Here is a 71189-nt window from a genome sequence, read left to right as displayed (position 1 = left end):
CACCATGTACCTGTGTGTGACCTTTGGCCAATTACTGATCTCCCTGACCCAGTTTTCTTGTTCTGTGAAATGGGTTTAGGAGTCTACTTCACCTGGTTGTTGTAGGAGTTAGAGCTAAATTAGCTATAGAAGGATACCTTCTAAATGGTATTATTCAGAGGAAACTGATCAAAATGTTGATAGCTGACTTGTTGAAAATCAGTCACCAGGAAAAAGAATGAAGCTTGTTCCATATCCAACCGGAACCAAAGAATGATTAGAAGTGGCCAGGAAATAGATTTTGGTTGGACTTAAGGCAGCGATTCCTGGCCTGGGCTGCATCAGGAACAGGGAAGCAGGTGGACCCAACAGCTGCTTGGCCCATATAGGAATCTGGAGGATCGAAGGTGATGTTGGTCCAGAGCACTTCACAGCTCTTTCTCTTGAGGAACTTAACATAAGCTAGTTTAGAAAGGAAATTAATTTAAAAATCCTTTCATCTTCACATTCAAGAGATGTCTGCACATAAATCTATGTCTTCATCTGTACTTATCCTCAGAAATAGATCAATAGAAGTCCTGGGTCAAAGGGCATCAGCGCTTTTAAGACTTGTCCTACATATTGCCAAGTTGTCTTCTGGAGAGATTGCACCCATTAAAAATTCTACTAGTACTGGGCAAGAGCACCCCGCTCCCTGTGTCCTCCTCATCATGGAGAGTTAGCTTTCGAGATCGTTTCTGAGTTGGTGGTAAGAAGACACCCCATTGTGGAGATTAAGCATGGTGTCTTGGTTGAAGTTCTGGGACCTCTGCCCCTTACAGGCTGTGTGACCTAGGGCAAGCTCCTTCGCTTTGGTTTTTTCATCTGTAGGATGGGAATACATCATGGACTTGTTGTGAGGCTTAAATAAGAAAATGTCAGCTGTGCACAGCATAATACCTGCATTATAATATATAATATATAAATGATGTATAATTATAAATGACATATAAATTATATAAAAAGTACATTATTTGCATTCCATGTGCATCACTTGCATTCCTTAGTTAATAGTGAAGTTGAACTGTTTTTCATTTGTCTTGCCTAATAAAGGAGAACTCTGGCAAAAAAAAATTTGCTTATTTTTGCCCACTTTACTGTTGGAGCACAGGACTTTTCTTACTGATCTTTTAACACGTCTTCCTCTGCTAGTTATGTAATATTAGACCCTCTAAATTTTGTCACTAGATACACATCAGCATCATCTGAGAGGTTTTAAAAGTTAAATCGATGCCTGCAGGTAAAGCCGGGGCATCAGAATGGTTGGCTGGACTCGGGACGATTCTCCTTTACAGCCAGGGCTCGGATGCAGTATTCTATTTTAACATTGTCATTTGCTTGCTAATTTTGTTTATATACACTTGAGGTTCAGAAGTTTAAATGTTTGTGTATGTTGCCATATTTCCCTTCCTTTTCTTTTATGATTTCTTCTCTATCCTTTATGTTTAGGAAGTTCTCTCCCATGCAAAAAGTCACAAGCTTCTCCTGGCTTCCTGTGCTGTGATGGCTTCCCCCCTCACCTGCTTGTGTGATCTTGGCAGGTTGCTGAACCCTTCTGGGCTTCCGTTTCCCCTAAGGGAGGGAGTTGGACTAAATCAGACTTTTCCAAAGTCTTCTGAGATGCTCTTTTGGAAAAAGAATTTCCCAGCCAAATAAGTTTGGAAAAAGCACATTAACATGTCAAAAGTTCTGAGAAATATTACAGTAAAGAGAGATTACCCAGCCTTTCCACTCCTGGGTATATGCCCAAGAAAATTGAAAACATATGTCTGCACAAAACTTGTCTATGAATGTTCATAACAGCATTATTCATAATAGTCAAGAGGTAGATACAGCCCAAATGTCCATCAACTGATGAACAGATAGCAAAATATCTATACAATGGATATTATTCAGCCATAAAAAAGAATGAAGTACTCATTCATGCTAACTTGAACAAACTTTGAAAACAATGCTAAATGAAAGAAGCCACTCACAAAAGATCACATTATCTAATTCCATTTCTAGGAAATGTCCAGATTAAGTGAATCTATAGGGATAGAAAGATTCGTGGCTGCCTAGGGTGGAAGGAATTGGGAGGAAACGGAAATGACTGCTAATGGGCATCTAGTTGCTTTTGGGGTATAAAGATGTTCTATAATTAGATCGCATTGATGGTTGCACAAGTCTGTGAATTACTAAATACTAAATAATACTAAAGACAACTAAACTGTGTACTTTGAAGGGGTGAATTTTATGGAATGTGAATTATATTTTATAAAGCTATTTAGAAAATAAAAGAAAAATTAAGACTTTGGAAGAGCTGGGTCCTTCCCAGCATTGTCTTTGGCTAATCCCAGGACCTTAAGAAAGCTTTCTTCCCAGCATCTTCAAGCCTTGGTTTCCTTATCTGAAAAATATGGCCCATAACGCCACTTTGCATTGTGCAGTTGAAAGAACACTTCATACCTGCTTCTTGCAGCATCTCCAAGAAGTGGTTAAAGCAACAAATGAAATCTGAGGTGCCGTGAGGGCGAGTTGCCTTGGCTCGCACGGCTGCTAAGTGGTGGCGTGTGGATTTGAATTCGTTTCCGTCAGGCTGGGCACTGTGAGTAATATCTGCCCAGCCTGGGTCACTGGGTTGCTGAGAGTTCGGAGCAACACTGTCTGAAAACCTGTTCTGAGAAGTGGCAGGTGCTCTGCCGTGTGGTGTATCGTTTTAGCCAGTGACGATGGGAGAGGTGTGGTCTGGGAGAGTCACTCCACACCCACTTTTTCTGAGGCTGAAACAGCATTTGTTTCCACCTGTGTGGCCCCTGATCAGCTACTCTGAGCTTTATGTTCCTTCTTGTTGACGTGGGAAGGTTTGTTCTTATTTCATGGGAGCTGCTGGGGACTGATGATGACCGGTTTATTGAGTGCTTACCCGGTGACCTGCACTCCACCGGACACAGGACCTGCAAGTACAAGTGGCAGTCTCAGTAAAGCTCACAGCAACCCTCTGAGTGAGGTGAGGTCACTCCCTTTCACAGAGGAGCAATTGGAGGCACAGGAGCTAGCAGGTTTGTAGCCTCATTTCTTTCCATTAAACTTTACGTTCATTGTTGGTCTTTGACGAGATTATTAAAGGCTATATAATACTCTGTCATAGACATGTAGCTCCTTTAACCATTTCCGTTGTATTTGACATTTGCTCCTACGTTAAGACACAAACAGTGCTATGGTGGACAAACTCATAAAATTCTGTGCACCTCTACGCTTATTTCCTTGAGGGAGATTCCTGGAAATGGAGTTACTAGGTCAAAGGGCATGAACTCATTTACTGCTCCCTGTGTGCTGCCAAGCGGCTTTCCAGAAGAGAAAGGCTGAGGTCCCGACACTTCCACGAGAGGCATACAGAAGATGGCCATGCAGGAGGATTGGAAACCACACTCGGCTTTGTTTTTTGTCTCATCTGTTCAGATGATCTCACGAAGACGGGTCTTATCCAAACTCAACTTGTTAAAACGTACGGTAGCAAGTAATTTGGAATAGTCAACTCTATGGGCCTATCCTGTGGATCTCTGAACATCCGCAGGCACCTTCCCACGGATGCTGCTTGGCCAGGTAGACAAGTCAAGGGGGAGTTAGTCCTGCAGGAGGTCTCAGGCCGGAGACTCTGTGCTGAGATCTGAGATGTCATCTGCCGCATGAAAATACTAAGCCTGTGTGTAAGAAATATAAGACTTGTCATCAAACCTGCCAGTAATGATACATTCTAACATTTATTATTTACTCAATAAATTATGCATATTTATTAGTGTAATCCTGATATTCATCTTAGGAAGTGGACTTTATTAGTATGCTCATTTTAATAGTGGGAATGAGGAAACTATATAAGATGCAGAAAGTGGTTTGTCTGAGGTCACGCAGTTAGTAAACAGGTGGTGGATCCGGACCGATTCTGGTCAGTCTGACTCTATGCACCACACACCCACCCACCATGCTATACTGCTCTACTGTCTGACTGATGGGCAACACATACTCTAGGCCAACCAGTCTTGAGTTCCTGGTAAACACTGCTGAGAACAGCACTGAAAAGAAGCGTTGGCAGCACCTGAGGCAATCTGATGAGGTGCTGTTGTCCACTGGATGAGACAAAGTGTAAAATGCAGATGGCAAATGGTTTTTATCCCTTTCCTTGGCATCTGGTAAAGGGTACATTCCTTGTACCTCTTCCTTGTACCTCTTCCCCGTGCTACCAAGAGTGACCAGGACTAAGAATCAATGTGGCCACCAAGACCCTCTGGCTTCTGCTTAACCGTGCCCCTCTGCTCTCCCCCCTCCTGCACAGGGCTGTGAGGGGTGTGGTGTGCCGGTCATGTTCACTTCCTGGTTTGCTGGTGCAGCAATGTGCAACACTGAGACCTGGGCCCTCCATGGCAGAAAGCATTGTGCTAGCCCAGTGTGGTGGGGACACAGCATGTGCTCCAAGAGATGGATGGAGAGAGGAAGGGTCAGGCACGTGCATGGATAGAAAAATCGATACATAGATCAATAAAGAGCTCAGGCCAGGTGCAGTGGCTCGCACCTGTAACCCCAGTACTTCAGGAGGCTGAGGTGAGAGGATCACTTGAGCTCAGGGGTTCGAGACCAACCTGGGCAACATGGTGAGACCTCGTCTCTGCAAAATATATGTATATTAGCCAGATGTGGTGGCACATACCTGTGGTCCTAACTACTTGGGAGACTGAGGTGGGAGGATCCCTTGAGCCCGTCAAGTTGAGGGTACGGTAAGCCTTGTTCATACCACTGCACTACAGCCTGGGTGACAGAGCGAGACCCTGCCTCTAAATAAATAAATAGATAAAGAGCTCAGCACCATTTTTTTTCACTAGTCTGAACTAGATTGTAAGCTCCATGAGAGCTGGGGCCCTGTTGCTTCATTAACTGTGGTGTATCCAGGGTCTAACACTAATTGATGCATGGTTGGTAGGGGACAAATGTTAGATGAATGAATGGTGGCAGGTCTGTAGGACTGTCAGACATTTGAATAAGGCATTCTGCTTTTTGGAGTTAGGAAGGATGTCCCTGCATGTGGCTGTGCCCCAGGCCCCAGCCAGCTCTGGGCCTGTGGATCTGTGGAGGAGCTGAGGCACTGCTTCCACCATCCAGGTCCAAGAAGCCAGGCTGCAATACCCAGCAAGACAGCTGCCTTTCATCTGTGGGGTTTCCCTTCAGGGAGGGCGTGACTCACAGAGGCAAACCGTTCCAGCTTCCTGTGGCCCTGAGTTCTGCTCAGTCTGGCTCTCAGAGGCCCAGTCTTATGGGCCCAGCCTGCCCTGATCCCAGCCCTCGGTAGGATGCTAAGGCAGGGGTTGTCATGTCAGGGATTCCATTAGTCCTGTGGTTTTTAAACTTGAGTGTGCACGGGAATCCCCTGGAGGTCTTGGAAAAACACAGATGCCTGGGCCCCACCCCTGGATTTCTAATTCAGCAGGTCGGAGGTAGGACCCAGGAATCTGCATTTCCAACCAGTTCCTGGATGATTCATCCTTTGAGAACTGTGTTAGGCCCACCTCTGCCAGGCCTTCTGAATTCCACGTAAAAGGGTGCTGAGGTCTGATGTCACCAGCAAGGGACTATGGGAGCCTCTGTAGGCTGGTGGCTGCTGGGTGGCTCAGCGTGGACCCTCAATACCCATTGCCGCTGCAGCCGCTGTTATCTGTCATGGCTCTGTCCCCCCGGCCCTTCCCTTCCACCGTTCCTGCCCGACCACCTCTGCTTCCTTAGCCCTCTGCTCAGGAGGGTGCTCACACCTGGACTGAGCTTGGGAGCTCCCTGCCCAGTGGAGAGAAAGAACCACTCACCCTCCTCTCCTCCCTCGGCCTTTGCTAGAACCCAGCTCCATCAGCCTTTGGGACCCCTGTGGAGCTTCCTGTCCTGGCCAGGCCCACCATGCCCCGCAGGATTGCCTCCCTCCTCACAGGCCTGCTTTCACAGGGGCCTCCCTCACTGCCTCTGAAGCCCCATCCTCCTCGTCCTGCAGCTTTCCCGCCTGTCTGTCCTCCCTTCCCACATACACCCAACTCTCACCAGCCTGGGCCTTTGTCTTGCTGGGCCCTGTGTTTGACCAGGGCAACTTACTTGGAAATTTCCTCCAACTTTGCGAAGGGGATAGTAAGTAAAGGAACCAGGACCCAAGGCTCAGGAGTGGTCCTGCTGGGAAATGCTTGCTTCCTGTGGACCCAGCTGAAAAGTACATAGGAAGCAATTATTTAATAAAGGGAAAGGTAATAAAGAAGCTCAATAAATATCTGTTGAATAAGGGAACACAAAAGCTGCTTTCCAGATGCACACCCAAAAACACCTCTTTAACAAAGCACTTTGATTCTGTGAGAGCCCTGCAGGTATGTGTGCAAAGCCCTTGATCGTTTGACCCCAAGTGGGGAAATGAGAATCCCCTACCAGGACATTTCTAGGTTGGAAATTTCTCTGGCACAGTGATTTCTAGTGAGTTCCATGGCAGCTAGTGCCCTAGGCTAATAGGTGCTAAACATCAAAAAGCACCCTAGAGATAATAAATTTGGGAAGCACTGACGTAAATAAATATAAGATAGTCCATGCACTGGGGGAACTTCTCTGAGCATGGGGTAGGGAGGGGTTGCCTCAGGCCGTTCCCAGGTTCTTAGACCATGAGAACCTGCCCCCAAGTCATCTGCCTAGGGGTTTGCATCTGCTCGCAGGGCTGGGAACCTGGGGGAGGGTAAAGGTAAGGGGTAGGATGGGAATGAAGGCAGTTTTCCATTTTCTCACCTTGCTTCTAATTTGTGTGTAGGAAGGAAGATTTCCTTTTCTTCCAAGCTTCCACCAGGGAGGCCTTAGAGAGGCTTCCCCCTTCCCTAGACTCCCACAGAGATGCTGAGGCCTTGGGGGTGACTGCCAAGGACACTGAGGAGCCTGATACCCGGGTCAGAGGTCTCTCTGTACACACACACACACGCACACACACTCACACACACGCACTTGCATGTGAGCCTTGCAGCCGCAGGCCACTGGAAATGGAGTCATGGTCACCCCACATGGGGACCCTTGATATAGAGGAAGACTCACAGGAACATGGGCAGACAGCTGCACCAGAGTTTAGAGGAGCGTTCCCAATGCCCTCGATGTGCACTCGCCTCCTGTCTGGACACAGGATGGACTGTGTTCTGACAGTCCAGGCATGTGAGGTCAGGAGCACAGAGCAGGGTGGAAATCACCAATAAGAGAGTGAGCTGGAAGCTGGCATTTTGGGGAAGGTAGTGCCATGCCATCCTCCCCCTTCCCAGCTTCATGGCAGCCAGTAAGCTTTGCCCTCTTTGAGGACCTGCATCCCTCAGGGACCTGGTCAAGGCAGGGTGGGCGTGGGTGGGGCCCCTGTCGGGGAGAGCTGGGCTTTGCCCAGGCCCTGCATGGGAGATTAACCACCAGGGAGGGCATCTGTGTCCAGCGTGGGAAGCTTGGGCTCCTGGTCCTGCCAGTTCAGGTTCCTCTTCTAGAGAGATGTTTTCTTTGGAGCTCTGGGAAAGAAGTTTTCTGGGACACCTGTTGAATGTTACACCCACCCACTGTGGTTAGAGGAGAGGGTGTGCAGAATCCCTCGTCACCCAGCTGATGTGAGACAGCAAACCAAGCCTCCTTGGCCTCGTGTCCTGTTGGGGGACACCCAGAGACGGTGTCCCAGCTCCACTCCAGTAGAGCTACAGGAGGAAAAAGATGACAGAGCGAATTTGACTCCCAGGAGGGGCCTCTCAATTTGAGGCCAGAGTAGGGTTGGAGTGGGGTGGGAGGTAGTTCTAATCGCTCTGGAGAGAAGCTCAGAGATGGGGAGGAGTGGGGATAGAGCAGAGTGGAGGTGGAGCTAGACCAGAGTCTCCTGAACACCTGGTAATGGTTCACACCAGCCCAGAACCTCATTCACCTCAGTCAATCGTCATCCAGTGAGAGCCCCTCTGACCTGGAATGGGCCCTTTCCCCAAAGTGGTCAGTGGATGTATGGCTGTGGGGCCTCTGTTTATGTCTTCCCAGGCCACTCTCCATGGGTACAGTGTGGCTGCAGGTTAGGCCTGTCCGTCATAGCAGCCCCCATCCCTGAAGACCACTGGGGAGCTGTTCCTCTCTTTGCCCCCGTTCATCTGGCACCCACCTGGGACAGGCCCTGCCACAGCGTGATCTCCCACCTGCCTCCTTGGCCCTCTTCTTGCCTACAGCAGTCCCAGGGCTTTCACCTCCTCTTGTCTTCATCCATCCTGTTTGCTCCATGTTTAGAGTCTTGGCGGGGAATCTTCATACTTCGGAAGGGAGTGGGACATTGAGAAAGACAGACTGGTGCTGATGGAAGTCCCCAGGCTTTTGCTGAGAGGCAGCGACACCTCATGGTGTGGACAGGTATGGACGGTTATTCAGGGCCCCCTTGCCTTCTGCCATGGCAGTGCTGGCAGGGAGGACCATGTGTGTCTAATAATAGCCAGAGTTCCAGCTGCCTTAGCCTTTCCCTTCCGGAAGCTCACTTTAGTCCGTCCTTCAACTCTTGGTGGCCCTCACTGCTTCAGCTTGTGGCCTCCCAGAGCCGTGGCTTCCCTGGCAGTCAGTGGTGAAAAGTCTACAAAACCTGGAGCCCGCAGAAGGGTTGCTATGTAAAGAAATTGTCCCTGGAGTCTTACAGTCAGAGAATCCATCTGCCCTTGGCATCTCCATGGGTAGCTGGAGCACAGGTACTGTCCTGGCATGGCAGCCCTTCTGGGATGGTCTGATTCTCCCTGAGCTGATGTTGGCACTGGTTTCTAGGTTTCCATAAAGCTGTTCAGGTCTAATTGTGCAGAATAGAGGGGAGAGTGTCATTCTCCTGCTAAGAATCTGGGGTTACCTTTTCCCCCTTCCTCCTTCCCAATAGCACAATGTCCTACAACAGTGATGGGCAAGGCGGGGAAAGGCCCGTGTTGTCCAGTCATCTCCCTCATGGCCTGTGGAGTGTGGGATTTGGGGCTCAGCTCTGTGCCTGGCTGAGCCTGAGGCCTTGAGCAGTGCTCATTCAAATCTCTAGAGTCTAAGTCCTCACCTCTGAATCATGGGGCAGGGATTGGACCTCTGCCTACCCTCTTCACTGCTGCTGGGAGGTCAGTGTGGGCCCACTCAATGTGTGTTTGCTGTGATCGCAGAGATCCTGGGCACTCCAGTATCACAGAGATGGTATAGGAAGCTTTCAGACAGTAAAATCTGAGAGCTGGCCCTTTAAGAGATTAGTGGATTCCTAGCTTAGCCCAACAACCAGGCCAGGAGCAGGAGGGCTACAGCAAGAAATGGGAAAACACTTCCGCCAAGCTCTCTACCTAGGATTGCACCCTGTTTCCAGGTTACTGGAATGTACTGGGGCCTCAGCTCACCTGCACATGCAGGGAAGTCCCCAAGCCCTACAAATTCTATTTGCCCTGAGTGACTGTAGCTGGACAGTGTGCGTGCGTGTGTGTGTGTGTGTGTGTGTGTGTGTGTGTGTGTGTGTGCAACGAGGCCGCTCCAGGCCCATGGTTTGGAGAGCCAGGCAGCAGGACACTGAGCACCCTGTGGGTAGTGCCAGCTTCTCAGCAGCTGAACAGGTTGGCGCTGGGAGAGCTTGGAGCCAGCTGGCTCTCAGCACCGAGACACACAGGGGCGGGACCTCTTGGAAATGTAAGCCTGAGCTCCTAAACCTCTACTCAAAGCCCGCAACCACTTTTCTCTCCATTGTCCTCAGAAGAGTGAGGCCCAGGGCCCTGCCTGGTCTGGCCTCCCAGGCTCTGGTTCACTGTTCTCCCCACTCCTTCCCATTCTCTCAGCCCAGCCACACTCACATGCCTCTGTCGCTGTCATTGACGTGCTGCTGCACACCCCAGGAGCCTTGGCAGGTGCTGTTCTCTCCTAGTGATCCTTCCACTCCTCTGCTCATTACCTACTCTTCCCTCAGACTTCCTCGACCAGGTCAAATCCTCATTTTAGAAGGCCATGTATTTGCTCTTTGAAGCATTTTTTGTTGCTGCAATTTTGCTTGTATTGTGCTACCCAATTAAAATCTGCTTCCCTGACTGGGTTGCAGAGGTTCAAGATGATCTGGCTTTTGCCTCCCAGAGTTCCCCAGTGCCAAGCTCTGAGCAAGGCTCAGTTTGTTAGATGAATGGATGGATAGATGGATGGATGAAAGGAAGGAAGGAAGGAAGGAAGGAAGGAAGGAAGGAAGGAGCAAAGAAAGGATGGGTAGATCAATGGATGGATGGGTAGATAATGGACGGATGGGAATGGAAGGATAGATGGATGGATGGATGAACGGAAGGAAGGAAGGAAGGAGCAAAGAAAGGATGGGTAGATGAATGGATGGATGGATGGGTAGATAATGGATGGATGGATGGATGGATGGAAGGATAGGTGGATGGACGGATGGGTGATTTTCACTCTGCATGTTTGCCATCCCCAGTGCTACAATGAAATGCAGCCCTCAAACCAAATGGCCATTGACTGAACTCAGGACCATTTGCTTTGGCCAACTCATCCCTTAGCCCTTAGCCCTACGGAGCACGGGTGGGGAGGGGTGATATTATTCCTCCAAAGGCTGAGATCCTGATGTCCTTGACCTGGTTTAACCCTCCCACCTCCCATCCAGGGCAACCCAGCCTGGTAATTGAGGCCTTCTGGAGGCACACAGACCATTCATACAAGTCGGCAAGGGAAAGGATATTGTCCTTTGATGGGCCTGCTTGTGCTTTGAGTTTGCCATCTACTCTCTGTGGGACCTTGAACAATCACTTAACTTTTCCTGGGTTTAGTTTCCTCACATGCCCTGATAGATTTACAAGGCAGCCTTTGCAATGGGACATGGTCATGTATGAACACCTGTAGGTGTTGTGAAACATGGCATCCTGCCAAGACCTGAGAGGCTATGTCTGTGGCCCTGCAGTGGAGAGCTTGCAGATATGGGGGCTCACCACACTCAGGTTGAAAGTGAAGTCTCCCATCTCCTCTCTCTTTTGTGCTCTCTTCCAGCCCCTGGCTCGAATCCTATCCTGGGACCTCTTCTGTCCTCAGGCCCCTAACAGGTTTACTGACCCTCAGCCTGGGAGAAACATGGCCTTCTCTGCCCGGAGCCCCAGGCTCACCCCTTGGCTTCTGGCCAAAACAACCCTCTTGCGGCCACTGGGCCCACTCACCCCGTCCCTCCCAGCTCCTCTAGGGAGCGCCTTTCCTTCCAGCGCCCCTTCCTCACTCTGCCTCTGAGGGTGCTGACTGTGGGATCAGAGGAGACTTGGACTGAACCTCAGTTCTGCCACACCAGCTCTGGGCAATGACTCAGTTGCTCTGTGACTCAGTTTCTGCATTTGTAAAACGAAGACCCAGTGCCCCTTGCAGTTTGCTGTGAATATGTGTCAATGACAGAGGTGAAGTGCTGGCTCAGTGCCTAAAACATGGCATTTGCTCAAGAAACGTGGGGTTTCCTCTCCTCTCAAAGCCTATCTTTTCCTCACAACTCTGTTCTCCAGAATTTCCAAAGTGGTGTCACCTGCATCTCCAGTGACAGATGCAGACACAGGCATTTAAGGCCTCTGCCAACCAACCTCGTGTGATCTCCTGAGTTGCCTGGCCGTCTTTTTCTATCCTCTTTCTTTGTCCCTGAAAACAGACGAGACTGACAGGCCCCAGGCTTAGGGCCACTGAATACAGGCCCAGGCTGGGGCCTGTGGTGTGAGGGCAGAGTTGGGGGAAACTTAGCGTCCTTGAGGGTGTGGAGCTGGACATGACTGGCAAGCAAGGTGAGTCTAGTGTCATCAACTGTATTTGCCTCGACTATCCCTCCTGACACATCACCCAGGAACATTTGAGCCTGGAGACAGGGTTATCACAGCACAAAGCCACAGCGAGCTTTGCTGGGCTCCACTCCTCCAGCCTGGGGGGACTCCCACTGGCATAGACAGTTTCAAATCCTGTCAGTGTGATTCAGTTTGAATCAACACCATTTAAATCCACCCACCATTTACCAAGCACTCTTCAGTGCCAGGCACGGAGGGAGACCCTGGGGGTGCAGAAATGGCCCAATCCCCACCCTCCATGGGCTTTCAGCATAGTTGGAGAGCCAGCTACCAATAAGCTCTGTCCACACTAGTGGTGCTCAATCCTGCAGAAGGTTGTGAGATTGATACCTAGGCCCACTCAGAACATGGAACTGGAATTTGCGCCCCCTCCATGATCTGCACACACACACACACACACAAACAGGTGGATACATGCACAGACACACTCACTCATGCACACACATGCTTCTGCTCTTTCCTCTCCCCAGTGACCAGCTTGGGACTTCTTGAATCCTGCCTGAACCCACCCAGTGCACTGCTGCCTCCATGCTTCCTTTTGACTCACCCCTTCTCAAGAGTGAGCATGTCCTGGTTCCTCCATGAGGCCGTGTGATGCTTGGAACCTTGTCTTGCTGCCTATCTAAGATGTCCAGCCCCACAGAGGGTTTGGACTGGGAATAAATTTGTTTTGCTAGGAGACCATGAAAGATTGGTCAAAAGGTGTTGTCATCCATTTCGTCATATTTTAGCTGAGCCTCCACCCGGTGCCAAGCTCTGTGATAGGAGGTGGAGATGTAGAGATGGACAAGACTCACTCCCTGACCTGATTAGAGCAAGGAAAGATGACATATGAGCCAATAGGGCACAACACAGAGAAGAACCAGAGATGCAGAGGGCGCTGTGAGACACCACAAGAGAGTGTGATTAACTGTGGAGGGAGCGTTCAGGGAAAGCCTCCTGGAGGAGGTGACATTTGAGCTGGGTTTTGAAGGATAAATAGGAATTCATTCGTGGTGTGTATTATGAAAGGTTGGCAGGCATTTTACATGCGGGAAATAGCTTCTGCAGGGACAGGGAGGACTGGAGAATGAAGGGTCCAGAGCTATAATCACTGACAATGTCCTTGCTGAGTTGCTAGAGTTCAGGAGCAGCTCTGGGAAGCAGGGTGCTCGTCTCACAATGTAGGCAACTCGACACTGATGGCTTTGCAGCCTCAAGCTATGTGTTGTCGGCATTCCCCCAGGTTCTGCTTCATGCCATTCTTTTCCCGGGCCCTTCTCTTTTCCTTGAACTCCCCTGCCTGAGCAGGGGACTTGCTCAGTCACACAACAAGGCCTGGAGAGATGAGGTGCAGGGCAGGGATCCCAGGAGGCAGTTGATTCTCAGGAGACAGGTTGGAACCTGTCTGTGGTGGCAGGCCCCCGGTCATGGGGACAGGCAGAGGGAAGAACGGGCAAGCACCCTCCCTGCTCACTGATCACCAAGTGGAGCTTAGAGCGGGGTTCTACCTGAGAGGGCACCTGGGGTATCAGCAGGGTGGAGGGTGCCTGGTCAGAACCAGCATAGGAACTGGGATAGAGAAAACGGAGCAAACCTGGGTGGTGGAGTGAAGGCATCGGTTCCGGATGCCCGGTCCTGGGAAGCAGCAGAGGGGTTAGTGCAGAGTGGAGCTGGGAGCCGCGTGGTGGGGCTTGAGTCCACTGCTAGCCGTTCTTCCTCTAGCATAGCTGGCTGAGAGCTTGGCGAGGCTGGAGCCTACAGGCAGGAGGGAACAAACTCAATCGCCTCAGGAAGGAGAGTGTCACTTTGGGTTGTGTCCTCAAAAAAATGTCCATGGCTTGGCAGGTGTGACAAGCCTAACATTTCACCGTAATACCCCATATTTATGTGGAGCTTCCCTTGCGCCAGACACTGTGCTGTATTTGGAAACCTTGTCTCACTTAATCTTCACTCCAACTCTGTGTAGGAGGTGGTCATCATCCCGATTTTAAAGGCAAAAAAGCAAGGCATGCGGATGTTTCAGGACACAACCAAGGCCAAGCAACTACAAGCGTGGAGCAGCTGGGAGCTGTTTCCCTAACCACTGCACAGCCCTCCGGCCTGTCCCCGGGGCACTGAGCTGCCCTGCTGCGCTCCTCCCCTCTGCTCCCCATTTCCTGTAACTTGGTGATGGGGGTGGGTGGGCTGGGCTGTTGTTGTGGGTGGGGGTGAGAAGAACAGGGCTGCTCTAAGCTGAGCCATCCTGTTCTGTCCTCTCCTCACCCCAGCGAAGGAGAAGCTAGGGCCTGGGCATCTGTAAAGTGGGCTGGCCCTCCTGGGGCTGAGGAGCCACTGGAGCTGAGTCACAGAGGATTTCCTTGGGATTAAGAATCCTCTGAAGTCCATGGTACCTGGTTGTGGTGGAGGCAGTTGGCTCTTCCAGTCAGGCATTAATCCTAGTGAAATACTTGGTATTTCCAGTCATTCCAGCTGGAATTAAACTTAAATCAAGTCCAAAAGAGCACAGCCAGGAGAATGTGAGTGAGCCTGCCAAAGACACCAGGCGTCCGGCCTGCTCTGGCTTCTCCGATGCTGGCCTTGCTTCTCAGGAGCTGTGGGCAGTGGGGGAGAATGGAGTGGAGCACCCCACTGCACCCCAGGCCCTCCTATCCACCATGTGTCCTGGTAGCAGGCATCTCAGCCAGGTGAGACAGCAGAGTGAGGCAGCCCAGGGTCAGAGGGCTGGGATGGAGCCCTCGCTGTGCTGCTCTAAGTCCCTCTGCCCAGCTCACACATATAGCCATTGGCACATAAGCAGCACAGCTCAGTGGGCAGGAGCAGAGGCACTGCAGTCAGGGTCTAAATCCCACTCTACCACTGGCTGTGTGACCGCTAACCAATGACCCCTCCATGCCTCAATTTCCTCCTTTGGAAAACAAGGATAATAATAGGTACCTCATTGTATGGTCATGAGTATTAAATGGGTTCATACATACAAAGAGCTTAGAACTCTGCCTGGCATACTGTGAGCACTATGTGTTACCTATTGTTATTATCTGGGCCTCAGTTTCCTCACCTGCAAGATGGAGCTGAGGGTAGGACTTGACCAACAAGGGCGGTCTTCATGTGCTGGGGTCCTCTGGCTGTGGGAGCAGCATGGGGCTCCACAATGAACAAGGCCCTGCCCTCAGGAGGGCACCTACCCTCCAAGGAGGAACTGGCTGGACAGACAGCACTATAGGTCCCACAAGCCACACATCCCCCTGTAGCTGTGCAAGTAAGGAATGTGTGTGTGTGTTTGTGCATAAGTCTGTGTATATGTATATGTTTGTGGGTGTGTGTGCATATATGCATGAGTATATGATATGTATACAGTTGACCCTTGGACAACACAAGTTGGGGCACTGACCCACGTGCCCTCGAATATCCACATATAACTTGTGACACCCTGTATTAGTCTGTTCTTATGCTGCTAATTAAGACATATCCAAGACTGGGTAATTTATAAAGGAAAGAGGCTTAATTGACTCACAGTTCCACATGACTAGGGAGGCCTCACAATCACGGCAGAAGGCAAGGAGGAGCAAAGTCACATCTTACATGGCGGCAGGCAAGAGAGCTTGTGCAGGGAACTCCCCTTTATAAAACCGTCAGATCTTGTGAGACTTATTCACTACCACAAGACCAGTATGTAGGAAACCACCCCCGTGATTCAATTATCTCCACCTGGCCCCGCCCTTAACACATGGATAGTATTATAATTCAAGGTGAGATTTTTTTTTTTTTTTTTGAGACGGAGTCTCGCTTTGTCGCCTGGGCTGGAGTGCAGTGGCCGGATCTCAGCTCACTGCAAGCTCTGCCTCCCGGGTTTAGGCCATTCTCCTGCCTCAGCCTCCCGAGTAGCTGGGACTACAGGCGCCCGCCACCTCGTCCGGCTAGTTTTTTGTATTTTTTAGTAGAGACGAGGTTTCACTGTGTTAGCCAGGATGGTCTCGATCTCCTGACCTCGTGATCCGCCCGTCTCAGCCTCCCAAAGTGCTGGGATTACAGGCTTGAGCCACCGCGCCCGGCCTCAAGGTGAGATTTGAGTGAGGACACAGCCAAACCATATCACTCCCCAAAAACTTAAGTACTAATAGCCTACTGTTGATGGGAAGCCTTATCGATAACATAAACAGTTGGTTAACACACATGAGATGCTGTATTTTTACAATAAAGTACTTTAGAGAAAAGAAAGTGTTACTAAGAAAATTATAAGAAAGAGAGAAAATATTTACTATCCATTAAGTGGAAGTGGATCATCATGAAGGTCTTCATCCTCATTGTCTTCATGTTGTGTAGGCCCAGGAGGAAGAGGAGGAGGAGGGCTTAGTTTTGCAGTCTAGGGAGTGGCAGAGGCAGAAGAAAATTCATGTATAAGTGGACCCTTGCAATACAAGTTCATGTTGTTCAAGGGTCAACTGAATATGTGTTTGTATGTGTATGTACATGTGCATATATGGGTTGGTGTATACATGCATGTACACATACGTGCATGTGCATGTGTTTGTGTGTACATGCATGTGTGTGTTCATGTGCCTACCCAGGTATATGTTTGCACATGTATGTTTGTGTATATGTATATGAATGTGTGTGTGTGTTGGCATTCATGCATGTGTTTGTACATGTGTATGTACATATACATATGAGCATGGTATTTGCATGTTTGTATGTGTGTGCATGTATCTGTGTGTGTATGCATGTGTGTATACATTTGTGTATGCATGTGAGTTTACATGGATATGTGCCTGTATATATGTGTGGATATGTGCCTGTATGGGTGTATTTATGTGTCTGTATGCATATGTATGTTTGTGTATGCATGTGTGTATACATGTGGATTTACATTGATATGTGCATGTGTATGTGTGTATATATGTTTAAGTGTATATACATGTGTATATATGTGTGCGTGTGTGTGTATGTCAGAGTTTGTGTACACATTCGACTATGCGTGTGGGAATGTGTGTGTGTGAGTGAGTGTCCATGTGATGAGCACAGAGAGTCAGCCCATTTGGGTTCTTTGTTAGAGTGCAGATGGGAATGTGCCTCCACCTCATTTCACACCTTGGCATGAACCTATCTGAATGGGCAGTGGAAGTAACTCAGGCCTAAGAAGGAGGGATGGGGAAGATGGGGGTGGCAAGTAAGAAGAGGTACAAACATGTTTTGGCCAAAGAAATTCAGCAGGATTGCGGTTGAAGGGACTGAAGGATGAAAGGAAGACCAGTTGCTCTGCAGTGGACACTGTACTCCAAGCTCTGGGGCTCTTATGTCGCAGCCAAGGAAAGAAAAGTTTAGAGAGGTCGAGGAACCTGCCTCGAGTCATCAGTAGTAGAGCCAGGACTCGAGCAAGAATCTGTCTGACTCTGGGGCCTGGGCTCCTTCACCACCCTGACTGCCTCTTAGGGAAAGGGAGACAGATGGGGTTAGTGCTGTCACTGGGCCTCACTCGGCATAGCTGCATGTGCAGAGGATGCATTGACACCTCATATTGGGGATGGCAACTGGCTCCAACGTGGGGAGTGGTCGATGTTGGGCACCAAAGAGCAAGACTCTGCAGTGCTGGATGACAGTGCCCCAGGCCTGCAGTTCGGGAGGAGTTGCTGAGAAGAAGACAGCCCTGAAGCCTTTGAAAGCCAGAGCAGGCAGGAGGGCTCCAGGAGGCCAGTGGGTGGATAGAAAAGGGACTTGGCCTAGACAAGGATGTTTAGTTCTGTTCTAAGATATATATCTTTGGACGAGTCAAATCACCTTTCTGAGCCTCAGTTTGTATATCTGCCAAATGGGGCCACAACCCCTACCTAGGCCCAATCCTACCTCACAGGAAAAAGCAGATTAATATTGGGGTTATAAGTGCAGCCTTTGATACCTTTAGATCCTTAGCTGCTGGTCAAGTCACTAAACTGCTCAGTCTGTTTTATAGTATGTGAAATGGGGATACCAGTGATCTCTACCTCATAGGGCTGCAAGGGTTAACTCAAATAATGCCTATAAAACACTCAGAACCACACCTGGCAAGAAAGGGGCTAGTAAATATTAATTATCATTGATAGTGCTTTTTTTTGAGACAGAGTCTCACCTTGTCACCCAGGCTGGAGTGCAATGGCATGATCTCTGCTCACTGCAACCTCTGCCTCCTGAGTTCAAGTGATTCTCCTGCCTCAACCTCCTGAGTAGCTGGGATTACAGGCATCCACCACCACGCCCAGCTAATTTTGTATTTTTAATAGAGACAGGGTTTCACCATGTTGGCCAGGCTGGTCTCAAACTCCTGACCTCATGATTGGCCCGCCTCGGCCTCTCAAAGTGCTGGGATTACAGGCGTGAGTCACACTCCCGGCCAATATTGCTATTATTTCATAAGATTCTTACAAGAACAAAATGAACTTGCACAGAGGAGACTGCTGAGCTATAGAAAGGTCTGTTGGCCTGCAAGTAGACTGTATTGCTGTTTGCAATTGTTCATGCTCTTGTTCCCATTGAAAGTGACATACTTCCTCACCCCTTTGACTTTGGGCTTCACTGCATGGCATGCTTCAGCTCACAGAATGTGAAAGCACATGACACATGCTAGGTCTTAGCAGAAGTTGTACCACCACCATGCTTGCTTTATCCACTGCCATGAGAACTGTGATGTCAGTGAGAAATGCTCATAGGTGTGAGCCACTGAGACTTGGGGGGCTGCTTGTTACCACAGTCAACCTAACACATACAGTATGAAGAAGGAGAAGGGTCTCCAAGGAGGTGTCCTGTGGCCTACTAGGGAGAAGAGGTGCTTAGTCCTGTCATCTGAAGTCAAGGAGAGGATTGGGGTAGGCAAAACACACATGAACCACATACACAGAAGCCCTCAACATTGTCTGCCCTTTATTTACACAAGTCACTGTTATACTTAGCAGGGCACAGGAGCTAGCTAGCTTTCCCACAAGTTCTCCTGGTCCCCACCTCAAACCCAGGAGCCCCTCTCTTACTCCTGGCCTTGATTCCTGGGTTGTTCTCACTGAGGAAGGCCAAGAAACCCTTTGCATTGGCGTCTGTTTTGTTTGCTCTCACTTGTGCCATCCTGTTGTGGACAAGAAGGAAGCACGCCAACATCAGCCCCCACCACAGACCAAAGGAAACATTTCCTGGCCTCCAGTTGGCTGTGGCTCCCTTCCCGTGGGTCTTCTTTCTAGAGCCAGGTCTGTAAACTTGGGGAGAAGATGGTTTGTTGTCCTACTTTGTCCAATCCAGAAGTGGGAACCCAAGAGGGAGAGGCCAAGGACTATGCTGTGGTGCTGCCCTCTGGCCAGTGGTCCTCACAAGTGGCCACAGAGGGTCTGGCTGGCAGACCCCGCCATCTTGCTCTGTGGAAGAGGGGCTGCTCATGGATTCTGACCTCACAGGCCGGGAAAGTTTCCATGTGGAGTGCTTTCCGTCCAGGAGGCAAAGCAAACATCTGGTTGCATAGTTCCCCTTCCCTGCCAGCTACCACGTGGGGATTCCAGGCATTGTTCCATCATTTCTCCATTTGCTTTCCATACCATCTCGCTGAGCTCTGGTGGCTTTGCTCATCCCTCCCAACCAGGAAGCCATTCACAGCCTCTCACTCCTCGTGTCTGCTGCTGGCCCTGACAAGAATTTTCCTGTGGCTTTCTGTGGTCTCCAGTCCTGTCATTTACCACCCAGTGCTTGCAGGCTTTCACTGCGCTGAAGACTTTCCGGGCAAATTTTGGTCCATGTGGTCGCTCTGGGCAATTGTCACAGAAAGCCTTGGAGAAGCCGCCTGTGCAACCAGCAGCACCTGGCCCCCACCCAGCTCATGGCAGTGTGTGCTCTGTTGTGTTTGGTGCTTTCAGGGTGCAAGGACCAGAGGTGCACTCAGGCACTTTTGGGGGCTGCCGGCAGGATGTGGGGAGCAGGAACAAAGCTTAGCCACCTCAACAGCCTTGGTCCTCCCCGTTCACCACAGCAGTACTCCTCAAGAGCACGCAGCTTGGGGCGATCATTTCTTTCTGGCTCTGAGTTCTGTGTCAGGCCACTCACAGGTCTCTGGCATCATCATCATGAGCCTATAGATGGCTCTCTTTGAGTCAGGTGCTGAGCCACAGATCAAGTGGTTATTTATAGCTATAGTTGCAGGGTCACATGACCCCCAGCATGGGGTATAAGGAGCTGCCTGGGAGTGCTCTGCTCTGAATAGGGTGCGGGTCTGGTGGGCACCCATGGACTTTCCAGCCATCTAACAGCACCCCACTGCACCGGGCTTCAGGCCCCAGTTCCCAAGTCAAGCAAGCCATCATGTGTCCCACTTGAGACCAGCCCTCCATTCTCCTACTGTTGCACAACACACACCTCCAATGGCTTCTCATGGGTGGCCCTGTCAACCCCTGGGCAGTCCCACCTCCTTGATTCCATCCACCTCCTGCTCAACAATTCCAGCTCTTACTCAGTGTTCTCCTATCACCTTTTCCTTCCAGGGGGCTTGTTAACCCTGCAGAGGGATGGTCCTTGCACAAGGTTTGTCTTGCTCTCTTTTCCACGTGTCACCTCCACACTGCTCCTCCACTGGGGCTGGAGCTTGATAAGGGCCACTATAGGGTGTTAGTCATCAACACTGTGGCATCCCACTAACTGTCCTGCTCGCTTCCCTGTGGTCCAGCCTCTGCAGATGCAGAGAGGAGTGAGACAGGAGCTCTGTCTCTAGTGGAAGTGGAGAGATCAGACAGGAACCCAGGAATGGTTCAAGAATAACAGCAGTATTTGTGAAATCAGATTATGTCACTCCTATGCTTAAAGGCTACTAGTGGTTTCCATTTGTACCAAGAGTCACACTGAGCCCTCTGTGTGGCTGACAAGTGCCTGCATGACCCAGCCCTGCTGACTTCTTCAACTTTCCTCTCAAGCTACACTCCCCTAGCTCACCCCGCTCCATGACCCTGGCTTTTAGTTCCTCAAAGACACAGAACTCTGCTTCTTCAGCTCATCTACAAGCTCCACAGGACAGGCACTGGGCTCTTTCATTTTCATAGTACCTGAATTAATCCTTAGCTCATGTAGGTGCTCAATTCATATTTTCAAGTGTCTGAATGAGCAGTTTCCACACTGACACACTGATGTGAATGGAAGTGAGAAATCACTAGGTACATTATGAGGCACAGGAAGGAGGCTCACCTGGACAGACTGAAGGGGTCAAGGGCAATGTGAGGAGACCAGCCTGAAGGGAACTTGGGTCAGTCTGTGAGGCTTTAAATGCCAGGCCTAAAGTCTGCCTCTGACCCTGTACCTTGCAGTGAGGGGCTGGAAAGCCTTGCTGAGGATGGAGGAGAAAATCATTCAGGAGGAGACCTTTGGCAGCCACCAGCAGGACAGATGGAAGCATGATAAACTTGGAAGCTGGGGCCCAGGTTGGGAGGCTTTGGAAATACTGTTGGCCTAGCTAAGGAGTCACATGGACTAGGGTGGGGTCGGTGTGAATGGACTTGCCAAGGCCTGGAGAGGAACCAGCAGGACTTGCTTGTAGAGTACAGAAGGAACCAAGTCCAGGAAGATGGGACTGAGGGGCTCGGGGTCTGCAATGGTTCATTTTATATGTCAACTTGACTGGACTAAGGGGTGACCAGATAGCTGGCAAAACATTATTTCTGTGAGTCTGTGAGGCTGTTTCCAGAAGAGATTTACATCTGGATCCATGGACTGAGTGAAGAAGATCACCCTCACCAATGTGGGTGAGCAGCATCCAATCCTTTGAGGGCCTGAACAGTACAAAAAGGCAGAGAAAGGATGCATTTGTTTTCTCTCTTCTTGATCTGGGACATCCATTTTCTCTGCCCTTGGACATCAGAGTGCCTGGTTCTTGGGTCTTCAAACTCTGGGACTTAAACCCAGCAGCCTCTCTTGTTCTCAGACCTTCAGACTCAGTCTGAATCACATCCCTGGCTTTCCTGGTTCTCCAGCTTGCAACTGGCATATCGTGGGATTTCCTGTTCCTCATAATCACGTGACTTTATTCCTAGAATGAACATATACATATATCTCCTATTGGTTCTGTTTCTCTGGAAAACCCAGACTAATACAGGGTCTGTCCATGGATGACACACCCTGGTCTGTAGGAAGACAGGACCCTGGGGCGTGGGCAGGATCTGGAATGGGGGGGGCAGATTATCAAACCAGGGACACAGGATGGTGGCCATGTCAGTGTAGCATGGGCTTTACCATCCAGGAGCCCTGGCTCACTCCCAGCTCTGTCACTCGCTGGACTTGGCTAATCACTTAATATCTCTGTACCTCAGTTTCCTTATCTGTCATATGGGAATAATAATGGTTCCAGCTGTGATGATTCCCTATGATAATGCAGGTAGAGCACACAGCACAATGCCTAACAGCCAGTCAGTCCTCAGTTAAATATTAACATCTCTTTTGCAATTAATATTATTCATAAAATAATGTATGTTACACAAACTGGAGACCTAGAAAGACTCGCGCTTGGAGATTTAGGCACAAGAGCTCATTTGCAGAACGGGAGTTCCCAGGAATACCAGTTGGGCCCTGGGTATACTGTGGCCTGTGTCTAGGCTCTCAGGAAGGTCACTAAGCTTCTTGATGGGAGCTGAGGCAGCTGAAGGTTGGCCTCTCAGGCCAGTGTGGCTTGAGGGCTGGGTGGAGCAAGTCTGCAGATGATGATGTTGACTCAGCTGTGAGGAGCTGGGAGCAAAGGGAACAGAATCAGCATAGGAGGCTGCTCCAGGGCCATGATCTGATTTGATGTCTCCGTGCTCCCTGGTAATTCTTCAGACAAAACATATAATGGGAGGCAGCAGTTGAAGCCACTGCCCACAACATGGCCTCAGGTTTGGCTGAAGATTCTAGTTACCCTGGGGTTCCCTATCTGCAGGCTGGGATACATGCAGGTGTGCTGAATGCCCGAAGTGGCGGTTTTGATCAGCAGGAGACGTTTCCTAGGCTCTCCTGTGCGTGGAGTGGTTCTTATGCCTCTGCTAAGCATCTCTGCTTTGTCTGATCTCTAGAATGCGGGGCTTACCTCACAACGGATACTGGATCAGCATGACATTGCATTCGTGCGAAGCCAGTATTCGGAAGGGAAGTTTGTTCTGATTCAGACTGAGCCAAGAGCAAGCCTGGGTCCTGCTCAGCTTCTAAGCAGTGGGACCTTGGGCCATTCCTGAGCTTTCCTGGCCTGTGTGGATGTCTTAAAAATGGAGATAATTCTTGTCAAGCCCTGAGTTTGAAAGTTCAGTAATTGTTAGCTAGTTACCAAAGTTCATGAAAAAGCTGTTGCATACATGATCACAGTTCCCCCTCCCAATAAAGCTGTGCTGTGAATGAGGCATTATTATTGTCCTCATTTTACAGAGGGAGCAAAGGTTCAGAGAGGTTATGTGGAGGGCTGCCTGCCACACATGCCCAGGTCTTTTACCCAGAGGATGGGTGCTCCATTCCCTATGCCAGGGATTCCCAAATATTCCCCCCAATTGCTTAAAATTCTGATTTAGAGGGCTTGAGGTGTGTTCAAGAAGTGATCTTTTTAGCAGTCGCCCCTGTTGGCAACCTGGGGGCATTCCTAGAGTTGGTGCTTGATGGCGGAGGCTGTGCCCACTGCCTGTGGCTCCCAGCTGAAGCTGCTACACCCAAGTCCCTCAGAGAAAAAGGAACAAAACTGGTTGTACTGTGTAAACAATAGAAACTTCTCCAGGTAGAGGTCTGCTTCCCTCCAGGGCTCAGCATTAAGCTCCAAGGAAGGAGGGGGAAAGGAGGGGGAGCGGAGGGGGAGAGGAGAGGGAGAGGAGGGGGAAAAGTGGGGAAAAGGAGAGGGAAAGGAGGGTGCCAGAGCTACCCAGGAGCTGTCCAGGGGTCAGCGTCATCCTAAAAAATGCACTGCTCTTCAAGAGTGGCCAGCTCGGGAGCCACCTGGCCTGAGTTCGAATCCTGGCTCCTCAGCTTCCTAGCCCTGAGGCTTCAATAGGTCATTTAATCTCTCAGCCTCGCTTTTTCCGTATGAAACAACAGATCCTACCTCCAGGAAACAGCCCTGGGTACAGGCCCCAGCACACATGGGCACTTAATAATTGTTGGCTACTACTGTGACTATCGCTACCAGACCAGGCGGTCTCTCCTCGCTTTTTGCAACTTCTCCAGTATATGGCTGGATTCAGCCAGGAAGAAACAGGCACAAGGACGAGTGTGGAGATGAGGCAAACCCAGCAGAGGATTCAGGTTAGCTTTGCTCAGAAGGCCTCATCATCTACCCTCCAAAGTCTTTCCTCAAATCAGTGTGACAAGGGGCCCACTGAGGCAGGCCAGATGAAGGGACAAGCCACCTTCCCAGCCAGACCTTCAGGCTGACATTGTCAGGTGCCACTTTGGAAATGACAGATGCTAAGAAGCCAGCCCTGCCCTCCCAGACATGACCATGTAAGGCCGCTTCTTGGCACCCTGTGACCAAACAAGTGGCTGCCCAGAAGAGCTGTCCACTCTTCCTCTCACTGTCCTGGCGTCAGGAAGACTCGGGTATTGTTTTTGGTCCTGGAAACTACATCCTCATCTTGGGCTTTCTCCATTACCACCAACCCCGCTCCGCTTGGATGGCTGCCCTGAGGAATTTGTTCTGTGCAAAACAAATAAAAATGTATTTCGAATTGGATCACTGGCAGCAAGGGCAGTTCTAACTGCCCTCTAACCTGTTCAACTAGAACCAAGACCAAGTGTCATTCCATGGAACCATGAAGGCCAATCCCCCACCCTTCAAGAGATACAGACTACAGGCCGGAAGGGGCATGGGACCGACCTAGGGATAACACCTTTGCTGTGTGAATGGGAACCCCAAACTCAAGAGTGGAGAAGTGGCTTACCCAAGGACATACAGCAAGTTAAGGAGAGCCAAGACTGGAACCCACACCTCTGCACCTCTCTCTACCCAGGTTCCCCAGCTGGTTTTGTATGGGACAGATATAATTCTTAGACGCTTTCCAGAGCTTTAAGCTCAATGAAGTAGAAGCTGGTTTGCCCTGAATTCTAACTATTAGAAATGCCCATTTAGGAATTCTCAGATATAATGATAATGGTTATCCATAATAAGTACAGCAGAGCTCTGGAAGATTTAAAAGTAATTTTTTCATCTTCGAAGATTAAATTATGTTGAGCAGAGTTTGGGAATTGCCAAATGCTCAATATAAAAGTAAGCATCTTCAGGCTGGATGCAGTGGCTAGCACCTATAATCCCAGCACTTTGGGAGCATCGTTTGAGCTCAAGAGTGTGAGACTAGCCTGGGCAACATAGGGAGACTCCATCTCTACAAAAAAGAGAAAAAATTATGCAGGCTGGGCGTAGCGGCTCACGCCTGTAATCCCAGCACTTTGGGAGGCCAAGGCAGGTGGATCACAAGGTCGGGAGATTCAGACCATCCTGGCTAACACGGTGAAACCCCATCTCTACTAAAAAAAAAAAAAAAAAAAAAAAAAAATCCAGGCATCATGGCACGTGTCTGTAGTCCCAGCTACTCAGGAGGCTGTGGTGGGAAGATCACTTGAACCCGGGAAGTTGAGGCTGCAGTGAGCTATCATTATGCTACTGCATTCCAGCCTTGGTGACAGAGTGAGACCCTGTCTCTAAAAACAATTAAGGAAATAAATAAAAGTAAGCATCTTCAAAGATTTAATGTGCATAAAATCAGTGAAGCACCTAATTTGTACCATCTGTCAGTGTGCCCGGATATTTGGCAATGCAGAATATCCTACTTCTCCAATGATGGACATGGGGTTTTGGAAGACTATCTGAAAAACCAGAAGTCTAAGACTTAAGAGCACTCACGGTGGCTGCATGGGCATATGCATGGCTGTGATGTGAAGGTGGGGGACGTGCTCCTGACTGAGGAATAGCCTGTGCAAACAGGCTGATGGAGCACTGCGGACTTCCAGGATGGGTTGGAAAGAGAAGGAAGGAGGGTGTGAGTATGCCCGGGACTGAGGGGTGTTAGGGTTGACTTGTTTATCAATGAAGATTCTGAATGGAACTGCCTAAACTGGCATTTCTTCAGGACATTAGAATTAACACTCATTCCTGCAGAACATGGGCTGTCAGGGGCTACTTACAAAAATCAAAGACCCCTGGGTCCCATCCCTGAGCTACAGAATAAGGGGTTGACTAGGGCCAGGACATGGGAAGGCACCTTTATAACAGTGCCCCCAGGTGGTTCCAATGGTCTCAAAGTTTGAAGAACAATGTCTTCGATGACAGAATAAACTTAATGCTCACAGATAGGCCTCTCTTGACCCTTCAGGTCAAGACTCAGGGGAAGGACTTCCTCCCTGGGAGCTCTGCCCTGTTTCCGATCTGAGAGACATGCCTTGTATCTGGGTGACTGACACCTGGAGACAAGACCCTCCATCCTCTTCTAGGGCAGCCTTGTCCTCGGTGTGGGTCCTCTGTCCAGATATAGCACAGTGATCAGAGCATCTTCTGTCAGCACTCTCCTGACTGCTGTGGCTTTCAGCTCTCTACTCTGTCTTGGCCTCTGCCCATCTCCCCCAGTAAGCAAGAAAGAGAGAGAACTGTCACCTCATTCAGGTTTATATGGCTGTGAACCTGATGGTTCAGAAATAGAAACAGGTTTCTAAACACTGTTACAGGAAACCTGCACCCCCAGAGGCCAGGCCATAACAGGCATCTCACCCTCTGCTTTAGCTAATTTGGCACAAGTTGGGGCCAAAGTGGTTATAAAACCTCCCCTGTATGGTCTGCAGGTGCCAGGCCTGTGATTATTTCACTCTTTCATACAAAAATGAACCACCGGGGAGACAGGCTACAGCAGCTCACAGACTCAGAGCACAGTAGTCCCTTTTGCTTTGGGAATGTCACCAGCTTGGTTGGAGAGGATCTTTGGCCCGGGATGGCTCTGCCCAGAATAAAACAATGAGAAAGGAGGGAAGGAGACTCCAAAGCCGAGTAACAGCTGCATCACCTGGCTGCTTGTAGACACAGGTGTGTCTGTGGAGCTGACAGCTCAGTCCAGCCATGAACCCTCAGGCTCTTGGCATCCCTTCTGCTGAGAGAAGTTTCCCTGGGCTGTACTTTAATCACTGGTGCTGTGTTCCGTGCCCTTTGATCCCACCCCCATGCCCTCAGCTAACACGTTTGGATGAGAGACACCCAACCTAGAAGCTGCCAGAAACAAACTTCATTCCCAAATAAAGTTGCTGGTACCAGCTTCCCCGGTTGGATTCTCTCTGGGAGTTTGAACTTTAGATAGCAAAGGAGGCCGAGTGTGGTGGTCATGTCTGCAATCCCAGTACTTTGGGAGGCCAAGACCAGGGGATTGCTTGAGCCCAGGAGTTCAAGATCAGCCCTGGCAACATAGCGAGACCCCATCTCTACAAAAAAATAAAAAGAAATTAGCCAGGTATGGTGGCACACACCTGTAGTCCCAGCTATTTGGGAGGTTGAGGTGAGAGGACCGCTTGAACCTGGGAGGTTGAGGCTGCAGTGAGATGTAATCATGCCATTGCACTCCATCCTGGCCAACAGAGTGAGACCAAAAAAAAAAAAAAAAAAAAAAAAAAAAAAAAGGATAGCAAAGGAGTTGAAAATTTGTGGTGTAAGAAGACTCTAGAAAAGAAAGTAGTCAGGTCTTATTAATAATCAGAAATCATTAATATGCTGCTGAGAAGGCCATGAGAAAAATGGGTTCCTAGATTTGCCAGGACACATTTGAGTCCCCAGATTCAGTCCTGTAGGCTCAGCTTTCCCTCACCTTTGTCCGGGGTCCCTGTGAGACTGCTGTCTCCTCATTAGCCCAGCAACTTTCAAAAAATTCATTATCTGAAGCCAGCTATAAAAGCTTATTCTGTTGCAACCTAAGGTAGAGCTCTGTCCAACTCTATTCCTCATTGCAGTGGTAGCTGGTGGCCTCAGGTTCCAAAAAGAGGAAGGAAAACAGATATGCACCAGGCGCTGTGATGGGACACACTTTCACAGGTCACACAGGTTATCTTATGTGATTCTCATGATCACTCCAAATGACAGGCAGGGTGACCCTATTGTATGGATGAGGAGCCTGAGCCCCAGAGGACGACACGCAGGGCTTAGACTGAGTGCTCAGCCCTGCTCTTGATATCCTATGTATGTGATAATCGGGGTGGACTTGCCCTGTGTTTCTCGACTACAATTTCTACACTGAAAACAAAATAGAGACAAAACTAACATCAGTGTCTTCCCTGAGGAACATGGGGGCTGCCTAGCAGATAGTCCCTGTGGCCTCACATGGTGAATAGTGGGCAATGGCTGGTCAGAGTCCCTTGCTCCTCAATGAGAGGGTCTCTGAGGAAGCTCCTGCCTCAGCTCCATTCTCTGCCAAGAGCTGCATGTCAGGCTGGTAGGGGCCCTGGAGATTTTTTGGAACATTCCCTCCTTTTTCAGGAGAAGAATCTCAGTCCCAGAGAGGGAAGCCTCCTGAATAATATAGCTGACATTTTTTGAAAACTTCCTGTTTGCGAATTAGCCCACTTCATCCTCACAACATCCGCATGAGACAGGTATTCTCACATCACCATTTTATTGTGTTGAGATGGGAAGTTACTGTGTTCTAGGACCTGGAACATGTGTCGGCTTAAATGCCCATCACGATGCGTGTGGGGCTGCCCTTCTAGGTTCCATTTTCCTCGTCACTTGAGAAACATTGATCGTGGAGGCTAAAGTTTCTGTTGCTTGATCGCCACACAGTAAAACAGGGAGGGAGGGTTTATTTAGAAAGAAAAACAAAATCATTATAGGAAATGCCTACATGGAAGGTCAAGTAGGGGAACTTTAAGTCAAAGAAGGCATCATTTGGGAGGTCAGCTTCAGTGTGGATGATGTAAAATCAGGGTTGTCCTGAACTGGTCAGATTTGACAGTTTTTCTTGGGTCAACATCACAGTCCCACTTTTTCCCTGATTATTTGAATTGGAAAATATATTTAATTATATCAGACACTCTTGGTTGCTAAGCATCAGAAAATATAATTAAATTGGCTTAAACACTTATAAGGAGCTGAGCCGTGGGCTTCTGGAATATGAGAGTCTGGGGGCAGTATGGTCTCCTGGCTTGGTTGTCCTTGAGTTTTTCGTTCTGCCCTTGCCAGTGTGTAGAATTCATCATTCCCTGGCTTTTCTCAGGGCAGAAAACAACACAGCCATTCCAGCATCCTGCCCAGACAAGATGAATGCTCTCTGCTTCTCTTTGTCCAACCACTGAATGCAGGCATGGGATACCTGCTCATCCTTGAACGACCACAGGGCGAGGGGATAGAATTACACTGATGGGCTTAGGCCAGTGAGGACCCAGCCTTGAGGCTGGGGGTGTCAATTCTACTCAAGAAGCCTGGCTCCCTAATTAGGGAAGGCAAAATGGATGCTCGGCACCAGCCTAGAGCGCCCACGACATACATTTTCCTATTTTTCTGTCTTAAGTAAGGAACACCAATTATTTTATACCCTACCTAGTATCCAGCCTTTCCCTAAGAGTGTCTAAAATTCATTTGTTATAAATCCCAATATCTACTAATAAAAATCAATTGCTATTATTTAACTCCTTATTTCATAGACTGAAAAAACTAGAGCGTATTACAAACATGTTTATAATTCTTGATAAATAATCAAAATTTTACTCTTCTACTGAAAAATGCAAAACCATAAACTTCAGTCTGCATCGCAAATGAGAGGATAAATATTACCGTTGTGTTTTTTTTTTATACTGTTGTGGTCTTTAAACAGGCAAAGTAGACACTCTCAATTCCCTTGGAAGATTTCTAACCCTGACCTGATGTGGACTTGGCCCAGGGGTCTTGGACAAGACTGGCAGGGCCATCCTGGCCACCAGTAAGCCCACGAGGCAGCCAGGGAAAGGGAAGCCCACAGTCCACTTGGAGTCACCCTCCCCAAAGCCAGGAAAAAAGGGCCAGATGACTTCTCCATGTTCCTGCAGACTCTGTAGTTTTCTAATGTAGAATCTGCTTTGTATTCATCTATGGTTTAGGAAAGGGAACTAGTGACAATCAGTTTGATCCCATAACCTAATAGGATCCTCCTGCTCTGAACTCCCACAGGAAAAGAGTAGTGCAATGGTTCTCAAACATTTTGGTCTTCAGACCCCTTTTTACTCTTTTTTTTTTTTAATTTTTATTTATTTATTTTTTAATTATACTTTAAGTTCTAGGGTACATGTGCACAATGTGCAGGTTTGTTACATATGTGCCATGTTGGTGTGCTGCACCCATTAACTCATCATTTACATTAGGTATTTCTCCTAATGCTATCCCTCCCCCCTTCCCCCTTCCCTCAACAGGCCCTGGTGTGCGATGTTCTCCTTCCTGTGTCCAAGTGATCTCATTGTTCAATTCCCACCTATGAGTGAGAACATGTGGTGTTTGATTTTCTGTTCTTGCAATAGTTTGCTGAGAATGATGGTTTCCAGCTGCATCCATGTCCCTACAAAGGACATGAACTCATCCTTTTTTTGTGGCTGCATAGTATTCCATGATGTATATGTGCCACATTTTCTTAATCCAGTCTGTCATTGATGGACATTTGGGTTGGTTCCAAGTCCTTGCTATTGTGAATAGTGCCGCAATAAACATACGTGTGCATGTGTCTTTATAGCAGCATGATTTAAAATCCTTTGGGTATATCCCCAGTAATGGGATGGCTGAGACCCCTTTATATGCTTAACAATTACTGAGAATACAAAGAGTTTTTAAAATCTAAGTTATTTCCATTATTGTTTACTATATTGGAAACTCATAAACACACTTAAGAAGTGCACTGAGACCATCTCCATTTGGCTATCCACACCCTGTCTAGACAACGTTCTAACTCCGCTGGGTCTCCGGAGGCTGACTCCTGATTGGGTTCTCCCAGTGGGAGGCACACACAGGCAGACGGCAAGAAGAGTTCAGGTGTTTCTCCTCTGGCTCCCTCCCTGCTAGGAGCAGATTAAGGGTGACCACAATCTTCAACCAAAGGCGGCAGCTCCTCGGAGCTGCAGTGAGTCTCCCCAGGTTCTGGTAACTTCTCCCCTCTCATCCCGTCAGGCCTAAGTGGAAATGGTTCCCCACTGGTTGCAAATCCTATGGGGCTGCCCATGCCTTAAGGTTTCCCTTAACCTTGCCCCCACTAGCTCTCCTCAATCCCCGGTTCCAGTGTTTGCCCTTCGTTTCCTCAGAGACCCTGACTGAGACAGGAATAGAATGTGTGAGTCTGAGTGTGAGTGTGAGTGTGTGCACGCACACGCGCACACACACACACGTGTGGATGGATGAACACCAACATATTAATAGAACAGTTGCTGTGGGGTTAGTCGTGATTTCTCTTCCTTTTGCTTCTCTGAATTTTCTGATTTTTCTGTAATGTAATTTTACATATTATTTATGTTAAATTTTTTTAAGAAATAAAGTCAAAGTTTACAGATTTAAAAAATAGTTTCCATGAGGATGAGGCTCAGGGGAGACTAGAAGCCCTCAGATCCAATCCTTTGGGGACATATCTGAGCCCAGATCTACTTTGGTGGAAAGAAACTAATGACACTAGACACTACCCCTGGCTCAGAGGCCATGAGGATTAGTGAGAGGAGCATGTTGGCACCTCTGAATTCTTAATGTGATTAGAAAGGAAATAAGCAGCCCATTATCATTCCCTGACTTTGGGAAGTCCCTTTAACCTGGATTGCCCTGAATCTCACTGCAGCCTGACTGTGCTCTAACTACACCAGGTACAGAATAGATGCAAGAGGGAGAGTCTATCACCAGCAGGAGGGTGGCTTAGCCTGGTGGTGTCCAAGCTTTAGCACGCATAGAATCGTCTGAGGATGCAGACACGAGGGCTCTTCCCCCAGCGGTTCTGATTCAATAGGGCTGAGATGGGGCCCTGGCATCTGCATTTTAAAGCAACTGGTTCTCCTCCTTCCCCTCTCCTCCCACCACGCACATCATGAGGAATAGAGGTGCTTGGGCCACAGAGTTTGGGGTGCAAGTCCTGTATCTCTTGGCCCCTCATCGCTAAGACTCAGTGAGCAGAGGGACTGGAGAAGGGAGAGAGGAGGAGAGCACCAGGCTGCTGAGAGGGGCAGGCAGAGTAGGCGTAAACCAACCTGGTCGTCACCCAGGAGGAAACCCACAAGCGGGACATTGAACCTCGCCTGGGTGATTAGTGCTCCGGAAACCACGGGGAACCACTGGAGGCTTTTACTGATGCCGTGTTCTTTTCCATTTCTTCTCTGATTACATTGATCCTGTACTTTTGCTGATGTTGTGACAGTCTAATTATAGACTTCTCGGCTGCTGAGCAAACAGTCGTACCCTCTCGGTAAATCCGCCTGTTACACAAGCGCCAGCTCTGGGACACTGTCATTATGTGCAGCCAACCCCATGAAGCACCATGGGCGGGACAGCCCCACACCCTTTAGCTCCTTGACGCTCACTGCTGGAGCTGAAGGCACTGCAAGCTAGTCAAGCTGTTTTTTTGTTTTTGTTTTTGTTTTTTTAACAGTTGGGGAAACTGAAGCCCACAGCAGTGAAGTGAACCATATCACACAGAGCCAGGGATGGATCCCAGGACCTGAGGGAGGGGTGGTTACCCAAGTCCTCTTTTTTTTTTTCTTTCTGTTTTTTTTTTCCATCAGATATTTGCTGAGTGCCTATTCTAGGAATTCTGAAGAGGAAAAGTGTCACCTGGCCAAGAGCAGAAAGTATTGGCAGGGCAAGGTCAGCTGGATGGTGTCCTTCCTAGGAGCTTCCCAAGAGTCCATTTTTCTGGCCCTCAGATGCAGAGGCTTCGGAATCCTGTCTGCTTCTGTGTCCCACAGCTAGCTGGAATAAAGAATGCCAATTTGTTTAGGCAATGCTCACAAGAGATTGTGGCGGAAGGCTGGAAGGGAGATGTGCGTGTTCTGGCCATCCAGCATCTGAACCTCCTTCCTCTATTTAGAGAATCCTCTACCTTTAAGAGGCAAAGTCTACTTCCCAGAGTTAAAGCTCAAAATATCAGATGATCTGTTCACCAGCCTTCTTTGCAGCCAAGCCAGGGCTTGGCCATACCATCTGGGCTTTGCTGATTTGAGAGAATCCCACCCACTCTGGGTTTGAATCAGAAACCAGTGATGGGAAGAAGCAGGGACACAGGTTCACAGAGACTCCCACTATCTACAGGTGACAGTGTGGTGGCAGAGACAGTTACATCCAGTTTCCAGAGACAGGAGTGGCAAGGCTGCCTATGTCCCTCATGGTGTTTTCCTGGGCCAGTTCCACAGTATGATTTTTTGACCTTGTTTCTGGCGGCACAGTCAATTGGCCAAGTTCTCCAGCTATTCTGCTAATTCTGTGGGCTCACCAATATCTTTGAAATAAATTCCATTTTGCTTAAATCAGCCAGAGTCATTTTTGAGTGCTTACAACTAAGAATCAAGACTGATACGAGGACTGGAAGACCAATGTATGAACACTGAGAATGACACATGTTAGGGGAGATTGCCATCCCTGGCAGTCGGCTGTACTCTTCCTCTGGCAAGCTGTGTGGGAATGACCAAAATCTCTTCCCCAACAGGAATGGACTCCAGTGCTGGGAGTGTCAGGCATTCTGGCAGGATGGTGGGAAAGACATCCTGGGCCTAAATATAAGGCAGGTTTAGAGTGGACCCAGTGGTTGGTCATGAGATATAATGAAATAATCAATTCACAATTTGCATTTTTATGAAATCCCTTTTCCCAGAAGGGAGATTTGAAAAAGTGTTAATCCTTAGATAAGAAATCTGGGGCCCTAGAAGTGATGGTAGCCACAGCAAGGTATTCAGAATCTAACCTTTTCTGCTGTCATCCAGCTTGCACTGTCAGGACACTGTCAAGGTGTCCTGACAGTGAAATGAGAAAGGGGTACAAGGTTGGCAACCAGACACCACGAAGCAGGTAGGCTAACTGCTGTTATCATTTCCAGTTTTGGATTAAGAAGCTCAGACTCAGAGATGTTAAGCGATTTGTCTAAGGTTTCACCTTGCCCGAAAAAAGGATTGCCTGCTCTCTTATTCAAGTCTACATCCTTTCTCCAGGGACATACTGCTAGTGGGGTGGGCAGGAAAGGCATCTAGAGACACCTAGATTGGAGGGATAAAGTCAGCACTGTTTATATTTGGCATCGTCTTTTCCCTGGCACTGCCACCATCACTCCCATTCCCCTTCTGGATCCCTACCTTACCCCTTCATGCTGCTCTGGTGGCAGTGCCTCTGCTGCCATGCTCTGCTTGAGCCTGCTGCTACAGCCATGCCTGAAGATGCAGCCCCTTCCTCTCTTCCTGTCCCAGCAAATATGACCAGCTCTGGGTTCCATTACTTCTGGAATTTGCTCCAAATAAAACTTCCACCATTTTATTCCAAACCCAGTTCTCCTTCTGCAACACCCGAGAAAAATATTGGACTGCAGGAGACAGAGAGGAGAGAGAGTTTTACTGGTGAGAGTTGTAGATGGGAATTGAAAAGCCAAGTCATGTCTTTGCCCCACCAGAAACTCACTAGGATGTACACAATGCCACTGTGATGGTTTTAAAATATGTCCACAAATGCTTTGATGTTCCTTTGTTTCTTGATCTGTATGCTAGCAACACAGGTTCATTCTGTTTGCGAAAATTCATTGAGCTGTGCTCTTATGAGCTGTGTACTTCTCTACATGTATGTTAAATGTGGATAAGAACTTCACGTAAAAATCATTTCAAGAAAGATAAAATATTTAGATGAGGGCATTTGAATAAACATTTGTAATGTTTTTATTACAAAAAACTCAAGACTTAATAGCTCAAAGAAACGGATAGATCAGGAGATAACTGGACACTATACAAAAGGTCTTTCTTGACTTACAGTAGGACTATGATAGAATTTCTTTGCTTTTCTGAAGTATTTAAAATAAGAATCTATTGAGACAGAAAACTCTTTCAGGATCATCACTACAAGTGAGGTACGCTTGCATTTTAAAGACTGTTTTGTCCCTCGGTTTCCCTACGTATAAATCAGTGAAGCCAGTGAATCACTCAGAATGCAAAAAAGGTCTTTAAACCATTCTGATTGGATGTGCTCAGCAGGGGCTGGAACTTGGCAAGAAGGAGGCACCAATAATCCAGGAAGAAGAGTTTCAATATGTGGTTCCATGTCCAATGGGCAGAACTTGGCCACTTTCTAAGACTCCTTCCAGCTCCAGGATGCCAGTTTTATGAGGCAGAAAGAACACAGTGTATTAAAAAAAAAGAAAAAGAAAAGAAAAAAAAACCCTGAAACAAAATTATAGAAAAGTCCATTAATGCATCAGGGATAAAAAGGGGCCCAAGGAAAAAAAAATACATATATACATGTATATATATTTGAGAACTCATATATAATGAGTTTCTTTTCTGGCTCTTAGGTCTCACCTCTTACCTACCACAGAATAATTGTTTTCAGGAAGTTGAACAAAATTTCACCCAGGAAAAGGTAGAACTAAACCATGCTGGGTCAAATATTAGGTTAAGAATTTCTGTCCTGTGTTCTACCTTGAGGCTAACTGTGCTAGGTTTCTAGTCTTGTCCTGAAAGAGTAGAAATGGTCCAAAGGCCAATGTAATAATTTGCATTAACTTTATTGTGGTTGGAAGTTCATGGAAGGATGGTTGAGTTACTTGCCCAAGGCCTTACAGATAGTGAAAGTAAAAACAATGAAGTCCTTAGAAGAAAACAAAGAAGATTATTTTTAGGGGCTTAGGATTATTTTAAACAGGACATACCAAACACTAATCAGAAGAGATAAGATTAATATTTCAGATGTCTTTAAGTGCTTCTGTTCATCAAAATATAACATTAAAATAATTAAAAGTCAACACAGATTGGGGAAAGATATTTGTTATACACATATTGGACAAAGGGCTCATATTCAGAATATGTAAAGAACTCATAGACATTAGGACAAACAACTCCCCACAAATGGGCAAAAGACTTGAACAGACACTTTATTAAAAGGGTATTGAAATGAACAATAAGCATCTGAAAAATTGCTCAACATCCTTGATCATCAAAAAAAAAATGCAATTGTAAATCACAGTGAAATACACATCCTCCCCCATTTTCTAAATTAAAAAGACTGAAAATACCAATACTGGTAAAGATGTGAAACAACCGGAAATCTCATATCACTGGTTGGAACCTAAATTGTTATATTTGGCAGTGTATTTAAAGTTTAATATGTGAACACTCTATGGACCAGGAATCCAATCCTAGGTATATATATATACCCAACATAAATAAATGCTATGTCCACCAAAAGACGTGTGTAAGAATGTTTGCAGCAGCTTCATGAAAGGCAGAAACACAAAGCAACTCAAATGTCCACCAACAGTAGGATGAGTAAACAAATCGTTGAATATTTATATAATGAAGTAATACACAGTAGTGAAAAAGAATGGACCATTGTTACACACAACAATATGAATGAATCTCGTAGACACACTGTTGAGCAATAGAAGCCAGACATAAAATTGTACGTGTTATGTATTTCATCCATATCAAGTTCAAATATTAGTAAAACTAACCTATGGTGATAGAGGTTAAAATAGTGGTAACCCTTGTGGGATACTGAATGGGAAGGGGCAGGAATGAGCTGGCAAGGTTCCACATCTTGATGTGGGTGGCAGTTACATGGGTATATGCATATGTAAAAAATTATCATTCTGGACACTAGATTTGTGCACTTTACTGAATGTTACACCTCAAAAAAAAAAAAGGAAAACAAAAAATTAGATCATATGTCTTGATTTCATGTCTAACAATAGAATCACTGGCTTTCCCTGTAAGCACTCATATTGATGTCCTATCCCATTAAGTTCCTGGATACTCACTCACCTCTCCCTCACTGGGAAAGACATATTTGAGAACTCTTCAAAGTCTGACAGACAGGAGGACCACACTTACTTCAGGCAGGGATGGGAGAGGAGGGCGGAGGAGATGTAAATACTGCATCTGGGAAGGAATCTTTTCCCCCAGCACCTAGCAGAGGATCAATACAAGCACAATAATGTCTATTGATAAATAACACTGTCCAGTATTGGCTACTATCTGATACATACGGCATTTGCCACACACTTTCTAACAGGCACTATCCACTGCACTGATTGTTTCCCAAGTATTTTCTTAATACTTATATAACTCAACAAAGCTGTCCCATTCTTAGTCTTGTCCTACAGACAGGAGACGCAGGTTTTTGGAGGGTTGGTTAAGTTACTTGCCTAAGGCCTTACAGAAAGTTTAAGTGGTGAATGGAGATCTCAAGTCAGTTTAGTCTGAATTCACAACCTGGGCTGTAAACCACTCGCTATGGAATGAATGGATGGTGTCCAAGCCCTGCCTGCATGTTATGTAACACACTGGACCAAGTGCTGTGGCATTCCGAGTGGGGCCGAAGCGGCTGCGGCTGTCGACATTGGCGATGGACTCCTCGAGGCCCTTCGTCCCACTAACTGCACACAGGTGGTTCCCGGGGCCGGAGAGCCGCCGGCGCTCTCTCTCCGAAGACCACGCCTTCACCTCCAGCCAGTTTGCTTGGGGAATCTGAAAGGTGCTCAGGGCCCAGAAACCGTAAGTTTTTTCCGACCTCGAAAACACACACCGGAGGTAGATGTGGGCGTTAGCCGCCTCACTCCTGGGGGCAGGGAGAACCAACGCGAAAATCCCCAGAGAGGCGGAAGAAAAACCGGCCTGCGAGAGAACAGGATGGACGTGGGAAAAGCCTGGGGGAGAGAGAGTTATGCGGCAGGAATGGCAGAAAAGCGTACTAAGCAAAAAGAAAGGTGTCCCACTAACTCCGAAGTTAACGGGGTGTCGACGCAGCCCCCTCTGTTGCGCTTGCTCAGTGCTGCCTCCCTGTGCACCCCGCCCCTTCTCGCCGCTGAGGATTTACTCGTCTCTTGGCAACCATTCACCCCAGGAGCCAATCAGAGGGCAGCCCTCGCCCCGCCCCCGCCGTCAGGACCCGGCGGAAGGGTCCCGAGAGGACTGGTTCCGCCCCGCCCCGCCCCTGGCTCCCCCCGGGAGGGCGGCTCAGGGGCGGGGACGGGGGCGTGGTCCCACTGTATAAGAACGGAGGGGGCGGCGGCGCCGCGGCTCACTCGGTGCCGCTGCCTGGGGGCTGTAGAGGTCGCGCTGCTCCTGCTGGGGCCTGCCCACGCCAAGGACCTGCCTCTGTTGCCTCCTCTTTCATCGCCCAGGTGAGTCCACGATCCCCTTCTCTAAAGGTGCGGGGATGCGGCGGCAGCCCCAGTGAGCCGCGAGCTCTGCTCTGGCGGGGGTCCGCCCCCCGCAAGCGGTGCTCAGGTCTTTGCCCAGCCTGGTAGGGGGCAGGCGGACCCGAAGGGAGCTGCGGACAGGTGCCGAGACCCGGTGCTCCTTTCCCCACCTGCTCCCTCGAGGACCCCCGCCCCTGACACAGCGGTCCCAGAGGGCCAGAAGAGACGCTCCGAGAGGGAACTACAGCTTTGCAGAGACCTGGGGCTTGGCAAACTCCAGCGAGCTCCTGCTCCGCGCGTCCTGCGGGCTGCGCCCTGGCTGGGCGCAGGCAGGGCGTCCCAAGATTGTGTGATCTGCGTCTCCCCTCCTACCTGGATCAGACAACGCCCCCCGACGCCCCTGCCCCGCTTCCTGGCTTGCAGTCCCTCGGGCTCGTCCCGACGCTCCCGCTGGCGCGCACACCTCCGCCGGCCCGCGGAGTGCGAATTCGAATTCGGCGGTTTCACTAGGCGCAGTTGGAGACGCAGCGGTCCGGGGCTTGGATCTGGTTGGGGAGGGGAGGGGCGCTTCCTAGGCTCATTGCCAAGTCCTGGGTTTTAAGGAGAAGGACGGAGATCCTTAAGTTTAATGCACTCACACTCGACTGTGGACACCATGAGCAGCAAAGGGATCCAAGCCAGTGCTTGTGCGCTGCGCGTCTCTCGGAAACTTCTCGGGAATGCGGTGTCTGTGAAACCTGCTTCCTCCCCTTTTGAAAATGAAACTTGCTTACTGCGTAGGTGAAAAGCCACGGCGAGAGGGTCGACTCGGACGGATAGCGGTGCGGCTGCCCCGGGAGGTATCGCAGTTCGGGGACTCCCTTCGCACTGGTCGCGAGGCAGGAAGGAGCAGGGTGGGAGGCGAGCCTCAGAGGAGGGTGACTTATCTGAAGAATACTGGTTGGTAGCCTGCACACCTGAGCTCAACGCCGGCGGGCGAGAAAACCAAGCAGCGCTACCTCCAAGTAAGGGCGTTCCCCTGGAGAAATGAATGCCTGGCGAGCTTCTGGAGAACCCACTGTTGGGGCTGGACCCTGCGGGAGGGATAGTGTCAGCTGCCTTCCGCTTCACCCTTTTTTTTGTCCGGAGGTAGGCGTTTGTAGGGCTCTAACAAGTTCCCTGGCTTAATTAAGTCGGGGCCTGCTTCCTTTTTAACATTTGTTTTCTTACGGAGATATAAAGTGCATACAAATGAAGTGCTTAAAAGCGCTTATAGTAAGAAAGCTTTTATAAATACTACGTGCATAATTATTCGTATTGTGACAACTTGGTCTTCAGGTTACTTTGTAGGTGGGTTAGGAGACTGAACCAGCCCAGTTAGGGTGATTAGATCCTCCCAAAGTACACTCCTGGCTGGCTCAGCTGCCCTCTGCCTGCAGGAAGGAGGGTGACCGTTGTTGGCGACAGCAACATTTCAACGTGAGTAACTTGGCAAGGAAGTGAGGCAGGAAGTAAGTTGGGCAGCCGCAAGAGTGGTAGGAGAGCTTACCCAGAATTTTACTGTCTTAAATCCCCAAGGGTATCATTGAGGGTGTGAGACCAGCCACGTTAGGCCCTGCAGTGTTAAAGGGGGAGGGGGATGGGGAGTAAAGAATGCTGACTTTTCTCTGGGCTTTTAGGGAAACCTCTGAGCTGGGCTGCAGGGGTTCTGTCCTTTGACATTCTTGTTTGTGAAGATGGAAAATGATCTCTGGAGTCAAGCTTAGTTTATTTCAGATAACAAACTTTTTCTCTTAAGGTATACCCATAGCGTTAGAGTACATATATTCCCAATAAAGAGTTTTGAGGAAGATTTTGGTATATTGTATATAATTGTTCAGGTAGCCTTGCGGGGCGGCGCGTGGGAGGATGGGTGTGCTCCCATAACAAAGTTTAAAAAAAAACAAAACTCTGCCAGGAGGCCTCTAAATTGTTACCAAAACAAAGGTCCCTAATTTCATAAGCAACTTTAGTGAGCACATAGAATTAACAGCCATATTCCTTATGCTGTTTTTTTCCACAATACCTACCTTGTATCCAGGGATTAAATTCATGTAACTCTGAAGGAAAGGATTTGGCTCTTGGCCTGCTTGGCAGGGTGAGCATGACTTAGTTGTGCACCTGTGGCTGTCTCTACCTGGTTTCTTCTGTTCTACTGTGAGCACAGGTAGGCACTGAAATCTCCTGAGTTCCAGAGGCCCGTCCCCACTCAGCCGTATCTCCCCATAGTGCACACATTCAGCCCACGTCCTCCTGTGTTCAAGGCCAAGGCAGATCATTCACATCTTGCACTGCCAGTCAAACAACAGAATTCCTCATATTTCTGAAAGTCCAAGGAACAGCGCAGCATTAAAGATAACTTAAAAGTGGATGGTAGTGCACGTGTTTTCACAGTACCATTAACCAGACACATTTGATAGAAAATTTAAAAACTTTATTAAAAAACTTGTTTTTACTGCTAAAGTACACAGGACCCTGTCTTCATCTTTTGTCTCCGATCAATGTTGTGTTCATGGAATTACCTACTAAAGAATGGCAACCCAAAGGCTCTCAGTGGATGAGTTGAATCTTTTTTTTTTTTTTGTATTACCGAGAGAAGTCGTGGAAGCCCAAAACTAGTTTCATGAGTTAAGCTAAACTTGTGTTTTGGGATTTCTTGGTTTCACACCTGTCTCTGCGTGTATCTGCTATTTTGTGTGCATGTGTGTGTGTTTAGGAGTTAAGGAGTAATGTGGAATGTGAGGTTACTTGGAATAAAACATTACTTGGGTTAGATAAGATCTGTTGCTTTTTGTGTTGTCATTGAGGTAAACAAGGTACTGTAGGAAAATGCTTCTTGCCATCTTGATGTCTTGACTATAGTACATTAAATTGGCAAAAATTGTATTATAATGAAGCAGACACCTCTGTGTTTAAAGAAATGTTCATGTGTTTAAAGCTGCTTGAGTACATTAGTACTGCTGATTTCTTGTGACGTTTTCAGCAGTAAGATCTCTCAAACGTTTTTACGCTTTCATTGCAGGCCTCATAAAGAAGCCTACATTTGGAATTCAAATAGTTTAGAGGAAGCATCTTTATCTAGCTCAACTAGGTAAGGAAACCTTAAGAATTGTTTAGAATTAATAGATTTTGTACAGCTGGCCCCTACAGTCTGTTCTAGAACTGTTTGAAAACTTCTTGGAACAACAGGAAAAAAAATATGAAAAAAAAATTGCTGATGTTAAGCAACTCTCTGCATGTAGGATGTTTTTTAGTTTCGGAGCTTGAGACTAAAGTCTTGGAGTCTTGGTCACAAAACTGCATGGAGTGTTGTTTATTTCTCGGATAACCGTGATTGAGTCAGTAAGTAGTTCTTCCTAGGCAGTAGTTAGTGCCAGGTGCTGAGGACGCCAAGGCAATGGTGTTTGGAAATGCCTCTGGAAGAGCTCTGGATGCGAGAGGAGCTGGGCTGGCTTTATCACACAGTTGAGGCACTCCGATTTCTCTCATTAGCCTCAGCCACTGGCATATGAGCGCTGGAAAGCGGGATCTGTGCTCACTGCTGACTCCCCAGTGCCTGCTTGTAGAGCTGGCCTGGCACACAGAAGGTGTTCTGTCATTTGGATACATGTTCAGTTGGCGGGTTGCAAAGAGGGAGGTGTACTTGAAGTGAGTGTTCTCCTGGTGGACTGAGGCAGGCAGGCCAATGGCTGTGTCCTTTTAAGTAGAGGCCACAGGGGTATAGGTTTGGAGCTGAGGGGCAGTGACTAGCTAATTGACCGACAGCTGAAACTCCTCAAGCTGAGCTCCAGACCCACTCCCTTAAGCACTTCCCATCCTTCCCACCCTCCCTGACACCAGCCTCACATGGCTCACTCAGCCTTTTCTCTTCACTCAGTTGCTAGTTCTGCTGATTCTTTCTCTTTTTTATTGTTTCCCACTGTCATCACTGACCTGGTTTAGGGGCCCGTAGACAGCAACTTGATGAGGGCAGTAAGTGAGTCCACCTCCTCTGCCTCTGGCTAGTTCTACAGTCTGTGCATTTGGAACTCCATCCAAGCGCACAGGGACTGCCTGCACCTCTGGAAGCTGAGCCTCCTCTTCAAGACCGTGCCTTTCTGACTCTTTACTCTTGACCGCCCCCCATGGCAGAGTCTCCCTAGCTGCCCTTCTTTGCCTCACAGAACAGATACTCATATCTGCACAAAGGAATGCTACTCCTTTCTCACCAAACGTTGAATCCAGCTTCAGGCCCTTCCCACGGGCTTCTGACTGAACTTATCCCATCTGAGGACCCGCTCATTTCATACCTCGCTTCATTAATACTTTGTTGTTGTTGTTGTTTGTTTTTTTGAGATGGAGTCTCTATCGCCATCGCCAGGCTGGAGTGCAGTGGCACGATCTCTGCTCACTGCAACCTCTACCTCATGGGTTCAAGCGATTCTCCTGCCTCAGCCTCCCGAGTAGCTGGGACTATAGGTGCACGCCACCACACCCAGCTAATTTTTTGTATTTTTAGTAGAGATGGGGTTTCACCATGTTGGCCGTGATGGTCTTGATCTCTTGACCTTGTGATCTGCCTGTCTCAGCCTCTCAAAGTGCTGGGATTACAGGTGTGAGCCACCACATCCGGCCAACACTTTCTTATAGTTCTGCCTTCTACCTTCTTTTCTAGTTCTTAAATTTTATCTTTGATTGGGTAAGCACGAAGTCCCATACTGTTACCATACTTAGCCTCCTATAAAAACGTTTTGAGAAGAAAATTATCCATGAACCTGCCCACACCCTCTTATGTTGCCATAAGTGTCTCTCAACTTGTTTAGCCCTTACGAAGATAGAAGAGGTAATCCTCCACCTTGCCTGGCTGCCTGCCCCTGATCCCCAAACACACTCTATCCATCACTGCCCTCTGCTCGTCGTAGTTAGAGATGGGCATTAGGATCTCCACAGCCAGCCAGTGCTGTATGGACTTGGGCAGTTTCAGTTGCCATTCCTGTGGAATAACTGCAGCGCAGCAGTAGCAGAAAGAGGACTGATCCAGAAGCAGAGATGACGCATACTCATCGAGTGCCTGATACGTGTCTAGAGGCTTGCTTACAGCTAGCTCAGCTAGAGCTAGCACTGCTGCTATCTCCTGTGCCCAGGCTGTTTGTCATCTTTTTTACCTCCTCTGCTTCTGAGGCTGACTTTAGCTGAGGGGAGACCTGGGCTCTGGTCCTGGCAGAGCCTTTACCTCTTCAGCCTTCAGCTTCTTCATTATAATAAGAACAATAAATTAGATCAGTGCTTTCCAGTAAAAATATGAGAGACACTATTAACTTCCTAGTAGTCGCATTAAAGAGTAGAAGTAGGTGAAATTTGGCCAGGGGCAGTGACTCACACCTGTCATCTCAGGACTTTGGGAGGCTGAGGCAGGTGATCCCTTGAGTCCAGGAGTTCAAGACCAGCCTGTATGACACAGCAAGACCCCATCTATATAAAAAAAGGTTTTTTTTAATTAGCTGAGTGTGGCGACCACATGCCTGTGGTCCCAGCTACTCAGGAGGCTGAGGCAGGAGAATTGCTTGAGCCCAGGAGGTCAAGGCTACAGTGAGCTGTGATCGAACCACTGCACTCCAGCCTTGGCAATAGGGTGAGACCCTGTGTCCAAGAAAAGTGAAATTCATTTTAGTAAGTGTATTTAATCTACCATATCAAATTTCATCATTTCAGTATGTAGTCAATATAAAAAATGTAAATGAGACAGTTTACATTCCTGTTATCATATCCTTGATATCCAGTGTGTGTTTTTGCACTTACAGCGGTGCCTACTTTATTGGGCAGCATAAGTCTAGACCATCAGCAAAAATGTTTCACTCTCAAGTTCTGATTCTGCATGTGTGGGAGGCAAGAGTTAACAACCCAAAGTTATGGAAGGAGAAATGAAGCAGGATATAAGCTCCACAGGGCCAGGGATCTTTGTCTCTTTCTTCCCAGGGTATCACAAGCTCCTGGAGCAGTGCTCAAAACACAGTAGGCATGCACATTTTTGAAAGAGTGAAAGGAAAGTCGGTTATGCTAACTTACTGACATTCATTCACCATGTGCGTCAGACTTGACACTAAAACACGTGATGTTGGATTCCTAGCCCAGTGTCCATTCTCTTGTTTTTTATAGTTTCTTAGAGAATAATAATAAGGCAATAGAATTTCAAGGAACTGCTGATAAAATCTTCTGAGACTGGCAGGAGACCAGGACTCAGTTTATCAACAATTAAATTTTATCAACAATTAAAATTTGAGTGAAATTGCAAGAGGAAATAACATTGGAGTCAAAGGTGTTTGAGCTATCTAGTGACAGCACATTAATTACTTGATAAATGCTAAACATGGGCTGCTGCTGTGCGCAGTACCTGGAGGCCCGGAACCTGCAACTTGAATGCCAACTCCTAAGGGAAGGACCCATGCAAAACCCAAACCTGGACGGAACTGTGCACGTCATTAGCATCTGCTCTGAAATGGAGGTCAGCTCACACTTAGACACGTGTGAACGGGGTATGTTTATGGTCTAACGTATGATAAGGGTGGCATTTGAGAAACTAAAAGTTGCTTGTCCCTTTCCTGATAAGGCCCAGCCAGGGAAGCTGCTAGTGATTAGACAGGACTTTTAACTGACTGAGGTCTTCCTTTTGGACAACTGTTTAAAGCTGTAGGCTGGAGAGTTAGATGGTAAAGTAGCCCGTGGAAGCAGCCTTTGATGAAACCCCGAGGGAGGCTGTCAGCTCTTAAACCCTGTGGATTGCGTGTAAACTGAGTCATTCTTAGAGTAAGCAGTCTCCTCCGTAGGAATCATCTCATTTTTCTCAAGTCTAGGCAATCTCTAGAACAGAAAGGCAGGCTCTCTTTGAGGAGCTCTTTAAATGAATTCAGACCAGTAACACCTTTGATTTAGAAAGCAGTTGATGGTGGGAAGGTGGTTACCAAGTAGCAACAAGGATTATTTCCATTTCAAGTTGTGTGTGTAGCACTTCATGCTGACACCTTGGAAAAAAATCAAGGCTTTTATGCACAGCTTCCATCTAAAGATGTCTGTGTTCTGACCTTGTTAATATTTCCATTTGCAACCACGTCAGAGTATTCCTTTCAACACTTGAACTTGTGTGGCATCCCCTGTTGTAATATCTGGGCCAGTGTTTTGATTCTGTTTGCTGTTTTGCGGCCACAGCGTTGGTTCTTCCAGTGTTATCTTTCCACCCACACTTGCTTAAGCATCCTATTTGCAAAGGTGGGAAAGAGCTTTCTGTTTGGAGTTGTCATTGGTGGGTGTCTGTGGACGGAGCCCAGTGATAACCATTCAGACTGTGTGTTGGCTTCTCACTTCTCAGTGAGATGTGAGAATTTATGGAGGCCCCTTAGACAGCCAAGATCACAGCCTGGTTCTGTGGCCTGCCTGGGTTTCAGTCCAGGGCTGCTTTCCACAGCTCATGTGGGAATCTAACCAAATTTTTTGACTCTAGTAAACATCATTGGTAAATGGCTGGAGGATGATGATAACCTTGAGAAAACAGAATGAGACTCTGGCTGGATGTGATGGAGCTGAGAGTGAGAAAAGACCAATTGTGGGGTTTGTTGTGTCACTGACTTAGAAATGTTTTCTCTGGGCACAGCTTTGTGGCCTGGGGCAGTTATTTCTTTGAACTCAGGTAGAATGTGTTGCGGGCATTTAAGTGGGCAACTGTAAAAATAATGTCTTGGAAAAATAGCGAGCATAGGATATATTTTATTGGCCTTTTAAAAAGTAAAGCATTATTTTATCTGGTTTTATTGCTTCAGGCCATTCATAATCTAAGCTCCTTTTCCATGTACGTGAAACACTCGAGTGTCTGTTATCTGTAACTTTCATGTGTTTGGGGCTGTGGAGGAGTCTCCAGAATGTGGCTCCCTCCCTTACTGGGGGGTCAGGCCCTAGGGAGGAGCTGGCAGACAAAAGGCTTCCTCAGACTGCCTCCAAACCCTTCCCAGATAACTTCTGGCCTTCATCCCCCAAGGAATTCAAGGAGTAGGGGAGGATTATTTTTTTCAGAAGGCCATATCCATGTTGACCCTGGTTTTTCTCCTTTCTGCCCAATTATCTGCTGCTGCACATGCCAAGCAAAATGACCAAGGTCCTTGGTCATTCAAAGCGCCTGGCTCTTTTCTTATGGGTGAAAGAATCTCAAGAGTCAAACTACATGCGGGTGGGGGAAGTGACAGTGTCCCGTCTCAGGTTCAGCATTCATGAGGTCCTGTGTAGGTTCCAGACTTTCTGCTGTTTGTTCCAGCTCTCCTTCCTGGGCTGGCCCTTTAAGTCCTGGTCACTTTCTGCAAATTTATCAACCATTTCTCCGTAGCTCCAGTTGGGTTATTGGCTTCTTTGATCAGAGAAGGTTACCATCTTGACTGTAGCTAGTGTCCTGTTCTGTTGCTTCATCAGCCTATCAACACTCTGATCTCCCAGCCATCAGAGCGAGTCTCAGTAGTTGTTCCTTTATTCCACGAGCAAAGCCGCATGCCTTTGTTTTCTGGATCAGGATCAGCCCATTCCTGATAATCTCCCTCCTGTGCCATCAGTTTTTCCTCTTGTTACTAGTTCAGCAAGGCGATTGTCCCAGCACCTTCCACTCTTGGGTTCTCTCTGTCTTCTGGACTTGGTTTCTCTAAAACCACTGCTCTGCAATGTAGCCAGCATCTTGGAGCGCCCTGGGAAGTTAGGATCCTAAGCCTTCCTCTCCCAGCCATTGTTCCTTTAAAACAAATAGCAGCATGACGATTAGCATTTCTACACTTAATCACTTTCAGTTGTGGTGGCTCCAACCTGGAGTTTCTGTGCTAACAGCTGTTAGATACTTCAGTTCTAAATGCTTCTCCGTTGCTTTCAGAATTTGCCATGTGGCCTTACCCTCACTCAGGTGGCCTTAGTGGTCTAGCCAAACTTCTTTTCTAGAATCTTATTTTAAAAAAATCTTTATACCTTCCTTCCTTTTCTTTCTACTTACTGCCATTTCCTTCCTCTGACCACCTAAGCACAACCAGCTCTTCTTCAAGCTCCCTGCCCCACCAAAGCTATCCACCTTTTAGGAAGACTCTTAAATTCCTTTCCTGCTACTCACCAGCAGTGCATCCTTGAACAGTTTACAATTTGCACATCCTCTGTGTTCTCCAGTTTTCCCATCTGTAAGTGGGGGAGTAGGGGGAATGGTATCTTTTATAGGGTTGTTACAGGAATCAAACGATTGATCCAGATAGAGCCCTGAAAGCACTGTTTTCCTGCCTATTTGTCATGTTGTAAAATAGTTTGGTGGCTCGTTAGGGTACCCGGCTAAACATCTAGTCGCATTTGGTGTCCCCTGGCCGTGGCTGTGGCTGCCGCTACATGAAGAGCCCTTGGAGGGCTCTGCATGTATTAGCACCTGCCGGAGAAAAGGATGTGGGCAGAACTAGACGTTTATATTATGAAACAATTGATGTGCTCCCCTACTGAGAAGTGGGATTTCCCACACACTGTGGCAATATATTATCTTCCTTGGTGTCTCTGGCCGGGTGGGGGGGAGCACCTCTAAGCCACCTGGCATCTTTTGCTTAACTGGAATCTGCACAAAAGGAGAGAGTAAAGACTGACTCCAGCTTTTTGTTATCTCCAGTGCGTACGGTGGGGATGGGGCAATGGAAAGATTAGGTGTCACGGTTACTCAGTGAACAGAAGGTTGCTGTGTCCTTTTTTGTTAGGACCAATAACGTCTGTTTTAGAAAAGATCACTTTAGTGGCTTTGAGAACTGGTGATCCCAGTGCACATGTGGGTTGTGACATGTGCTTGTCACTCTGTGTCCACCTCCCATCCACCATGGCAGACCTTGAGCTTGGTGGGAGGGAGTCACCAATTCCCAGACACTAGTCTTGCAGTTGAGGACCTGGGGTCAATTCGCTTAATCTTTTCTGAACCTTATTACTTAATTTGTGAAAAAGGGACATTTGTAGCTTCCTTAGAGTGCCTATGAGGATTAGATGGGAATTGATGTGAAGTGGCTCATACTGAGTACTATTTCATTTGCTTCGACACACACCTCTACACCCTTCATTTCACAAGTGACTAAGAAATAGTCTCAGAGTCGTGGTTCTCATTCACTCTTGCTAAGGGAAGAAGTGGGATAGGATAGTATGAAGTATATTGCCACCACTTTTACTTCTGCTTAAATTCTCCAGGTTTTCATATATAATGGAATGGTCTCTTTTTGTCTAAAGCGTCCTCTTGTACACGGCGGAGTGGTTTGTGTGGAAGCTGTGTGGGAAGAGCCACAGGTGCACGGGTCCCCTGTTGGCCAGGAGCCAGGGCCCACAGGTGTCTTTGTTCCGTGTACACACTTCTCTTGGAGTCTGCCACCAGGCTTGGTCCATTGCCCAAGATTCCAGCTGTTACCCTGGGTTAGAAAGTTTTACTGGGAAAAACCACACATTTGAGGTAACATCCAGAAACTGTGAAAGAGAATTTGTCACCAAAGGAATGCTGAAATGTGTTTGATTTTCTTTTGTATTCATAAACCCTCAGGAGGGTCAGAAGAAGGTAACGCTTAGTTGCCTCTGGACTGCTGAAAGCCATCAATAGCTGAGAGCCTTAGTTCAAGTCTGAGCATTTTCCTGAAATTTTCTAGACAATCATTGCTATAGCTTTCATGTTAAAGATCACAGACCTGGACGTAAGATATATGCAGTCCTTAACTTGATAGATGTATGTCTCCACACATACCAGGAACCTTGTGGATAGTTTCTATGTCTAATGCCAGGCACAAAATAAGAATTAGTTTTGCTTTGACCAAAGACCTGCGTGCCAATGTTGTAAATGCTCACAGTTACCTCCCCTCCAGCTTGTGCACCTGCCTCTCCTGCTCGCCCACCTAGGTTTCCTCACACTTTCATTGTGTTTCTGCAGTTCACTGTCTAGTCCAGAGATCTAGATAAGCTATGAAGCAGGACTAGAAATAGCTTTTTTCCCCCCTCTATTTAATGCTCAAACGTAGGTTTTCAGACCAATCTGCGTTGAGCAGCTCTGTCCTGAGCAATGGGAAATGATTAGACATCAAACTTTTTCTCAGGGACCTTGGTTTTAACCTTCTGGCCTAGTTTGTCTTTTCGTTTTTTTGCTGCTGTCTCTGCAAACCTCTTTCCCCCTCCCCCCCCCACCTTCAGTGTGTGTATTCTACCTTTACTGCAGTCAGATAACAGAAGAAAAGAGAGTTCAAAAGTACCTGAGATAGTTGGTCATCTTGAATTGTCAAAAACAAAACCTGAATTCTCAAATCTGTAGGAACAAATTATGGTTTCCACCTTTCCCCATTTCTACTGTGCAAATACAATTAATCTGTTTCTCAAACAGTAAAAGGGAAATCAAACACTTTAGTTTGAATTTACTAGGCTTCAAATTAATTTGTTCTCTATTTTGTTAATTCTGCTAACTAGAATTTGCCTTTAACCAGGGCCTTTCATGAATTGGGAATGTGTGTTCCACGTGATTCTTTTATGTGGGGATTATATCAGTGTTGATTTAACGTGGTTAATTAAAACTAAAAACTGTTGGACTAAGCACTGATGTGTTATCTAAACACTGAGGGCCTATGACTTGGATTTATTCTAGTAATACCAGTGTTTGTCTAAGTAACTTAAAAATGTACTTTTGGTATTTGAAATTGTTTGGATGAGTGAGGGACGATGAAGAATCCCTTTCTAATAGGCACAAGTGACTTATTTTATGCTCTTCTAATGAGCTAAGCACTCAGCCTAAATTTGTGTCTCCAGTGGCTTAAACTCCTCTCTGTGTAAATCATGGTAAATTGAGAAAGTGAAAAACTCCACCATGGACTTGGCATTCATCATGTCCCACACTGTGCTTTTATACAGACTTTCTCCCCCAGAATTTAACTCCAGTATTCATGTATGTATGAGAAGAAGTTGGCATGGAAGATGCTAACCACAGGCATAATGTATTTCTGAAAAAAGTGTTTGTTAAAGTTTTTGCAACTGTAGCCAGTAACCAACTTAACAGTATCACAAGGGTAGCTCCATGTTTGAAATGAGAAATAGCAATTCTGTGAAACTGAAAAAAAAAAAAAAAAATTTCTTTTGGTTAACAAACATTGAATGAGATGAGAGGAGATGGATTTGCATGATTTAGAGAGTTTGAGGGTTTTTTAAATGAGCATCTTTTAAAAAGGATGAGTAGAAACTTGACAGAAAGGCATTCTAGAGAAAAAAGTCTCTCTTCCCCTGTTCATCCCCTTATCTGTAGAGATCAACATTTATGTCTTGGAGATGAAGCCTCCAAGTGTATTTAATTTTGGTACATGGATGTGGGAATGCGGAATGTAGAGGGGAGGAGGGGAGGAAAACGGGAACTGAAGAAGTTAAATAAGGCAACAGAGGAATAGAAAGCTCCTAAGGGAGAAGCTTTAGGACATGGATCATAAGGTTTTAATTTTTCTTCAGCTAATACATACATAGATTCCAAATTCAAGGGGTACAAAATAAATTTTCTTCTTCTAACTTTGAATCTACTTCTCCCAAACTAGAGGAAGTATTTGGTACTGGCAATAACTACTACCTGTGTATGTTTCCAGAGACTTTATATGCTTGCGTAAGCATAGACTTTAACAGTTTTGCTATTAACTTGTTTTTCTATTAATGAGTCTTGATGAGCATTTCACAGTCATACAGAAAGAACAGCCATCTTGAATTGTCAAGAACAAACCCTGAATACTTAAATCTGTAGGAACAACTGCATGCATTTCTATGTTGTTTTATAAACACATCAGATCATTTAGCCATCTTCTATTGGTGAATACTTATAGCTTTATAAATAATTCTCCAATGAATATTTTGTGTATACTTGCAAATATACCGAGGATAAAATTCAAAGTAGAAGTAGAATCCCTATGTCAAAGAGTATATCTCCTTAAAATTAAGTGTCTTATGTCCAGAGACAGCCCACAAGCAGTATACTAGTCTGATTCCCACACATCAGACTTACTGATCTTCGCCCATTTGATAGATAAAAATGATACGTTGAGGTTTTAATCTGCCTGTCTCTTAAATAAGGTTGTGACTCTATTATGTGTTTGAGATGTACTTTGTGTCTTTTGTGTCTTATCTGTTGGGGTTCTTCTGGTATTTCTGATTTGTTGAAGCTCCTTATTCATTAAGAAATGAGTACTTTGCCTAATGTTACAAATATTTTTCCGACTTTTGCCTTCTGACTTTATGGTGTTTTTGAATTATATAGTCAAATATAGCCATTTTTGAGGCTTTTAGGTTTTACGTGACTTATAAAAAAAAAAAACAAACTACCCACTGTGTGTAAGTATGTATAAACGCATTTCCACCTCAGTACTCTTAGAGTTTCATGCTTTTACATTCAGTCTTTGATCTGTCCAATCTAGATCTTAGTTTGGCATGAAATAGGGAGCCCCTTTTATTTTTTTTCTTTTTGATAATTTAGATAACCATCCAGATGTTGTTCTTCACTTTACTATTCTAAAATACCTCCTTTAATTATATACTAAATCCCTTTACATATCTGATTTTATTTCTAGATTTAAAAAATTTTGTTCCATTGATTTGTCTTTTTGGGCCAATTAACATGCCATTTCAATTATTGTGGTTTTGTGATATCTGTTACAGGCTAGTATGTATCATTCCTATTTTTCACAATGTTTTCTGGCTATTTCTGCCTCTCCCACCATATGAACCTTACAAATTCTGTCTAAAACAAATTCTAACTTTGAGTCTACTAGAAGTTCACATACTTTAAAATATATAAAAATTCTCAACCCGGTGTACTTCCCCCCACCAAAAAAAAAGGTTCATAGTTTCCAGACTATCACCAGTCTCAGATGTCCCTCCTCTAATGTTCAGAACCACGGTTCTAGCATAGGCGTAGTCCTGACTTTAATCCTATAAGTCATCTTTTTGAACAACTCCTTAAAAAAAAGACTTGAGTCAGAATGTATTCCTACAGTTATTCTCCTCTGTAACATTATTGAGGTTCTGGCTGGAGATTTAAAAAAAAATTGTTGCTTGTGTCTCAAGTACTGATTGCATTACAGCCTCTGGTTGCCGTGTGACTTCTCCTGCCTGTGTCATAAAGATAAGCCTTGAAAGCATAACAGGTGATTGACAGTAGCAAGTGAGTTGTATTTCTTTAGGTGGACCAACATATCTGAAATCTATAAAACCCATGCCACCAAATCATAGTCTAGCTGTGGTCACAGTAAAGCCAGTACCATAACTTTCTGTAATTATTTGAACTTAATTGTGTAGCTCAGGGTTCCCCACCCCCCAGACCACGGGGCAGTACCAGTCCATGGCCTGTTAGGAACTGGACAGCACAGCAGGAGATGAGTGGCAGGTGAGCAAGCATTACCATCGCAGTTCTGCCTCCTGTCAGATCAGCAGCACCTTAGATGCTTATGGGAGTGTGAACCCTAGTATGAACTGAGCATGTGAGGGATCTAGGTTGTGCCCACCTAATGAGACTCTAATGCCTGATGATCTGAGGGTGAAACAGGAACAGGTTCATGCTGCAACTCTCAACCCCCACTTCCACGTCCATGAACAAGTTGTCTTCCACAAAACTGGTCCCTGATACCAAAAAGGTTGGGGACAACTGGTGTGGCACATACAGTGGACACAAATGTACTGTGTGCTAATCATGGGAGACCACAAAGAACTGCTAAGTGTTTAAAGGATATGGCAAAAAGAGAAATCTACTATCTCAAATCTGCCTTGAAACCAAATACCAGTCACAGTAAACATTATTCATCACAGATTTTGCTCGGAATCCATAACCTAGGAGTGCTTTGTAAGATGATCTAGATAGCCTAGGACTTTTTAATGCTGTTCAGAGATACTTTGTCTTCCCCTCCACGAGTACTCTGTAGCAAGCAGTAGAGCACTCATCCCCAGACAGGTCCTGCAGATCCTGCTGTGATCACATACTCAGCCCACTGCTTTCTGCCTCTTGGCCCCAACCAAGAGCTCATGTTCTCTTTCTGTTGGCTTGTGTCGCCTCTCTATAAGTGAACTCTGTGGCCTTCCTGTTCACCCCAACCAGGGACACCCTTTCTTCTACTTTTATATTACATTTTATTTCTACTACTAGAGTTGTCTCTACCACACACTGCCTCATATTGATACCTCATATTTTCACTACCTTCTTGATGGAAGAGCCTGAAGAGCTCATCTTCATGTACCTAGCAATGCCCTGACAACCAAGTAACAATCATAGGGGATCCCTGGCACTGGTGCAAGGCCAGAAATCCATGTTGGAACCCTAGGAGAATGCATGCCGATGTGTATTCAGACACAGCAGCTTCCAAACAATGAAACTGCAGAAGTCATTGGGATGGGTTTTGTGTGTGTCTAGCAAGTCAGAAAGGCGGAGGGGGGTGGGAAAACTGTTCACAGTGAAATCTGAGGACAGCACCTTGACTCTTTGTTTTGGGTTTTACATCCATCTAGCAAATATGCAACTCGTGGCTCTACAGGCACCTTGACATTTTAATATATGAGTATTGGCTTGTATATATTAGGATTTCCAGGGATCCATTGTGTTTTATTTTTTGATAAGTATAACGTAGCTGAAAATTACTTGGGAAATTTTGTGGTCCTAGCAGATGAAGTGGTGTTTTTCTCCTAGTACTCAGTGCCAACTTTATTCTCCTCGGGTAGCTTTAAGGTACTATTTTTTTTTCTGAGTCCACTTAAAGGTACACACTGCCCTGAGGAAGTTGGCTATGTCCTGTGTCAGGCATCCTTCCTAGGAAGAGTGGTTCCACCACATAGGTGACCTAACCTTTTGTTGACTAAAAATTTCATCATAAAAACAACTCCTTGCTTCTACCCTAGATGATAAGTACTTGTTAGGACAGACTTCTCCTGTAAATGAAAGGGACATGAGAATTTTGCTAAAGGAACATGCTTTATTCCAGTAGAAGGGGTTGGACTCCCACTTATTGGTGAGATGGTAGCCCAGAGTTGAGAATCCATCTACTTGTGGAGTGAAGGAAGTCGTGTGTGTGTGTGTGTGTGTATTGTATATTCTGTGTGTGAGTGTTGTAGCCTAGGTGTTAAACAGGTCGAGATGTGGTTAGGGAGCCAGAAAGCTGGAGAAGTAACTAATTCTTCTGCGGTCCTATATGGTTTGCTAACATTCTGTTTTCAGCACATTCGAAACACACTCTGTCTCAGCACACTCCACCCTCACCCAGAAAAAACAAGCAAAACAACAAAACCCCAAACAAAACAAAACTATGAAGTAATCTAAAGTAATATGGAATGAGTTTGTGTGTTTTTGTCCTTCACTGCGGAGTCACTGTTTTTTCCATATTTAACTCATTGAGTCCTCACAGCAACACTGAGCAGTAAGTGCTGTTTGTCACCATTTTATAGGAAGATGTTCAGAGAATAAATAATGACTTCCCTGAGAAGCGAATCCTAACTCTGTTTCTCACCCCTCACTTTCAGTTTCCCCAGCCAGAACATCCCCCGAAGATGGCAGAGGAGAGCAGCTGTACCAGGGACTGCATGTCCTTCAGCGTGCTCAACTGGGATCAGGTTAGCCGGCTGCACGAGGTCCTGACTGAGGTTGTACCTATCCACGGACGAGGCAACTTTCCAACCTTGGAGATAACTCTGAAGGACATCGTCCAGACCGTCCGCAGTCAGCTGGAAGAGGCAGGCATCAAAGTGCAGGATGTCCGGCTGAATGGCTCTGCAGCTGGCCACGTTTTGGTCAAAGACAATGGCTTGGGCTGCAAAGACCTGGACCTGATCTTCCATGTGGCTCTTCCAACAGAGGCAGAATTTCAGCTGGTTAGAGATGTGGTTCTGTGTTCCCTTCTGAACTTCCTGCCAGAGGGTGTGAACAAGCTCAAAATCAGTCCAGTCACTCTGAAGGAGGCATATGTGCAGAAGCTAGTGAAGGTTTGCACGGACACTGACCGCTGGAGCCTGATCTCCCTCTCCAACAAGAATGGAAAGAACGTGGAGCTGAAGTTTGTCGACTCCATTCGGCGTCAGTTTGAGTTCAGTGTGGACTCTTTCCAAATCATCCTGGATTCTTTGCTTTTCTTCTATGACTGTTCTAATAACCCCATCTCTGAGCACTTCCACCCCACCGTGATTGGGGAGAGCATGTACGGGGACTTTGAGGAAGCTTTTGACCATCTGCAGAACAGACTGATTGCCACCAAGAACCCAGAAGAAATCAGAGGCGGGGGACTTCTCAAGTACAGCAACCTTCTCGTACGGGACTTCAGGCCCACGGACCAGGAAGAAATCAAAACTCTAGAGCGCTACATGTGCTCCAGATTCTTCATCGACTTCCCGGACATCCTTGAACAGCAGAGGAAGTTGGAGACCTACCTTCAAAACCACTTTGCTGAAGAAGAGAGAAGCAAGTACGACTACCTCATGATCCTTCGCAGGGTGGTGAACGAGAGCACCGTGTGTCTCATGGGGCATGAACGCAGGCAGACCCTGAACCTCATCTCCCTCCTGGCCTTGCGTGTGCTGGCGGAACAAAACATCATCCCCAATGCAACCAATGTCACCTGTTACTACCAGCCGGCTCCTTATGTCAGTGATGGCAACTTCAGCAACTACTACGTTGCCCATCCTCCAGTTACCTACAGCCAGCCTTACCCTACCTGGCTGCCCTGTAACTAACGTTGAGACCTGAGGGTTTCCACAATGGCAACCCCAATAGGGCTAGGGCTCTCAGGTAGGGGAGCCTCCTTCTAGATGTAGGTGTTTGGCTTTTAAAGGGGAACTCAGCTCTGATTCTGCTTTTTTTTTTTCTTTGTGTACCCATTGGAATGGGTCTACAGTGTATCATGAGCCAACCCTAAAAGGACCCATATTACAGTGCCACGTTGGAAAATGCTACAGGAAGCATGACCTAGCCACATCTTTCCAAGATAGACACTAACATGTCACGTCCCAACGTTAGCACGTGGGGATTGAGCTCTGTGCAGTAATCGACATTGGGAGAATTTGGGCAGCGCGTGAGAAGTGCTAAGCTACTTGTTTTCTCACTTGAGCCTGAGTAGGCTGCGTTGGCCCTCACTTGGGATTCTCAGCAGTTACGTGAAAGTTGTGCTGATAATCTCTTCTCTTGTATCAATTTTTAGTCAGGCAGAAAATGGTAAACACGAGGGTGCTCTTGTGACTTAATTTTTGTTCAAGGGACTGAATTGCTTATGTTTATTCCCTGTCAGCAGAGCGGAGAATGTCATTCATCAATAAACCAAAGCCAATAGCTGGAGAATTGAGATCTGGTTAAAAGTGGTTTATGGTTTACATGCTGTACTATCCTGAGGAATTGCGAGATATTGCTGAGGGAAAAAAAAATGACCTTTTCTTGAAATGTAACTTGAAAACAAAATAAAATGTAGAACATAATGTTTAATTAGAATTGTGGTGGTGGTAGTGGAAGGGGATAATTGTAAATAGGAAACATGAATGTTCATTTTTTTCTTTAAAGAATTCTTATTAAATGACTGCCCGCCTTTTTTTTTTTTTTCTTTTTTCCTCATCAGCTCTTTCATGGCTGGCTTTTGTTTTATTCTTCCTAAGACTAAGGATTGTGCTGAGTCCAGAGTCATTGTGGTAACTGACATGAGGGTCTTCCCATGTTTTAATTGGAAACCCATTTTGGTCACATTCCAAATATGACACAGCTGTTCTTCTGGAGTACTTTGGCTATTTTTTGTTTTTGTTCTTTTTGTTTTTTTTTTTTCAAAAATAGTAACTTCCTTCTCCAGGTGTGTTTGACAGCAACTCAATTCAGGAATTTCAGTAGAACTGAGTGACCTGTGGAACTGCTTTAGAATCTAACCTGCTGTCTTCGTGCTGTGTGTGAAGGGGAAGGTAGGGGGTTAGCATTAAGTCTGGCTTTGTGTGCATTGGAGCTACCAAGGCACTTTGAAATCATTCCAGTATATTTGGGAAGAATTGAGTGAATGAGAATGCTCTTCCTTATTCTGGTAGATTTGACTTGTTTATATTCTGCACTTTAGAAGGAAAACAGTGTTAATCTCTAGTCGAAAGAAAGCTTAGTAAATGAGAGAGTTCTAGGCTACTGTGGCTTTTTCCGGTAGATTTAGATGAGATTATGTGTTTTGAAATGTTTTGTGGGGTCCCTTAGCATTACTTTAGGGCAGAGACACTCAATATTGCCAGCCAGCTTGGGTTCTAAAGTGATTTAATCCAATTCATGCTCCTGAATTTTTTTTTTTCTTCCCTTCCTTTGGCTATAAAAACCCAAAGCCCGGAGTGATTGTTTTCTCCTTGCTTTAAGCAATGAAGTTATCCTAATGCAAAAGAGCTTAGTAGAAAATGAGTGGTTTACCTTTTTCTAAAAGTATATTTTCAAGTTTATTCTGGAATGTGATATCTTGTTCCTCTTAAAAGCGGATCAGACATGACTGAAACTCAAGGCTTAGCTGGTATCTATGTTGTGGTGCATTAGGTGACTAGAAACTGCTTCTTAGTGTAATCAGCTCCTGTTTTGCTGCGAGCCTTAGTTATATTTGAATTCAGCGGCTTTGAGTCAAGGCCGGTTCTAATTGAGGGGACCCAGGGTGCTTCAGTGTTAAGAGTGGGGTGATGAAGAGTGAACCCCGATGAAGAATGATCCCAACTTGAAAACTATCTGGTCATTCATGACCTTAAAAAGCTGCCATTGTGGTCAAATGGCATGTGTTTGCACAAAAATGACAGATGTGTTTCACCAAAGCTTTGAAATGTGATGAAGCCGCCAACAGAAGCACTTGCCTAAAAGAAATCAGTATTTCTTCTACCTAGAAGGTTTGGGGACCAGAGTAATGAGGCACCAGATGGAGATAAGATCTGCATCAAGTAATTACATTTCCAGTTTGTCCTTGGGGTTCTTTCTGCTTTTTTTTTCCCCCCTGTCTGGTGATAGTCCTCTTCTGAGGATGAAAGGAGGCACAGAAGTTGCAAGAAAGACCCAGTCCCCAGTCTGCCACCATTGCACCATGGTAGCCTCGGAGTCCCTTCACCTGACCTTTTTAGTCAGCTCAGATCTTTTTGTAGTTTGAGAATAGACATGTGTTCAAGAGCTTTCAGGGTTAAAAGCTTCACTGACCAAAGCTGTACTTTTAAAACACAACCCCTGGGCTAGTGATGTCTCCATTTGCCCTATGAGCCTTTTGCCAGCCTCAGAATAGGCGAGGTAACCTTGAATTTCAGGTCCCTGGAAATTCTAGCTGAAATCTGCCTTTCCTAATGCTCACACAAGCACCAGGTACCCTGAACTTATACTGAGTCCAGTGGTTCCTATTTTGTGTGTGTGTGTATGTGTGTGTGTGTTGAGTAACATGAAACTTGGCAGTAGCAGAGGGCACTGAAGTGCACATGCAAGTTCTGATCTAAATTTAAGCAGTCTCTTGTTTGTTTCAGGACTCTGGTTTGACTGTTTTCTGATGGTTTCGGCATGTCTGCAACCTGTTCTCCTAGCCTGCTGCTTAGAGTCAGGTTAGGCATCAGTGAGATGAAGACAGTACCTTTTCCTCTCACATTGGCAGAATGGGACGCACTGGATGCCTGACCTTGAGCTCTAGTCTCCCAGTTAAAACTTACCTTGGCAGTAACACACTATTTCTCATTCAATAATTTCAATGCTGAAACTGAACTCTATTACTAATGCCTTCCAGTCAGAGTTCCTGATGGGATGCCTATGGGATGTGGTATGGCCCACACCTGTGGGACCTGGCAGATGGGGTGAGTTGGGTAAGGAAGATGATGCTTAGTTCCTGATAGATGCTACAGATGTAGTTTGGCATTTCAGTTTTTTCCAGTTTGATTTTTCACTGGGGTTTGAGTCACAGCGAGCTGTGTATGAACTTGTGTTTTGTGGTGACACATGAATAATCAAATTGCTAAAGCCCTGAATCTGCTTATTCTTCAGCTTCACCTCTCCACTAACCCGTCACCCTTATAGTACGTTAAGATTTTAACTAGTACTGCTTTGTTGACTTTGGGAAATGGTGCCACTCAAAAGCAGCTTCCTAACTTTAGGAATAACTCCTTTGTAGTTTACTTTCTGGTACTGGTTGGTGCCTTGTATTGGGATACAGCTATATTCTTAGCTCAGATGTCCTCTTTTAGAGAGCAAGGTAGTTATCCAATGGTGAGAAGAGACCCTGATACTCATGGGGGCCATTCCTTCCTGCGTGTTGGACCAGGGCTCTGTGTCAGGGAAAACCTTCTGGGTGGATTCTGTAACAATCCAGTTTCCAAGGTTAGATTCACATCCCTAATCCTGCAGAGACTAGAATTTCACAACTCACTTTGGAACATACTCGAATTCAACCAGTTAAAATCAGAGGACCAAGTCGTGGGGCCAGGGGGGCAGTGTTGAGGAGAGATATTTTTAAAGATCTGGCAACTTTTCAGGATTGTTGAGAACTCTAAGGTGAAGATCAGGAAAGAAAAGACTGTGTGTGTGTGTGTGTGTGTGTGTGTGTGTAGTTCAAGTGCCTAAATCTTGTTTACCTATCACTTTTTAAAAAATAATTGAAGTGTAAGCTAAATAAAATGCTTGGAGTTTTGCCTGGGCTTAGTGAGAGTTGGTGCAAATTCTCGTGTGTGTTTGCATAGGAAGGTGAGATGACCATCTACTAAAGAGGAAGTAGCTAAATACAGATCTGTGGGTGTTTTTTAAAAAAACTCAACCTATCTGGTATTTTATTTTAATGGATAAAAATGTAATTTTCCTAAGGTAGCAACTTATTTCCAAATTAATATAGATGAAAAATAGATACCCATTAGACTAAATTGAAAGCTTTTTGTTCTATATTTGCATAGCCTTTGAAATATTAATTTCTTAGCAGTGCCTAGGAGGTCTGGGGTTTCCTCTTTGGTAGTAGTCACTAACCTTACTTGATGCAGATAAAATCACTTGTCAATGCCAAATGTGTTAGAACTTGATAAAGCTTTGAGTTTGAGAAATAAAAGTATATTTAAAATGTAAATAAAACTTGTCATTTATGCTCATTGATTTGTTTCTCCTCAATGATGAATTTATTTTATGTTTCAGGAAACATATTGAATAGAGATAGGAAGCTGTCAACATCAGCCTTGGATACTTCTCTGAAGGACAGATGCTTTCTTTGGGGGGAGGGTTGTGTGGTTACCTTGGAGACCACAAATCCCTTAATATTTGGGCTCTTTTTCAAGGAGCCCAGCTAACATAAACTAGCCTTGGTTGTTGACCACAGCCTTCCAGCTAATACCCACGGCAGGTGGAGTCTTGCAGTCCGCCTTTGCTGGCACCTTGTTTAATTCAGTCCCCTTAGCTTCTAGCCCACTTCAACAACAGCAAAGAAAACAACTTCAGCCATATATGTACAACGACTGTAGTTTCTTCACATTTTTAAAGAAGTTTAGAAGTGAACAAGTGATACTTGGAGTGATTAATCGATATTTGAAGGGTATAAAGAGATGCTGTAGACTTTGGTTAGCAACCTTCCTCCTCATTCCTTTGATGTAATTCACAACCACCCCTGCCCACCCCAAGTCCTGCCCCTTCCGTGGCCTCCCTTGTGTGGAATTTCTTTGAACTCCTATGGCATTCTCCTAATTGTCCTCATTAAGCTTATGTCTTTGGTTGTGTAAAATCCTTCATCCCCTTGCCTCCACCTGTCCCTGCTCCTCCTCAAACCTTTCAGCCTAGGATGCACATGCTCTGGAGTCTGGTATGAGTCCTTTGGCATGTTTACCCAGTGAGTAACCCTTGCTCCTCTTAAGCCCTGACTGCCAGCTCACACTATCCATGTTGCCTCTTCACTCCTCCCTTCATTCTGCCCATCCACATCCGTGATGTCAGTGACCTCTTTAGCTTTATGATGGACTACATCTGTTCTAGTCATCTACTCACATCAGTTAGACACTGTCTGGATCCAGAACTGTTCATGAAGGCTGGAGTGACATTCTTCTCTTTTCACTACAAGAATTGGGATCATTGAAGAGCAGTTTTCTGATCTTACGTTTGCCCATCAGCCATCCCCAGGATCTTCTTCCTCCTCATTTTTACTGTGCGTGCCTTCTGAAATGTTCCTTGACTCTGCCCTCTTGGTTGTCTTCAGTTCTTGCTTGGACTATTTCATGAGTCTTGTCTCTATTTGTCTTGACTCTTTCAAGGGCTCTTTCTAAAACAGATGTGCCTGGGCCCCTCCTATACATTAGAACCTGTGTAAGACCCTACTGTACAGGAGCAGATGTCTGGAGCCCTTTACAGCTAGCTAGTCCCAGTCTACCTTCCTATCCTTTGACCTACTCTACTAAGCTGGCCTACTTGGAGTTCTGGAGCACATAGCTGCTTCTGTGCACCTGACCCCAGCAGGCTTCTAAAATCTCAGCTAAACGTCACCCCCATCCTCACCTCCTCTGGCTTGCCAGGCTCTACGTCTGCCACCTCCCCCTTCTTACTCTTTCTATTCATATTCTTACTGGGTTGCATCAGCTCTTCACCCACATTGTGGACACCTTCATGCTTCATTCTCTGCCCACTTTTCATGTAACTGGCATAGATTTGGTGCTTCAAATGTTGAACTGGATGGGTTTTTCCCTGAAGGACTTGTCCTTGGGCCACTAACCACTTAGAGGCTGAATCCTGGATATTTACCTGAATGTGTTGTAATGCCTCCTTTTGGTGCCAGAAACCATTTCAGTCCCAGACATTGTCCAGACCAATATTTATACGCAGGACAACTTGTGTGGGATGTGCTGGTGCTCAGCTTCCTGGAATGAGTCGTCATGTCCTGGACACTAACACAATTGAACACAAGCTCTTGGCCCCTGAGCAAGGTCAGTACTAAGGGTTGCAGTCTTGACACTCAGCGGTATTATTTCAAACTCCCCACCCACCCAGTCCTCCTGGCAGACCTACCCTTCTGGTGTTTTAGTAGAATTCCTCTCATGCCATCTCCAAGTGTTCATTCCTTAGCCTTGGAATGAAGCTCCCGTCGTTGCCACCCGGGACCTCTAGGGTTCCAGAAGTACACTTCTCAATGAGCGGGGATTCTTTTTCTCCTTCACTGTCCGAGTAGTCGCCTGGGCGAGATAGTAATGTACGTGGTTGTAATCTGGGGTTAGTATCAGCTGGAAGATGCTGAGAGCATTAACAGGACTTGTGGGGGTTTCCCACATGACCTCTGAGCCGCCAGAACCTCAGTGTGATGGTGCCACTCTGCCACCTTACCTTGGCGTGGAGCTTCATCCTCTCCAGAGGCCTTCAGCTCCGTATGCACTTACGGCAGGTGGAGTCAGAGGCAAGTCAGGGGTGGTGCCCAGACTGGGCTGAGTGGTCTACCCCTGCCCCCTGCCTAAAAGCTGAGTCAAGTGACTTCCTGTCTGAAGTGATGGCATTGGAGCTGGGGCCACAGTGCTGGTTTCCTGCTTCCTGGCCCTATGCCTTCTGCAACACAGGACTGTGTCCTTCCCTGGGGATAAGTGCTACCTAGAAGCATGTGCTGCCCTGGCGATGAACCACTCCTCAGACCCTGACTGTCATCAGTCTCTCAAGCAGGTTTCTGTCAGTGCTGCCCAGAATCCAGGGAGCTGGAACACATCAGGAGGCTTGGTTTCATACTATTCCTCACCCAGCTCAGAGCTACCCAGGCTACCTGTTCTGGCCATGACTGGATCACAACTCGGGGCATTTTCACCACAGCAGGCCATCCCAGGGCCACCTTTTACTTAGAAAGTTTCTGAAAATGAGAAATGTCCCTAAGGGAAAGGCATGAGAAGCTGGAGTCGCCGCCTTTCTTTCGGATGCTTCCCTGGGAAAAAGGTATCCAAGGCTGTAGTGTTCAGGAGAGAGAGAGAGGGAGACGGGCAGCACCACAGCAACTTCGGCCAGGCTGTTTTCAACCATTTCAATCCATCCCTTCCATATGGATAGTGCATGAGGTTTTGCTCAAGAGGCCTGTTGGGAACTAAACCCATGAGAAAACAGAGTAACAACTCCTTGCTTTAGACGAAGGCTTTCGGTTGACCAAGTACACAATGCATATACGTAGCTTGCAGGCCTCAGAAACGTGGGCTTGGTAGCAGTGTTTCCACTGTACACAGGAGCCAGAGGCTCAGTGTGCTTCTGAGTTGCCCAAGGTTACATATCTTGTAAGAGACAGAGGCCGTGAACAAAGATTTGGCAAAGCCTGGTTCCCCCACTATTACAACCCTGAAACACTCTGTAAACCATAAATCGCCCTGCAAATATTAATTTTTATGTCACCCCCTCTCAAGGGCCTAAGAGGTGTTGAGTTGCTTGGTAATAGATCCGTTTCCACTTATCCAGGAAAGGAATTCCCTGGACAAACCAGCAGCTTTCCTCAGACAACCCTCCCTTTGTGAATCAGGTGTGGGGGGACCCATTGTAGGCTCATTAACATGTTTGGGGAATGCTCATGGAGCACCAGGTCCCGTGCTAGGCATTAGCATTTAATCTTCCAGCAACTCTCAGATAGGATGATTAGGTTTACAGGTGAGGAATTCTAAACGTCATACAGCTGCCACCGCCAGCACCTGGCTCTGGGGGGTCTGACTCTGGGGCTCCAGCTCTCAGTGCTTTCACAGTATGCTGTTTTGTCTTTGTCCTGTATTTTACAGGGTGGCACATGGAAGAGGCACAGGAGAGCAAATATCCTGCCTTCCAATAGAAGCCTTTGAAGAGAAATGAGGAGGAGGACAAAGCCACTGATTAAATTGATTAGTTAAAATTGAAAATTAAGCCAACTGATGAAGTTAAAATAGGGTGCCTATTGTGGTTGGCATGACGTTTTAAATTAGAATTGAAATGGAAACAGCATCACAGTTTCCCCCACGCCTTATCCAGGCAGCCGTGTACTCTAGGGGCATTTAAACTACCTGTAGGCTGGAGAGGAGGGTGGGGGAGTGCAGGAGGGCTTTTGCAGAACTTGGGAAACCAGCTCACCTGCAATGCTGAAACAATGAAACCAAGAAGGGAGGCGACTCAGAAAACTAATAGCACAACCCCAAGCAGTTCCTGGAGTCAAACACCTGTGGGTTTTCATGCACTAAATATAGTGGAAGTTGGGTCATCTTATCCTTAAATAAACACTACAGGTAGCAGAGACTTTTTTGAAAAGAATCTTTACATTGGCTCAGGTAAGCGGGAGCCTGGGAGAAGCAGCGCTTGGGTGGCTGTGAATGGTCTGCGGTAGCCTCTGGTCCTCACATCCCCTGCTATCTCAGGATCCCACACAAAACATTCCTCTGTGTTTTTTTCCCTGCTTTTAAGTCAACTGCATGTACCTCGTTGTCCCTGTGCCCTTCATCCCCTCCCCCTACCGTGAGAGATCAGTTTCCTTGGCCTTCACCTGATCTGACCAGGGACAGCAGGAGAGGCGTCCCCTCTCTCTCTAGCCCTGGCAAAAGAGGCAGCTTTTCAGCAGGCTTATTTTCCATCCTACTTTAGATATTACTGAAAGGAAATGAACTCTTCTTTGACTTTGGCTTTTGAATTTTGGATGCTGCTGAATCGGGCACAGTCCCTGCTTTAGGAAACGTTAAACCAGAGGCTTGTGGCCAGGTTTCTGGCTTGTTGTTTGAGTGGCAGTTTGGTGCCCAGTAGGGTTCAAGGGATTCAAAGTGAGGAGCCCTTTACAGAGAGGCAGTGGGGCAGAAGAGCTGGACCTTTGGAGCTGGAGACTCCAGCTCAGCTGCTCTTCTGCTCCCCTAGTGATTGCATAAACCGCTCCAAGCCCAGTGTCCTTGTGGGAACAATGCAGGTGATGATGATGCCGGTTTTGGGGTTCCTAAGAATTAGGAAAGCCAGGTTTTTTTTTTTTTTTTTTTTTTTTTTTTCTGTTGAGACGGAGTCTCACTCTGTCACCCGGGCTGGAGTGCAGTGGCCGGATCTCAGCTCACTGCAAGCTTCGCCTCCCGGGTTCACGCCATTCTCCTGCCTCAGCCTCCTGAGTAGCTGGGACTACAGGCGCCCGCCACCTCGCCCGGCTAGTTTTTTGTATTTTTTTTAGTAGAGACGGGGTTTCACCGGGTTAGCCAGGATGGTCTCGATCTCCTGACCTCGTGATCCGCCCGTCTCGGCCTCCCAAAGTGCTGGGATTACAGGCTTGAGCCACCGCGCCCGGCCTAAGCCAGGTATTTTTTAATAAAGCTCCAAGCCCAGTACCAGGTGCCCATAGACGGTATCTATTACTTGATATCCTCTGCTCTAGAGGAGTTTACAGTCTGCTTGGGGAGTTAAGAGAAATGTCTAAGTGGTATTTAAATCATTAACATATGTGTGCCGCAGATTCTTTGGTTCTGCTGGACATCAGGAAGTAAAAACACTGACTACAATTTTTTAATACCTACAGAGGCCGGTTAAGGGCATGCTACACACTTTCACGATGCTCGTGACAGCCCTGCCAGCTAAGGACAGTAGTATCTCCCCCTACTCCACCCGCTACTTAACGGAAGAGAAACTAAGGCTCAGAGAGGTTGAGCAACATGCCACAGCCTGCACAGCTGCCTGGGCTGGCAGTTTCACACCTGGCGCCAGGATAGCGTGGACCGTGTCCAGCTGCTGGGCTGGGAGCCTAGGGCACCAGCCAGTGCTCTGTCCTGGCTGACTGCCCCGATGCCCGTTGGCCTGTGGGTTGCAATATCATCATAATTCCTACTAAGCAACCCATTAGCCTCACTCTCAAGGTACTGCCAACTCACCGAAGTTCCCCAGAACTTCAGACCCACTTCCCCCACTCGTCTGCTGAGGGTAAGCAGAGAATGAAAGGTACTGCTCCAGAGGACTGTGGCAAACTCTATACAATGAAGTTATTTTGTCCTTTCACTGAGCAACTTCCCTGTACCAGGAATTAGAATCTGCACATTGAAAAGGCCCAGAAGCCTCCTGCTCTAGTGTGGCAGGCGCTTTTGTAAATGTGTGACCTGCTGGTTTTGCTGGGATGTGCACATTTCTAATAATGGTGTTGATCAACAAAGAGGACTTTGCATGGCAAGGGCGTGCCCTCCCTCCAAAGCTGCTGTTTCAGAGGTTCCTCCACCATGCAAGCCCCGGACCGGGGACACACTCACACTCCCTAACATGGTTGTGTTTTCCTGTGAGACAAGTGCCCCTTCCACCCTAAGAGCATTTAGTGACTTCCAATAGGGTCAGCAGTCCAGGTCTGGTGAAAGAGGGCAGGGAGAGAGACCCCGCCCAGCCATAGGGGATCAGCTTGGGTGACCTGACCCCACCACGGTGGAAACCAATTCAAGAAATAACACTGGGGACGTGATGAGGGTTGTTCTGGATCCAGAGGCAACAATCTTTTTCTGCAAAGGTCTAAATAGTCGATATTGTAGGCTTTGTGCATCTCTGTCACAAATGTTCCACCAATGTTGTATCACGGAAGCAGCCATCAATGACACACAAATGCATGGGCAAGACTGTTCCAATAGAACTGTATTTATGGACACTGACATTCGAATTTCATGTCGTTTTCGTGTAGCATGAAATATTTCTTTGATTTTCCCCAATCGTTTAAAATCCAGTCCTATTTTGGCTGTTCACAAACCAGCAGCAGGACAGATTTGGCCCACCGGCTGGAGTTTCCAGCCCATGAACTAGAGGACAGGCTGCCTCACAGCAAGACCCTCCCCCTGTTGTTTTCTGCCTCCCCCGTGCCCCCACCATGTTTCTCAGCAAGGTAGAACTGCAGTCTGCCAGTCCTGTTAGCTGGGGATTACCTGCCTCCTTAGTGGTTCCCCCATTGACCCTCCTCAGGGCTGGTTGTGGTTGCCCGTTGACAGCATGAGTTGCTGTCACTGCAACTCTGAAGCTGGGCCTCGAAGTTCCAATCACGTGGGCGTCACTGCCCTCTGGTTCCAGATGGTCCTGTTGGCCCACCTTCCACCATGCCCCTCACCACTGAAGAATCTCCTCTTTCCATCAGGGTCACAATTTCTTATGTTCCCAGCAAGTGTGGACTTCCTTCCTCGGTTCTTCATAGAGCCCCCAGACGTTAGTACACCTGCTAGGCAGGCTGGTTCTACTCCTTAGAACTCCTCTGAAAGAGCTCGGGACAATTTGTTTGGAATTTAAAGTTGCACCCCATATTGTTCGGTCAATATGTCCTTCTTGCCCACAGTCCCCAGGTGCACCTCCGAGGCTAACTTAGCAAGCCCTTTGTTCTGGTGTCCTGAGGGCGGACTGTAGAGCCCTTTACCACTTTCCTGAGGGGGCAGGGGGATAGGGACTGTTTGAAAATGCAGCAACCCACTGGACCCCCAGGCGCGGCCAGCAGAGTCGGCCCCACTGGAAGCAGACTTCTGGCCCGGGAGCTCAGCCTCTTTGCCTGCAGCAGTCATGCAGGTTGTCAGAGGCTGGAGAAATGAGATCCAGACATACCAAATGCTCCTGATGGGGGAATGTTCCAAATGGAAAACTATCCATTCAGACTCAGCCTTGATTAATCCAAAGGGGGATAGGGAGGGCCCTGATGATATCAGTGTGACTCTGTGGGCCGTTCAGGTTTGCAAGGGAAAAGATGAAGGAGAGGCCATCATGAAAAAGGCTTCAGCTTGCCAAGAAGAAGTCAAGAATACTCAAGTTGGCTGGGTACAGTGGCTCACGCCTGTAATCCCAGTGCTTTGAGAGGCCGAAGCAGGAGGATTGCTTGGGCCCAGGATTTCAAGACGAGCCTGGGCAACATAGCAAGACCCCATCTCAAGTCATTAAAAACAATTTATTTGTAAAAGAATGCTTAAGCCATGAAGGAAGCTATCTGAAAAATAATAAGTTTCAATAAGAACAGGTAGAGGATAGCTCTACTGCCTAGGGAGGGGAGACTGAAGTGGATGAGGCTGCGAGGAGAGCCCAGTGCTTGCTTCCTCCAGGGTTTCTCTCTTTTCCATTGCAGAAGGAACAGGCACTGAGAGTGAGAACTGAGTGGGCTGGGGAGCCGGATGGACTTTACCCTGCCATTTCCTAACCCTGTGGCATTTGGCAAGTTCTGTTTCTGCGGCTATAGAAATGGGGATGCTTACCTGCTGTAGTTAGTATAAGGATTAGAGGAGGTAAACTTAGTAAAGACCCTGGCACAATGTCGACGGTTACTAAACAGTAGCCTAGATATGTGCGTATGGGTGTGTAAACAAGGTGATTCATCAGTAAAGTAGCAACCTTCATTTTGGTCTTCTGATGCCTGATTAAAATCACCTAGAGTGCTAGTTCAAAATGCAGACTCCCAGGATCCCGCCCTCAGATTCTGATTTAGAGGGACGGCGGAAAAGCTGAGGAAGGGCCAGGGAATCATGTCCAGAAAGTTTTCGGGTGCCCTGGAGTTTGGAAACCGCAGTCATAAGGGTTAAGGAGGAGGTGCAGGATGGGAACAGGTACAGTGGGAGAGTCCTTAGAGCTGGAATGAGGGCGACCAGCCTAGGAGATGACATCCCAGGGGACAGAGGACGCTTGAACACATGTCACAGGTCTTCACGAGGAAAACATCAGGCCAGTAAGCTGGATGTCCACACTTAGGATTCAATTTTTAAAAGATGGATTTGATTAAAGGGACCCATTTGCCTGTCATTTTTGTAGACTATTAGATTGGGGGTGGAAAGACAATTTTGTTTTGTGTTTTTAGTTGCCTGTTGTTAGAACAGCACATGTTTACTTCAGATTTTGATAGAAAATTATTATGCCCGAATGGTGATAAAATCAAGGGGATTTGTGGTGAGTAGAACAAAACTGAGTCTAAGATTTGACGTCCGCACAGCCAGTAGTGATGAGGGATTTCTCACTTCCCCTAATAAAATCCCCAGTGTTGAAGGGAGTCTTCTGTCGGGAGGGGAAGGTGACCAAGTTACTCTTCCCTCTGGAGCCCTGACTTCAGTGGCCCTGTCCTCCCACTGTCTGGGAAGCTACTCTTCCTTTGCAGACTGTCCCCAACGAGGGTCCCCACAGGTACCCTTGGTTCCCGGAGCCAGCGGAGACAAGCTGGATGTTTAACAAGATACATTACTAAATTTGTAAAGGAAAATAAACATAGAGAAAACACAAATTATAGGATGATATAGAGTATCCTCATGATACTCCCTTATAGAACTGGATCTTCTGGGCCCCAGTCCACGCCCCCAGCTGCCCAGCTCTGTGCTCAAGCTCCCAGGGGCTGGCTGCTGGGCTGGTGGGTCCCGATTACTATCACCATGACTCCAAGACCATGTTCTTGACCTCTTGACCCTCCTTAAATTCAGATTCCAGAATCTAGAGACAGATTCCCTGTTGTTCTTTATCCAGGATCTTCCCTTTCAATTTTTACATCTGCCAAGAAACTTCCCAGCAAAGATCTCACCGTTCAGGTGAGACTCACTCTGCCCCTTCCCTGTGCATTCATAAGCCAAAGCTGTGGCATTCATAAGCCAAAGACAGATCGCTTATGGGGGCAGTGGTCCTGCTCAGGTCCCTAGAGGCCTGCATTTCCCACTTCTCCCTTCAGCCCAAAGCCCTGCTGCAATTAAGTCACCCTGTTCTCAAAAACCTTCAATAGCTCTTCATTGCCTGTAGGACGAGGCTCAGGATCTCGCAAAAGTGAATGTTTAAAGGAAGTCTTAGGCTGGACACAGTGGCTCACACCTGTAATCCCAGCACTTTGGGAGGGCAAGGTGGGTGGATTGCTTGAGATCAGGAGTTCACGACCAACCTGGCCAACATAGTGAAACTAGAAATACAGAAATTAGCTGGGCATGGCAGAGTCTGTACTAAAATACAAAATCAGCTGGGCATGGTGGAGTGCACCTGTAGTCCCAGATATTAGGGAGGCTGAAGCAGGAGAATTGCTTGAACCCGGGGGGGCAGAGGTTGCAGTGAGCTGAGATCACCTCACTGCACTCCAGCCTGGGTGACAGAGTGAGACTCCACCTCAAAAAATAAAATCAATTAAAGGAAGCCTCAAATCACCTTCCAAGTATATTTTCCATCCCTCCCAGCCCCACATCCTCCACTACAGCTTCCGGTTGCAGTAAGAAGGGAGGATAGGGTGAGGAAGCCCACATTTTATCTGGAAAAATGGTCACCAGTTTCCAATTAGTTCCATTTCACATAGGGTGAGAGCTGGTGGGGCATTGGCCTGGACACCAGCAGACCATGTCCTATTCTGGTGTGTGCAGCCTTCTAGCCTCAGGTGAGGCACCAGCCTTTGCTGGGACTCAGTTTCCTCATCTGCAAAATGCAGCTATTGGGTTAGCCTATCTGTAGGATCCTTGCCCACAGCTCCACAGTGGCCTTTGTGACTCAAAAAAAAGCTGTGAAGGACTCAGTTGCCCAGAGAAGGCCTGAAGTGATGTGGGACCCTTGCTTATGCTGGTGACAGGAGTGATCCTGGGCTTTCTCTGCGCTCAGGCTTCTTGTGAGGGAGAAATGGCTCAACTGTATTCAGTGAGCACAGGAGCAGTGCTCAGCACATCCTGTGCACGCCACTTTGCCAGGCCCTGGGGGTCAGGGAAGGATGAGAAATAGCCCCTGCCCATAAAGAGTTCCTGGGAAATACAAGAAAAAACATGCTGGTGTCATGCTGTAGATGAGTACTGTGACAGAGGAGGACAATGTTAGGGTCACGTTGGCAGAGGATGACTGGAAGAAGCCTCAGAAAGCGGGGGCCTTGGAGCTGCACCTTGCAGGATGAGTCCAGTTTGGCTGCACACTCCCTGGGGAATGGGGAGGCGGTGGGGAGCCATTGAAAGCTTTTAGCAGGGGAGTGACAAGAGAAACACCTGCATACAGCGGCTGCTTGGGAGATAGGATCCCTGTGTGGGGACATGAACAATACCCCAAGTACTGTTTCAAAAGATTTGGGTTTGTGTTTCAAAAGATCACTGTGGCAACTGTGTCATGGATGAAGGGGCAGAGGTGAGACTGGAAACAGGGAGACCTGAAAGGCAGCCCCAGCAATGGTCCAGGCAAGGCATGCTGACAGTGTGTAGGCCTGAACTTCGCCACAGAACAGTCACAGAACCCTTTACAAACATGGGCATCGCC

At 47.1% G+C, this 71189-nt stretch overlaps 1 protein-coding gene and 1 long non-coding RNA gene across 3 annotated transcripts; one reads left to right on the top strand and one right to left on the bottom strand.

Moving 5' to 3' along the window:
* Window positions 1–28382: 28382 nt before the first annotated feature.
* On the bottom strand, window positions 28383–37702 carry LOC105505280. Its single transcript, XR_001000715.1, has 3 exons — window positions 37578–37702; window positions 36722–36869; window positions 28383–28544 (listed from the first exon to the last, which is right to left on the bottom strand). It is a non-coding gene; the product is annotated as an uncharacterized LOC105505280 (long non-coding RNA).
* Window positions 37703–37866: 164 nt separating this feature from the next.
* On the top strand, window positions 37867–60157 carry FAM46C (family with sequence similarity 46, member C). 2 transcript variants are annotated; one of them, XM_011933062.1, is made up of 2 exons: window positions 37867–38086; window positions 54629–60157. In XM_011933062.1, the coding sequence occupies exon 2, from the start codon at window positions 54656–54658 to the stop codon at window positions 55829–55831; it is 1176 nt and encodes a 391-aa protein (XP_011788452.1). In that variant the 5' UTR covers window positions 37867–38086; window positions 54629–54655; the 3' UTR covers window positions 55832–60157. The 2 variants fall into 2 exon arrangements, with proteins under 2 accessions (XP_011788452.1, XP_011788451.1); XM_011933061.1 differs by lacking the exon at window positions 37867–38086 and adding an exon at window positions 38732–38925.
* Window positions 60158–71189: the final 11032 nt, after the last annotated feature.

This window comes from Colobus angolensis, unplaced genomic scaffold (genome assembly GCF_000951035.1).
Source record: "Colobus angolensis palliatus isolate OR3802 unplaced genomic scaffold, Cang.pa_1.0 Scaffold124, whole genome shotgun sequence".
NCBI lineage: Eukaryota > Metazoa > Chordata > Mammalia > Primates > Cercopithecidae > Colobus > Colobus angolensis.
The sequence above is the reverse complement of the archived record's forward strand: the minus strand, read 5'-3'. Positions and strand labels throughout refer to the sequence as shown.

Excerpts from the sequence above, each read along its gene's own strand:
- FAM46C (XM_011933061.1), top strand. The coding sequence starts at position 38,863 with ATGAAACTTGCTTACTGCGTAGGTGAAAAGCCACGGCGAGAGGGTCGA. Across the intron at positions 38,926-54,628 it reads GTCGACTCGGACGGATAGCG|TTTCCCCAGCCAGAACATCC; the intron begins GTGCGGCTGCCC and ends CCTCACTTTCAG.